General features: G+C 50.0%; 2 long non-coding RNA genes across 3 annotated transcripts; one reads left to right on the top strand and one right to left on the bottom strand.

Annotated features, from left to right (window-relative positions):
• The first annotated feature begins 21738 nt into the window (after positions 1-21738).
• LOC117073009 lies at positions 21739-34360 on the top strand. Of its 2 annotated transcripts, none has more exons than XR_004433057.1 (4): positions 21739-21823; positions 24697-24803; positions 25053-25409; positions 32753-34360. It is a non-coding gene; the product is annotated as an uncharacterized LOC117073009 (long non-coding RNA). The 2 variants fall into 2 exon arrangements; XR_004433058.1 differs by having other exon boundaries at positions 25053-25373.
• On the bottom strand, positions 32666-33497 carry LOC117073008. Its single transcript, XR_004433056.1, has 2 exons — positions 33414-33497; positions 32666-32809 (listed from the first exon to the last, which is right to left on the bottom strand). It is a non-coding gene; the product is annotated as an uncharacterized LOC117073008 (long non-coding RNA).
• Positions 34361-71492: the final 37132 nt, after the last annotated feature.

Consider the following 71492-nt stretch of genomic DNA (forward strand, 5'->3'; position numbering starts at 1 on the left):
CCCAGAGGGACGGGGCTGGGGAGGAGCTGGGGGCCTTGCTTATGACTGGTTCAAGCAGGGTCACTGTGGGCACAGGGCACTGGAAAGGCCGAGGCAGGGGTCCTAGAGAAGCGCGGCTCCTGGTTAGAAGCACCAGAGGTTAGGATTCCTTTTCAACGATGTTCAGTTTCCAGACTTTGAGTTTCTGAATGTGACCTTACGCAGAGAATGAGCCACAAGGAGCCGCTTTTACCTGGTTCCCACACAGGATTCTTGAAGATCTTCACACAGCACAGCATCCCTGCAGGAACAGAAAAACAAGGTTATCACAAAAGTGAAGGCACTGATGGTAAATTCAGTCCTTGCAGGCATAGAACTTTCTCAATCCATCGAGGCTCCCCGAAGATCGTGTTATGGAAGAGAGGAGAGGAAGTTAAAATGAGACGTGGCCTTCCGGGTCTCACGTTAACCCTGTAGAGCATCCAACTGTTGTCGAGGTCTGAGCGTTGGCCGGGGTTGGGGAGTGGAACCTCAGACCCACCACATTTTTGAGCCTGGTGGCTGGGAAAAGGGAATGGGAAGTCACAGCTGTCTCTGCTCAATCTTACTGCCCTTTGTATTGGAGAAGGTGCAAACCATTTCAGAGCAGTCTCTATCGTGCTTCTCTTCTCCATTTCTTTTCTGTCCTTTTCTTTCCATTTTTCTCCTTTTCTTTTTCCTCAAGGGAAAAGAAGAAAACTAAACAAAAGGGTTTGGGCCAGATAGTTCAAAATAGAAACGAGATGGCAGGGAACACATTCTTACAACTTCATTGCACCAGTGCAATGCATGAGGCCAAGATGAAACCACTGAGGTGTTAGGGTTAGACTAAGGAACCCTGCAACCAGCAACAGTGTTTCCTCGGGTGCTGGAGAGCAGAGGAGTGGCCTGTCTTTTCAGGAGCACAGCATGGATTGAAAACCCTGAACCTAGGCCAGGGCGGTCAGGGCATTCAGCACAGGTGAGCGCCTGACTCTTACATGAACCCCGAGAGGAAGCAGCATGATCCTCGTGTTTCCGGTGAGGAGACCGTGAGGAGACGTAGTCACCTCCTCAGGCCACCTTGCTAGTTGGCATTGAGGACACGCTGGGTGACTCCCGCCTCTGTCCGGCAGGTGTGCTCAGCCTTGCCAGGTGTGCTCAACCTTGCCAAGTTGTTACACTGTTTCCAAGACATTGCAACATTGTTGTCATCAAGTAACAGTGAGATAAAGAAGACAGTACTGCAAAAGCTACCACAACCAGGGGCTGGGCTTCTTCTAAATAATTGGGGAGTGAGAAGCTTGTGGGCCATGGAGCTCTGGGAAGCTTCCAGAGCGTCAGGCTTGAGGTGGGTCTCCATCAGCGTTGAGTGGGTGGGGAAGAGCCATGGGGAATGGCACAGACAAGGTACGGGGTGTGGGAGGCACAGGTGTTTTTGAGGGCTGAGGGTCTGTTCACATGGTGGAGACGTGGGGCATGTGGCTGGAAAGTGAGGCGCCGGGAACTTAGTCTGGCGGGAGGCAGTTTTCTGCAAGCAGAGGGGAGGGAGCCAGTGAAGGTTTCAGAAGGATGGTGAAAACAGAGCAGGCGTCTTCCACACTCCAGTCAGGAAGTGCAGACTGGGGGCTCCAGGGATGCCCCCATCCAACCTCTCAGCCTCAGAGGAGGAGGGAGCCGGAAAGGAGGAATGCTTCTCCAGGTTCCCACAGCCAGTGAAGTGCTGTGGGCCCCACGCTCCCTTCAGCTCCCCACCAGGGGCCACTAGCCCTTCGTGGCTTTTTTGATTAACATTAATTAAAATGAAATGAAAATGTCTGTTTCTCAGTCACCCTGGCCACATTCACTTGTTCCACTGTCACTTGTGCCGGTGACGACTGTCAGGATGTGCCAGGTCTGGGACATTCCCATCACTGCCGAAAGCTGCGCTGCTTCTCCTGTGGCTGCTTCTGCCACGTGGTCTTGAAGGAAACCCACGCTACAGAGAGGCTGGGCGTTGCCTGCCCCAGGACCCCGGTTGGGAGGCTGGGCGTTGCCTCTGCCCCAGGACCCCGGTTGGGAGGCTGGGCGTTGCCTCTGCCCCAGTACCCGGGTTGGGAGGCTGGGCGTTGCCTGCCCCAGGACCCGGGTTGGGAGGCTGGGCGTTGCTGCCCCAGGACCCCGGTTGGAGTCCCCCCTGGTGGCTCCCTGGGGCTCAGTCACGGCCCCTGAGCAGCTTCCAGCATAAGGAAGGCTCTGCCCTGGGTCTGAGGTCATTCCACGTTGCTCCCTGCTTCCTTTCCTCCTCTGCTCCCTGCCCCCTTCTTGTGCCCTTGGCAATGCCCCGCCCCAGTTCCTGCCCCGGAGCCACTGGCCAGAAATGGTTGAGGCTTGCAGCTGGAGGAAGTGGGCCTGGGCTGACGAGGTGGCACCACTTTGTCCTAGAACGTCCCACCCCTTGGCCTGGGTCCCTCTTGGGAAACAGGCGAGGTTCGAAAGGTGAGTTTTTAGAACTGTCCAATGGCAAGCTGTCACAGTTGTGTGTACCCTGGAGCTCATCCCACCATGGAAACCTCCGGAATGTCTGTCTCCGCAGTCCCGGGTGAGTGGCCCCAGTAGTGGTGATGTTTCAAACTTTTGGAATATTGTTTTTGGGAAATAAAGTGACTCCTGCTCACTTAGCTGTGCCAAGTCACTTGTTTGTCTTATTCTTTTTGCTCAGCAGGTGGCATTTTTGTTCAGTGATTTTATTTGTATTCGCCTGTGTTCATCAACTATGACATATTAATCATGCAAATTAGGATATGATTAATGAAGGAAAAATTAATTCCGCCACCGCGTCTGGGTCTGTTGTGACAGCTTAGTGAATGCCCTCAATCTCTGATGCCATCAGCAACTTCTCCAGGGCCGCTGCCGATTGATACATTAATGTTCAGGGTAAAGGTTAGAGACTGAAACCCAGAGAGACTTTCCTCTCCAGGGTTGGTGTTACAAGCACATATTTATTTGAGAGTGCACATTTTTGAGGCCGTATATATTGCAAAACCCCGTCCTCCTTCCCACTGTGTTAGCAGTTTGTAGGAGGAGGGAGTTCGTTCTGTCTTTCAGTGTCTTCTAGACTGAAGCCCACTGTGACCAGGGCAAGCTCCCCGACCAACTCCGACTCTTGCTGTTTCCAAGGTTCTGGCTTCTTGTTTTCCAGATGCTATGTGCAGACCACGCAGTGACCCATTCGTCCTTGGTAAGTGCTCCTTCTCTTCAGGATTCTACTCTGGAAACATGAGCTAGGGCTGTCATAAGTTTATCCTCATGATACAGAGTCCTGCAGATAATTTAAATGAGCACCCCACGTTGTTTTCTCCCATTTTCCTCTGGTTAACCCTGATTTCCACCCGGCACCTGTAGCTGAGCCGTGATCTGCTTACTCTTATGTGCTTTCACTTATGTGCTCTGGTGAGCCAGGTCCATAAACAGAATGTTTTCTTGGAACTTGGATAACCTTGCCCTGTGCACCTTGGGAACACCCCCTGGGACAGATTGTACTGTTCTGGAGACTCCCTAGGTCACACCACCTCTGTCACAGGACTTGGCTGAACCTGAGAGAGTGAGTGGGCAGTGAAGGTAGGATATCAGGTGCCCCATCGGGGAGGGGACCAGGAGAGCCTCTGGCCACCAGAGACCTTGGAATCACAGCCTGTGTTCACCCTGGGCCGACTGTGGATCCAAGCCTGCCCAGGGATCGCAATTTACCTCTGCCCCACCCTGAGGCCATGGAAGGGAGAGGCACAAGACCGGCAACTGACAGTTTGCTAAGCCACCTGCCCTCTCAAGTGTCTTCACCCTTCCTTTGTTTGTTTTGTTTTTGTTTTTCGAGATGGAGTCTCACTCTGTCACTTGGGCTGGAATGCAGTGTCATGATCTCAGCTCATGGCAACCTCCGACTCCCAGGTTCAAGCGATTCTCTGCCTCAGCTTCCTGAGTAGCTGGGACCACAGGCCTGTGCCACCCACCATGCCCAGCTAATTTTTGTATTTTTAGTAGGTTTCACCATGTTGGCCAGGCTGGTCTTGAACTCCGGACCTCAGGTGATCTACCCATCTCAGCCTCCAAAAATGCTGGGATTACAGGTGTGAGCCACCATGCCCAGCTTCTTCACCCTCCTTTTGATATTTTTGTGATTTCTATTGCTGAGATGCTCTGAGCCTGGGTCCCCACCTTGTGACCTCCCTCCTGTATAGACTCATCCTAATTCTTTCTTTCCCACTAGCATCCCACCCCTTCCCTCCCATTTCTATTTGTCCTGTGTCACCTGCCTTCAGGTGCCCCGGGGCAGGTGGTGGAGAGAGATGAATTGCAAACCAGACCTAACCCCAACTGGGAGAGGGAGAGGATGCTGGGAGCTTGTTGTGGGAGCCGCAAAGCACAACAGACCGGCAGGTTAAACAACGGGAAGGACAGTTCCACAGTTCTGGAGGCTGGAAGTCCGAGACCAGGTCAAGATCTGCAGTGTTGACTCCTTCGGAGGCGGTGAGGGAGAATTGGCCCCAGGCCTCTCTCCCTGGCAGACTGCTGGCATCTTTGGCCTTTTGGCTTAGCAATGACCTTTCTCCGTGTCTTGTTCTTGGTCTTCCCTCCATACGCACCCCTTTCTCTCCACAGGGTATTCTTTTCATAAGGAGCAGTCAGATTAGGGGATGCATTCCTCCAGGATGACCTCTTCTTAGCTAATTATACCTGCATGGCCCTATTTCCAAATAAGGTCACCTCCTGAGGTGCTGGAGGCCAGGGCTTCCTCATAAGAATGTGGAGAGGAGATTCAATTCAGCCCCAAACAGGGCAAAGGTCAACAAGGGGACAGCACCTGGTGACAGCAGCCCTCTGGCTCTGACAGCCCCCATTCCACCCACCTGTAAGGGGCTCCTTCCATTGCCGGGTTGCGACTCTCATTGCAGTCCCTCCTCCTGCTGGAGAAAACTGTACTTATGGGGCCTGCGGGGTCTCTGACTCATGACACCTCCCACTGCACTTCTTTATTGTTTGTTTGTTTGTTTGTGACAGAGTCTCACTGTGTCACCCAGCCCACAGTGCAGTGGCAGAATCTTGGCTCACTGCAACCTCACACAACATCCACCTCCTGGGCTCAAGTGATCCTCCTGCCTCAGCCTCCCAAGTAGCTGGGATTACAGGCACCCACCACCATGCCCAGCTAATTTTTGTATTTTTAATAAAAACAGGGTTTCACCATGTTGACCAGTTGGTCTCAAACTCCTGACCTCAGGTGATCTGCCCACCTTGGCCTTCAAAGTGCTGGGATTACAGGCGTGAGCCACCGTGCCCGGCCACCTCCCTGCCGCACTTCTAAGGGAGATGGAAGGCTGGGTAGGGGTGGCCCCAGCCGCTACCCCCTCCCTGGAGAGTTTTGATACCCTGGAAGACACAGGCCCTGGCTGCACAATGGAAATAAACCATGTCACAGTCATCTTACCTTTGTTACCTGGGAAGAGCGTGCATCAGCGAGTGCTCCTTCTCGGGTGTAAATAGAAGAAATCCAACCCAATTCATGTTGGTAGCAGGGGAAATTTATTGAAAAATTGATGCAACTCCAGGGAAGGCAGGGACACAGCTGCCTTCAGAAACAGCAGGGCCTCTCTTCCCCTCCCTATCCTTGCTGTCACCAGAGGTGGCTGGGGGAATCTTTAAGGAATCTTGAATCTTGAGGTTGAGTTCCTTCTGTGTTCTTTAGGACAGAGACTGGAACAGTGCCGAATTACCGCCGGGTGTTAGAACAACACCCCGACATTACTGCATCTGTCTTGAGTGGAGGGGGCCTCTCCTGACCCACCTGCCCACTCAAGTTTTTCAGCCTCTCATGGAGCCAGATAGTGTTGCTAATGGGATCCTGATACCTGTTAAGGATTGAATGTTTGTGTCCTCCCAAAGTTCTTTTGAAACCCACGGTGGTGGTGCTAGGAGGTGGGAACTCTGGGAAGTGATTGGGTCAAGAGGGTGGAGCTCTCACATCCTCCTCAGCACCTGGGAGACACTGAACGACTGGCTCCCAGGGCCCTTTACTCACCGCCTTTCAGGTTACTGCCAGGACATTCCAGCTGCTCTGGACGTGGAAGGAAAAGGTGTCATTAGGGAATCAGAGGTGACTCGGCCACTTCTGGCTGAGGGAATTAGGGCAAGATGCATCCCCTTCGACCCCTGGAGAGTCAAGCTTGAAAGTTTTGCAGGGTTTGTGGGTGGATTAAAACCATGTAACACCTGTTATGGGCTGAATCGCATCTCCTCAAATCCATCTGTGAAAATCCTAATCCCCAGGACCTCAGAATGTATTTGGAGATGGGGGTCTTTCAAGAGGCAACTGAGTTAAGTTGGGGTCATATGGGTGGACCTTAGTGCAATATGGGAAGGGCAGGTTAGACACGGACACATGCAGTGGGAAGACCTGTGAGGAGGTAGGGAGAGGATGCCATCTACCAGCTGAAGAAGGAGGAGATAGGGTTTGGCTGTGTTGCCACCCAAATCTCACCTTGAATTCTAAGAATCCCCACGTGTCAAGGGTGGGGCCAGGTGGAGGTAATTGAATCACTGGGGCAGTTTCCCCCATACTGTTCTCATGGTAGTGAATAAGTCTGTTGAGATCTGATGGTTTTATAAAGGGGCGTTCCCCTGCACAAGCTCTCTCGCCTGCCATCATGGAAGACGTGCCTTTGCCCCTCGTTCACCTTCTGCCATGATTGGAAGGCTTCCCCAGCCATGTGGAACTGTGAGTTCATTAAACCTCTTTCTTTTATAAATTACCCAGTCTCAGGAATGTCTTTATTAGCAGCATGAAAACAGACTCATGAATACAGGAGGCCTCAGAGGGCAGCAACCCTGCTAGCCTTGGTCTTGAACTTCCAGCCTCCAGAATGAATGAGAGAATGAATTCCTTGTGTGAGTCCTCAGTCTGTGGGACGTTGTTATGGAGCCTGAGCTGATGTGTGCAACCCCTGAAGCCCTGTCCTCACCCCAAGCAGCACACGACAGGCTCGGGAGGTGTCCACAGTGGGCCGGCCGTCCTCATAGAGCACCGCACCTTGGGCATGGACACTGTGTCCCTGCTACATCAGGTCTGCGAGAGACACAGAGCAGCTGGGCTCGGTGTCTCCAGCCTCATCGCTCACCACCTCTTCCAAACCCGGGCTCTGGTCAGATTCGTCATCCTGGCCTGGGTTCAATCACGTCCTCCCAGAGAAGCTGCCCCACGCACAGGGCCTCCAGAGCCAGGTGAGATGCCCTCAGGGATGCACATTCTCACTATGTCTGCAGTTCTGAGGCCTCCCTGTGTGTTTCTTTTCTTTTCTGGTCTGTCTTCCCACTACGTGAGAAGCTGCCTGAAGGCAGGACCCTTCCCAACTGTCCTGTCCAGAGGGTCCCCCACAAAGATGGTCCCCTGGCAGGTAAGAGGAGCCGGGACATGCTTATGGATGGACACAGAGCCCAGGCAGCACCGGGTGTCCAGGCCTGAGCTGAGGACATGGGGGGCCCTGGACTGCCAGTCACTTCTCTGGGCCTCCGATCCCTCCATCTGGAAACATGGAGTTCTTGGGGAGCTCTGTGAGGCCCCATGGGACAGAGACGTTGACGTCATCAGGCAGCACATGCTGCTGAGCCCCGAGAGTGAGCAGGTGAACAGTACCTGGGCCAGCCTGTGGGAGAGCCCCAGCATGGGACAGTCCCAGTGTGGCGCTAAGGCCAGGGGACCGCTGAGGAGATGGAGAGGAAGGGCCCCTGTCTGGGAGCCTTACCCTAGATTGGAACTGGGCCTGGGGAGGGGTCCTGAGCCCCTCAGCCCCTCTCTGGGTGGCTGAGAAACCCACCGCTCATCTTTGGTTTCTGAGCAATTTACAGAAAATTGCTAATGGTTTTATGAATCATGGGAAACAGAGAATGCTGTTTTATTTTTCTGCTTCTGACCTCTCAAAAGAAATTTCCAGATGCCTCATACAAGTTGATTCCGTATAATCGAGTCAAGAATTTCATGACGGTGACTCAGCATTTAAATCTCCTAAAGGCGGATATGTAACTCGAAGACAGAGAGTTACCGAACTCTGATTTTGCCATCGTTTCCATACAGGTTAAACAGAAAAGAAGTGGTGCATTGGGTGGGAAAGCTTTGAAACAACCTGGCTCTTTCTTCTCCCAGTTCCCCTCATTCCTGGAGACCTGGCTCCTCTGGAGTCTGGAGGTGCTCCCCGCTGTATAGCTACATGGGCAGCAGGTGAGTGGGTGGGCAGAAGGGTTCGGGCAGGCTGGGCCCTCGAGAGGCTGGGCCGCAGGTGTGTCCTGGTAGGTCCAGGGCCCCTGCAGCCTCAGTGCCCTTTAGGAAGCACTCACCTGGCTTGGACAATTAGCAATTTGGAGCGTGTGAAGCTGGGAGTTCAGAAATGGAGTGCGTTTTGAAGTGGGCTCATCAAGCACCTGACCCCCTTCATCTCCTCTTGAGGACCTGGGCCTGCCTGTCCCCCACTCTGTCCACAGCTTCAGCCTCCCTGCAGCCAGCTCCCTCTCCCTGGGAGAATGGCTCTGGTTTCCTTGTCGCAGACAGGATTTGCTTCCAGGAGAATGTCAGGTGCACAGGGGTCTAAATCCGGACTCTCCAACTAATCGTTGATGACAAAGAAGGCACCTCCACACTGGCTGAGAGTAGACTCAGGCCTAGAACTGGTCAGTCCCCTAAATGTCATTGCTAGTAAAGGAGAGGGCAAGGGAGGGAGAGGACAGACACTGAGCTTTCAGCCGTGGTGTGCACCGGGGTCACAGCTGGGCCACTACGGCCATCACCAGCATCTCCTCCTGCATTTGGAAGGAATGCTGCCTGGGTTTTCCAGTGTAGTGAGTGCTGTGGGAGTGCTGCGCCTTTCTGTGCACAGTGGGCGTTTGAAGGATGTCAGAAATGTGGTTTTGCACAAAAGTAAGGCACCCCTAGGAAGTCCCAGCAATTACAGGGGAGGAAACCAAGGCAAGGTCCTTGGCTAGGAGGTGGGGGCTGAGGAGCCAGGGAGCTCTGGATGGAGCTGTGACATCGTATTGCTCCCCCACACTGGTGAGGCCTTGGATATTTGGGTCACACTTGTATTAGTGGAGGTGCATTTTTCTCTTCTGCCCCACTCGGGTACAAGAGTGGAGACTCCTCTTCACACATACTATGGTTCCTTAGGTGTCTGGGCCCCACCCTTCCTCTGGGCTGGGGCAGGGGCAGGGGCAGGGGCAGGGGCAGGGTGGAGCTCTGAGGCAGCTCCTTGGGCAGACAGAGCCCACAACTTGATCCACCTGCGCACTCGGACGTTTCAGCTGGCCTCTCATGGAGCGGGACAGCATTGCTAATGGGATCCTGATGCCTGTTATGGACCGAATGTTTGTGTCCTCCCAAAGTGTTGATGTTGAAAGCCACGGTGATGGTGCTAGGAGGTGGGGCCTCTGGGAAGTGATTGGGTCAAGAGGGTGGAGCCCTCAGGCATGGGATTAGTGCTCTTTTGAGAGAGGCTGGGAGAGCGCCATCGTGCTACTGCCACTTGAGGACAAGGGGGAAGCCCTCTGTCCGCCAGCCTGGAGGAGGCCCTCACCAGAGCCTGAGCAGGTTGGCACCCCATGTTGAGGCTTCAGTCTCCAGAACCGTGAGAAATAAGTGTGTGGTTTATAAGCCGCACAGTCAGTGGTATTTTGCAATAGCAGCCTGCTGCACAGGCTAAGACAGTCTCCTAGAATGCGAGATTCAGAAGGAGACTGTGTTGATGGAGAAAATGCCCTGGGAGGGCACAGAGGGCAGCGGGGCCAGGGCAGCAAGCCAGGCCCCACTTCTTGCTGCCTCGAACATATCCTGAGGACGTGGGATTCGGCATGTGGGGATCGGGAGAATGTGTTCGGCGCCTGGGGTGACGCTGGTGAGGCCAGGCAGAGGCTGAACATCCCAGGGCCTTGCGAAGCATGAGGCTTCCCAGTGCTGAACTGCGATGTGAGCAGGATCTGCTTTGGGGCTCCCATGGGCCTGGCCCGGGGGGAGTGCTCCCATGGGCCTGTGGGGGGAGGGTGGGGAGTGCTCCCAGGGAACATGGCGTCTGCAGGAGTTCCATCCGCACACCCTCTTCTGGCCTCCTCCCCGCTTCCTGCATTCTGTCCAGTCAGTAGCTTGAGTCGGTGGATGTAGGCGCACATGGGCTGATGTGGGATGACATAAAAACCCACTGCGCATTAATGACAGCTGCAGCCCCTGTCAGAGGCCGAGGGAGCCCCAGCTTCTCAGGGGAGTCCTGGAAACCCTGGGGACCTGTATCATATCCTGAGATCTGCCCCTCAGTCCCCTCCGCTGGGTCATCGCAGGAGCTAGATGGTGTGTGCTGCTATGACGTAGATAAGGAGGGTGAAGAGTTCCTCATCCTGGCAGGAGTGGGAGGCCTGAGCCCCGAAGCTGAATGAGAACCCGTGCCACTGATGGCTCCACAGTGACCAGGGACGCTGGTCACCAAAGCAGGCCTGGACTCAGGACAGGTGCCAAGCCACAGACACGCCCTCGGTTCCATTTCATTTCAGAATCTAAATGTCACACAGCATGTGTCTCAGGCCCCAGGTGCTGGCTGCTTCTGCCCTGGGCTCGCTGCTGCTGCTGTGGATTTGGGACGCGCCCAGCACCTAGTGCTGCTACAGAAGAGTCCTAGGAGCGGGCCTTGGACTGAGGATGGTGAGGAGCTCTCCTCCCTTTGTCCTCTTGATGGGCCACCTTGGGCCTCAGTAGCTCAGGGGGGCTCTCAGCCCTGCGAGAGAGCACAGCCAGCTGTGTTTGGAGCCCTCAGTGGCCAGGTGGGGCCTCGACGCTGCGTACTTGCCTAATCAGCCTCCTGGCCTTCCCCACCCCTCCTTGGGACTTCCCAGCAAGCGGCAGAGACAAGCTCGGGCTCAGGCTCTGCTTTCAGAGAACCAGTGAGGGCAGAGCCAGGAGGAGAGCAGGTGGCAAAACAGGACAAGAAGCCAGAGAGACTTGGTCACAGAGGAGACCGCCCTCATGGAGGGTGCCCGGCTGTGTCTCATGCCACCGAGAAAGCACATTACAGAGGTGCCCAGCAGCACCCTGGCTCCCTTGGGAGGAAGATTTGCAGGGTCAGGAAAGCAGAGATGGGAGGAAGCCAGCCCTTGGGGGCAGTTTCTGGAGGACTGGCTGCCTGCTCTGGGAGGGAGTCACAGGGCCACGTTTAGCGGGATGTGTTTCTAGGTTAGAATTTTTTCTTTTCTTTTCTTTTTAAGATTAGAGTCTTGGGAATATTTCTCTGCTTATTAAAAATAATAAATTGAAAGGGATAGGCTGGAGTGAAAAGAGAATCAATGGGCCAAGGGCCTGGAGGAAATGGGACAGGACCCAGCAAGTAGGAGGGGCTGGCTACAAAGAGAAGAAAAGTGGGACCCTGGGCCACTGAGGGGTGAGGGGCACAGATGGGGTGGGGTGGAGGGGTGTGTGTGAGAGACAGAAACAGAGAAAAAGACACAGAGAGAGGCAGAGACAGAAACAGACAGAGAGACAGAGCAAGCAAGAGAGACAGAGACAGAGAGTGACAGAGACAGAGAGGGACAGAAAGAGATAGAGACAGACAGACAGAGGCAGACAAAGGGACAGAGAGAGAGAGGCGTAGGAAGGCTGAATGTGGGCTTCACTCTGGCTTTCTCATTAGCTCTGTGCACCAGGGGAAGCCCTGTTGCTCCAGCTGAAGAGGGCAGAGGCCTGGCAGCCTAGAGCAGGAGGACAGAACAACTCTCTGAGGATGGCAGCAGCACTGCTAGGCCCCGTGAGCCCTGGGCTGGAGCAGGGATGGCAGTGGCACCCATGTGACTGAAGCTTTCTCTAGGAGTTCTGGGAACACCAGGGTAAGGTGGTGGCAAGCGGGCAGGTGCCGGAACAGACCTGCGTGGCAAGGAGGTGTGCACAGGGCAGGGTGCAGGAGAGCCCTCGGTGCTGGCCCGGGGACTCTAGGAGAGGCTGGAAAGGAAGCGAGGCTGGAGCGGGCTGAGGGGGTGCTGGGTGCCTTGGTGGGTCTAGAAGCACGGAGGTGAAGTTAGAGCTGATGGCTTCAGAGGTGGGGTCGTTTGAGGTGGTGGTGAGTCTGGGTGTCACCGCAGGAGTCACACTTGTGGGGATCCTCAGTGATGCTGGGCCCAGAGGTGATGGGGTGCAGTCGCTTTGCCTCCTTCAGAGGCTTGCGTGGTGGCCTGACATTCTCCATGCACAGTGCAATACTGAGCACGTGCCCACTGACGGTGGATAGGGAGCCTGATCTCAGTGCCCAATGCGTTTACTGTCCCTGCTGGGCCACCTAGCACGGCTGTTGAGAGAAACAGTGGGTACATTTGCAAAAGGCGTTGAGTTTGTGAAGTGCCTTCATCTCCAGTGACTGAGCTTACATGACAGGTGCCTCGTACATGGCTGACGAATGGAATTATGGTGGAGAAAAGGAATTCTGGGAACCTGCCCCGGTGGATCTCTTCCCGTGACCACCCCGGGATCTCTTGCTCCTGCAGCGGCATCCTGATTTTCTCTTCTGTTCCCCAGCCTTGGCTGACAGAAGAGGGAACAGGCAAGGTGTGTCTGTCAGAATTAGTTATGACAGCAAGCAAAGAATAATTCCAACTAACAGCAGTGTGAAAAGGATAGAAGACTTCTCTGTCATAGTCAGGAGGCCCGGAAACATTCGATCCTTGGCTGAGATGTGCCCCTGGGGCAGGAACCTGAGTTCCTCCTTAGCCCTCTGTTCCACTGTGCTTAGCTTCCATTCCTAAGGTTGCTTCATAGCCCAGGAGAGCTGCCAGGGTGCCACCTCTTACATTCCTGTTCAAGCCAGCAGGGAGGAAGAAAGATTATGCCCTTCTCTTTTAGAGCACTTCCAAGAAGGTGCCCAGGCCAAGTCTACTTCCATCCCATGTTCTGAACTTTGATGTGGCCACAATTCACTGCACGAGGGGCTGGGACACAGAATCTTGATTCCAGATGGTCACAGAGAGAGCTCCAACTTGGTTTTTCCTGACTGAGGAGGACAGGCAGAATGGATATTGGACACGGTTGACTGTGCCCCAAAGAGAGGCTAAAGAGCCGCATCTTAGGATGATAAAAGGTAACTCAAATGTGCTGTTGCTTCTTATTCTTTCAGGAAACAGGGTAATAATAAAAAGGAGAGTGTGGGACTTTGACCCTTAAAAGAATCAGCCTACTGGAGCCAACTGATGCAGGGGAAAAGCGTTTGCACTCACGGGGAAGAAGAACAGTAGCCTGATCTCTGGCCTTTGAGTTTTAATCCACAGCTGACAGTAAACCCTCTTCTGATGTTTATGATGGGCATGAGTCCAATCCCTGGCCAGATCAGCCAACGCCATTCCTCCAATGACACAAAGGAACGTCTTCCAAAAGCATGGCCAGCGCCCTCCCGTGACCTTCCGTCGAAGCTCGCTTATGTCAGCCTCAGGCTATGCTGTTGCCCTAGTTTAATCATTAATCACCTCACTTTTGCTCTCCAAAGTTTCCAGACTTTGAGAGTAGTCTGAACCATCTGCGTCAGAACTGCCTAGAAGCTTGCTAAAATGTGGATTTCTAGGTTTCATCTCAGAAATAGTCATCAAAACCCCTGGACGACTGGGCGCAGTGGCTCACGCCTGTAATCCCAGCACTTTGGGAGGCTGAGGCGGGTGGATCACGAGGTCAGGAGATCGAGACCATCTTGGCTAACACAGTGAAACCCCATCTCCACTGAAAAATACAAAAAAATTAACCGGGCGTAGTGGTGTAGTGGCGGGAGCCTGTAGTCCCAGCTACTTGGGAGGCTGAGGCAGGAGAATGGCATGAACCTGGGAGGCGGAGCTTGCAGTGAGCTGAGATCGCGCCACTGCACTCCAGCCTGGGCGACAGAGCGAGACGCCGTCAAAAAACAAACAAGCAAACAAAAAAACAAAACCCTGGACATAGGGTCTGGAACGTTGTCTTTTAAAAAACATGCCATAAAACTTGAGAAGCGGTGTTCTCATGCTGTGTCTGCATCACCGCAGGCCCTCCATGTATTTTACAGATAAGAAAACCCAGGTCTGGGGATGAAGGGACAGAGCAGAGACTTGGACTGAGGTCTCCCAGCTGTCATCCTCGTGTGTTCCCCTACGGCCACCTTGCTGGGAAGGTTGAGGCTCTGGCCCTGGTTCCTTGCAGTTCAGTGCCCTCCAGTGGAGCCCTGACTGATGCCCATGCCACAGCTGCCTCCTGGGATTGTTCTAAAAATCAAATGGGGTAACAGCTGCAAAAAGGCTCTCAGTCAAAAGGGCGTTCGGCTGAGAGCGCATTTGCCACGATTACCTTCTGGGTGTTTTGGGGTGAGGCCGTGTTTTTGTATACTTACATTTTTGTTTAAGGATCTAATTTACGACCAAGACGTACCACACTAGGCATCTGGTGGGCGCATTGGCTGAAGCTGCGTGTCTCTGCTGAGTGAGAAGTTGAGCACATGGGAGGGTGGAGGCCTGTCCTGGGTCAGGCTGAATGGTGGCTGAGAGGTTGTCAGGCTCAGAGACACCAGCCCACCAGAACCCCGGCATTCCCAGCCTCCTTAATGTGCTGGTCATTCCCTCAAATTATCCACAATCCAGCACCACCCAGAGTCCAAAATGACGCAGCTGCGTGTCTCTGAGGGCCCAGGCAGAGCTGTCCTTTTGAAGCTTGGCTCTGGGCTGTGTCTGCACCAGAAACCGGCTCGGCTTGCCTGCCCTGCCCTGTCCTTGCTAACAGCTCCTATTTTCTTTGTTTAAGAAAGAGCATAAATATTATTAGTTGACAATTTAGTTACAGAACCTAACAGAGATGTCTGGAGACAGATTTCGTGCAGAAGCCAATGAATTTGAATATGTCTAGTGCCAAGTTTAAAGCTACTTAAAGAAAGCTTTTTTGTTGTTTGTTTTCCTTTCTCTCTTCATTTGGTGAAATGTCCAGGAAGTGTATGACTGGCAGGTTGAAAAAGTCCTGGGAGAAAATAACTTGTGTTGGAGAGCAGCAAAATCTTTCCTACTGGAACTTCCTAGACAAGTCCTTTGGGTCACACATTACTTTTACTAGACAAATCTCTTTTCACTGAACGTCTCCAATTTCAGGATGTGTGATAACTCAGACACCAGTTTGTTGATCTGAAGTTTCCTTCATCACATTCCATGATGGAGGATTTACCAAGCAAATGTCTGAATTATCAATGCTTTGAAGTTCTGTAAGTCCCATTTTGAACTGTGGGAACTGAAATGTTGGTCGATTAGAGGCACTGACGCTCTGGGTATGGCGTGACAGAGTGTGAGAGCCATGTGCAGGGCCTGGGTTTGGAGCCTGGCTCTGCCCCTTGCAGGCTTTGGTCATGGGGTCCCTGTGAGCTGCTTACTCACCTGCCAGGGGAATGAGCGAGTCCTTCAAAGGAGGCATTGAGAGCCGATGACACAAAAGTACCTTAATACACCTTTGAAGATACTGCCTCGGACTCAACTCTACCACGAAGACTAAGACGTCTCTGTTTATCTGCCCTGTGAAAGCATTTAAGGACATTGCTAATTTCTGCCATCAATAAATTTACTGGTCTTATTCTATTGGGTCACTATAAAACTGGCAAGAAGCAAACAGTCTTCAGAAAAGCACTTTGATGCTCATATTACCCTAAATCACTGTGATCAATAAGGATAGAAATCAACAAGGAACAATGAAATGTGCAGGACCTAAAACAGAAAAGACGGAGAGGGTGAAGCCTCCTGCCTCCTTGCTCTCCCCAGCTTTGCAGCAGGTCCTCAAGTGAGCAAGGGCTGTGGGAGTTTTCTTTTGCTGCTATTATGGTAAATTACCACAAACTTAATGGCTGCAGACAACATAAATTTATCATCCTACAGTTCTATAGTTCAAAAGTCCACTACAGGTCTCACTGGGCTACGACCAGGTGTCAGGATGCTGGATCCTTCTGGGGACTCCAGGGGAGCTCTATTTTCTTGCCTTTTCCAGGTTGGAGGACTCCCACCTCCCTGGGCTCGGGTCCCTTTTATCTTGCAGCCTGCAGCAGCCTCTCTCTGACTGCGCCTTGCAGCACAGCCCTTCCTCCGACTCCTCTCCCGCCCTCCTCACCAAAAGCACCTGGGATGACATTCACCCACTGGATGATCCAGGAGAATCTCTGGTCTCAAGGACACCGATGAGCAACAGTCATCCTCTGCCATGGAACCTGACACATGCTCGCGTTCCAGGGATCCCGACGTGGATGTCTCTGGGGCCATTGTTCCCTCTACCACGGGATGGTTTCCACTGGTCGAGGCAGAAATATCGCATGGCTTGGCCGAAGCAGCTGCAGTGGGTAGCCAGGGGTGGAGGCCGCTGTCCTCCACTTTTAGGCTCTGGTCAGGCGTTTAATTCCTTGCTCCGGAGATATTCCCAGTGAGTCGGCTCTCGTTAAATCTCAGAAAATTCGGTGCTGTGGAGTGGACGAGACTGGTGTATCATTGTTTAGGCCTCATCTGAGCCCATGGATTCTGTCTCAGTGATGGGGACCAGCTCAGGTTGCTGTTTCCACAAAAGAATGACTCTAACAGCAGAAATGCAGAAATGCGTGTGGAGTGAGAGACCTCTGGCCTGCCATGTTGGGGAGCCCACCAGCTCCCAGCAGTGTTTCTTGGGCAGTCACTAGGCCACCAGCGTCTGAATCCCAGGGAACTTGTTAAGGAAGAAACCTGCTCCCAGTCCAGTCCCTCAGAATCAGAGTCCCTGGTAGCAGGGGGCCAGGGAAGCTGCATTCTTCCCTTGTGATTTTTACACACAATGAAGCTTCAGAACCGCCAGTGCATGGACATAGACATGGACGGGCCAGCCAGACGGACGGCCACTGCCAAGACGGAAACCTGGGAGGCCTGGTCGGTCTGTCTCCTTCAGGGAGTGCTCAGGAGAGTCGAACGCACCTCGTTCCTCGTGGCACTGATGCCCGCACTCATCCCTGAAACTTGAGCCAAAGTGAGAAACAGCAGCGTGTGGTGATCCATGGGGTACTGCAGGCCACAGACCCCAAATGCAGTTTTTGTGATGGGAGTCCGAGGCGGAATAGCTGCTCTGGAGCCATGAAGGGAGCAAGCACATTTCCAAAGCCCCTACTCTGCATAATGACCTTATAAAGTCCACGTTTTCTTTCTTTTGCTGGTAGATAGGATCTTTTCTAACCTTTCCCCGCTAAGATTCATACGTATTTCCCTTGGTCGGCATGATTTGTAATGGTTGCACAGTGGGCTGTCCTGTGGGAGGGCCAGCATTCACTTCAACAGGCCCCTTTCCTGGGCCTGTAGGTAAATCTACATATTCTTTTTGACTGAGACTTTTTGACAACCACACATGAAAGTGACGGTCTGGGCCGGGTGTGGTGGCTCACCCCTGTAATCCCAGCACTTTGGGAGACCGAGGTGGATGGATCACCTGAGGTCAGGGGTTCGAGATCAGCCTGGACAACATGGCAAAACCCCGTCTCTAGTAAAAATACGAAAATTAGCCGGGTGTGGTGGCATATATCTGTAATCCCAACCACTCGGGTGGCTGAGGCGGGAGAATTGCCTGAACCCAGGAGGCAGAGGTTGCAGTGAGCCAAGATTGTACCACTGCACTCCAGCCTGGGCCACAAAGCAAGACTCCGTCTCAGAAAAAAAAAAGAAAGTGACGGTCTGTAGCTGATGCAGTTATCTAACATGCCACACCTTCCATTTAATCATTTTTAATACAGAATAAAATCCGTCCACAAGCTTCTAGGAGACAACGTTCAAGGCTGATGTGGTGTAGGTTGGGTTTCGTGAGGTACTGCCAAGATCACAAGAATTTGACTGTTTTTATGAAGATCAATGACTCTGATCCCCACAAAGGATTCCTCTGTGAGTGAGGGATCAGATGACAGCCCATGGACGGCTGGCATTCCTCAGCATGTTGGTCAGACGATGCTCCCCGCTCTGAGAATGGCAGGGTTCCCTCCGTGGAGGAGGCGAGCTGATTGGGTCAGCTGGGAGCTAAGTGAGGTCACAGGGAGGGACCCCTACCCCGTGGAATCGTGTCTTATTAAGGAGCAAAAGAGACACCAACTATCGCTCCCCAGGAATCAGCTCCGCATGGCGGCGGGTTTGGGGCAGGGGCAGGTAAACGTCATGAAAGCGCCAGACAGTGAATATTTTAGGATCTGTGACTGTGTAACTCTGCGGTTGTAGTGCAGAGGCAGCCGCGGGTGATACCTGGGCAAATGGGCCTGGCGTGCTCCCACGAAAATGTGTTTACTGTAACAGATGCCAAGAGGATTAGGCCACCGACTTTTGCGTGTGCTCTTCGGGCCTGCCGCCTGAGCAGAATGAGGGTTCCAGTGGTGTTCACATCATCTCGCGTTCCGCATAGAAAACAAGCTCTTGAAGTCAGGAGACAACATGCAACCTTAGCAGGCAGGTAGCTCGTGCAGCATCTCACCTCCCAGCATAACAAGTGCTTCTCCATCCATACATACAGAATTCCACTCTGCAGGGGGCAGTGTTGTGATGGAATATGCTCTGAGAGATAGAGGAGGTGACTTCTGCCAGGAGTGATCAGGAGGACTTCTTGGAGGAGGCAGCACTTGAACTGGGCTTGAAAGATGATGAGATTTTAATGGGAAAAGAGATGATCGAGAAGAACCTTCCAGCAGGAGGGAGCTGCCTTAGCAAAGATAGGGAGGCTGGAAAACGTGAGAAGTGGCACAGGAAGATCAACACAGGACCTCTCCCTTCTGAGCCAAGCTGACACTTACCTCTTGCCATGAAAGGTCGCTCTTCTGGAGACTATAAACTGTTTATTTTTAATAGAGAAACTGCCTGAGTTTGAGTTCTGGCTGCCACTTATTTAGGTAAGAAACAACTTTTTGGGCCTCAGGTCCTCACCTGTAAAATGGGCTGAATAATAGGATTGTGCCTCTCTCCAGTGGGCTGTTAGAAGTTGCACTGCGTCCCCCCAGTACGCACATGCTGAGGCCTAACCCGGTGTGACTGTACATGGAGACAGGGTGTATAGGGAGGGGATGAAGGCTAAGTGAGGCCACAGGGGAGGGGCCCCTACCCTCTAGAGTCGTGTCTTTATAAGGAGTGAAAGAGAGACCATCACTTGCCTCTCTCCTGTGTGCAGAGGAAAGACCAGGTCAGGACACAGTGAGGAGGCGCCCCGCAGCCCCAGGCAGAGCCCTCACCACGCCAGCCCTGCCGACGCCTTGATCTTGGACTCCCAGGCATCTGCTGCATAAACCACCCTGTCCGACGTATTTTCCCATGGCAGCTTGAGCAGAATGAGGCTGGCGCTTTGGAAGAAGGAACTTCACATGTGAGGAACTTGGAGAGTGGGACGTGCTGTGTGTGCACATGTGCTGCTGGTGGCTGCTGTTATTGTTATTATCAGGAGTGGTGTATTCCCAGCCTCTGGAAGCTAACCTCATGGTTTTCTTTCTTCTTCCACATTTCCTTTTTCAGATCATGTCTGCCCTTAGCCTGACATCCCCGCCATGTAGGGCTCCAGGACTGCTGTGGCCTCAGCAATTCTGGGCTCCCGGAGGCCCTGGTTCATTGTTCTCCCCTTTCCCCTTGGCTGGCCTAGATACCATGTCCTCTTTCTTGGGACGGTCCTCACTGACGGGCCCCATGGGAGGAGGGAGACAGGGCCAGCTGCCATGCGGGCACAGCTGTCATGGCATCCCCTCCTCCAGACATTGCTCACCAGCCCTGGCTTCCCTGAGCTTCTCATCAGCCGTGGTGGAAGTGAGCAGGCATGATTACTTATTCTTGTTTTCCCCATCAGGAGGCCGGGGCGGCGGAAAGGCAGTGTGCCGCTGAGTGGTTGGTCGTCTGACTTAGTGCCAGTCACATGCATGTGATCTAGGGTCTCGGGGCATGGTGCTGGGACAGCTCAGCTGGCAGACCTAGGACAGGGCTGGAGTGTGGGGGGCAGGACGGGGGCCAGAACTCTTCTCCCTCCCTCCCTCCAGACTCAGGGGTTCCCTTGGGCGAATTCCTTGTCCAGACAGAGATGTGCGGGGCGAGAGACCCCCAGTCTTCCTAGGAGAAGTGAGCAGGTGGGGCCCAAGACAACAGCCCCCTGTGGCAACCTCCAGCCCCAGGACAGTGGCCTGAACCCTGGGTCACCACGCTTACTCCACCCAGTGCAGAATTCTCCAGCACCCAGCCTTGCAGAGGCAACGCGGCTCTGACAGGACCTGTAACCTCTTCCTGCCACTTCTTTGTCATGCAACCAGCCGTTCCCTTCAAATCTCTCAAAATCCTCTTCCCCAGGGGTTGCTGCCCTGGTCCTCGGAGCAGGCTGTGGACATGGACTCACTCTGCTGAGCTCTTCCTCCTCTGTGTACCGAGCCACAGCCCCCACTCCGATCCCCAATGCAGGCTCTGCCTGTGCTACTGTCCCTCGTCCTTCCCTTTATCAAGCCTAAGGGACCCCGTAACCACATGCCCTCCTCAGGGCCTTTTCACTGGAATTCCCACACTCTCTGCATTTCTAAAGGACTGGTGGAAACCGCAGGGTTCTTCTGAGAGGTGAGGTACTCCAGTGAATCGAAATCACACTTGGTTCCTCCAAATCCCATCTGTAGCCACACTTGTCAGGAGTGCGGCTGATGCAGAAAGTGTCTCTGGAGCTTGGGAAGCAGGCGCGGGGCCACTCTGAACTCTGCTGTGCTAATCACATCCCCTTTCTGCATCCTGCAGGCACTTTGGTCGGACCCTTTCAATATCCAACACTGATCAATTGTAATGAACGGCACTGTTTCCACACAGGACCTCTAATGACTACTGAGTTCTTACGAGGAGTGCCTCGTGTTTTGCAGCATCTAACGTCTCAATAGTGACCTGCTAGTGCCCGTCCAGCCTGTCAGCAGATCAGGGTCACAAACCCTGGGAGAGGTGGGCTTGCTATGCCACTGCCCCTGCTGATTCTCCATCCAGCAGCCGCCTCCTACTGCAGGGCACCGCTGCTCCTTTCTTGGGTCCTGGCATGGCTCATGGCAATTATCTCCCCTCTCCCACCCCCCCACAGCTGACGACATGTTTCCTGTGTGAGACTCTGTGTCTCCCGAGAAGCAGACACCAAGACAGGATGAGAGATGGATTTTATTGGGAAAAACACCTGCAGGAGAAAACAGGTGAGGACTGGCGGCAGCTGGGAGCACAGACTGCCGTGGGGTCTGAGCCTGCAGGAAGGGGGTGCGTCCTGGGGGCTGCAGTGGGGGCATCAGCTGGGAGGTGCTGGGGCCACTCAGGCGGCTCACACTGCTCAGCAGGGCAGGCCTGCAAACGGTCCGCGTGTGAGCCACTGGTGACGTGAGGTCGGCTGTGCTGCCCCTCGTGGAAGCTGGCCAGCCCAGGCATGGGGGCACTTTACTTCCCAGAACTGGCCACCGTTACTCCCGCCAAAGCTAGCCCTCAGCAGGCTCCCATGCCTCCCAGGACAGGGCCTGCCTTGGTGTCCCCTGCACCCAGGACTGGTAGGAAGTCTGTGGGAAGCGTGGGCGATTCCCGCAGCAGCGGCGGGGCCGTTGATGAGGCTGCCGTGGCTGGGGGTGCGGGAGGCTCAGTTACATGGCCTCCACTCACTCTGCAAAACAAAGCCCCAGTTCTTCCCCTCTGTGGCGGGGCCCCACCACCTCTGACCTTGTCTCCTGAGCTTCCTTCCCCTGCACAGGGCTGTCCTGGCCGTGCCATGCACCTTGTCACCCCAGGCCTGATGCCAGCTGGCTGTGTCACTGGCTCCCATCTGCAGCTTCCTCAGTCCTCACTGCAGGTATGAGGGGCACTGTGGCTCCCAGGAGCTGATGCTCAGCACATGGCTTGGTGGAGACGGCCCGTGATGGGAGAAGGGCTCTCTGGGCAACGGGGGCAAGACTGCAGCCAGGCCTGGCACTGGGCGGGATGGCAGCCTGGGAGACACACTTGTCTCTATTTCTGTCTCTGTCTCTTTGTATCTCTCTTTCTCTTTTTCTTTCTGGGTCTCTGCCTTGGTCTCTCTGTTTCACTCTGATTCTGTCTCTGTCTCTATTTTTTTCTCTCTTGGTCTGTCTCTGCTTCTCTCGATCTCTGTCTCTCTCTGTATTTTTTTTCTCTCTCTCTATTGGTCTGTCTGTCTCTGCTTCTCTCTGTTTCTCTGTGTCTCTGTGTCTCTGTTTCCCTTGGACTCTGTCTGTCTGTCTGACAGGGTCATCAGAGCCTGAACAAGCCCCTCTCCCAGTGACCTTCCAGGTGGTGCCAGGCCTGCAGCAGGCACCCTGGATGGGATCAGCTGCTCTGCTCCACGAGGCTCCCGTGCCATCTCAGCAGGTAGCTGACGTGGCCTCTCTGTCACCTCCAGGGCAGCCAGTGCCCCTCACTGGAGGCCTCTTGATGCGAGAGAATTCCCCGTTCTTTGTTCCTGGCGTTCTTCTTGCGGGGACGCGCCTCCTCTGTGCTTCTGGATGGCAGGCAGGTCCCACGTGCTCCATAAACGCCCTGGACGAGGCTCGAGTGGATCATAGCGTCGGCTGTGGAGTTCACTTTGTCTTCCGTAGTTGCTCATACTTAGGCAGTGGCACAGGCTTCTGGCAGGCTATGTGTGTGAATCCTGTTTTTCTGAGAATTTATTACTTCGGAGAGGCTGGAGATGAAGGCCCCCAAGGTCTAGGAAGAAGGAAATCCCTGGGAGGGAAATCCACGCACTTAAATGGTGCTTGTGGAAACTCTGACTTCCAAACGCCACTGCTCCCCAATCCCACTCCTTCCTTCCTGCAGCAGCTGTGGAGCAGCCAGTGGAACATCACACGGCATCCAGCCAGGGGTCCGAGCCCAGGGTCCAGGCCAGGGTCTGCTGCCCACAAGCTGTGGGCCTGGGCAAGAGCACTGTCCCTGCCCGTCTGTGTGCTTTCAGGTTCCTCCTCTCTTCCTGGGAGCTGCCCTGCTGTGGGAAGCCTGATTGAACCCTGACGCCTCTAAGCCCCTCACACAGGTTCCATGGGAGAATGAGGCTAACCTGGTTTATTTGTTTTATAGCCTGTAAATACTGACTGGTCCTTGTGTCTCAGGAATTCTTTTTAAAAATGCAGTACACTTTTATTTTTTAAGAAAGACCACAGCAAAATTTAGGGTGGGCCTCAGGGGCCTGCAGTTGCCTTCAATTGATGGCTGGGGACAGCACAAGGGGCTTGACTCTCACTGAATTAAGACAGAAGAGAGAGGTTCTTCATAAACCCCAAAGAATTCATCTTCCTAGGAGGAGGCACAGGCACAGGGCACAGAATGGGACAGGCACCCCAGAGCAGTGGGACGGGGCTCCCTGCCTCTCAGCCCCTCCCTGGATGGCCTTCTGCTCCTGTCTCCCCAACAGCCCTCCGCCTTCTCAGGTGATGTTTATTCATGACCATGCTTGCCTCCGCACAGGCTTATTCCTGCAAACCCTGCCAGGGTTGTTAAGGAACATCTAAAAGGCGTGAGGCCCTGAGCTTTGATCCGGCTGCTTAATTGCCTTTACTAATCACACCAAGATCAAGAGGATAAAAAGAGCCTCCAGGGTCGGGCGGAGAGAGTCACCTTGATGGGGTTTTGAAGAGCAGGGAGGAGACAGTTCTAATTCACTCCTGGTGGCGGCCTGAAATCACCACTTTAATTAAATAAACTAACCTTAGCTACTAGAGCTATGCAAACAACTTGACATGAGGCTTTAGATTATTTACTTAGAGAGAAGCAGAAAGAAAATAGGAAGGCACTTCCTGGACAGATTCCAATTGTTTTCGTAAGTGCTCTGTCCTCAAGCAAAATGAAACATTTCTCCCTCCTCTTCTCTCTCCCTGCTCACTCTTACTCTCCCTATCTTTTCTCCTCCTTTCTTCTCTCCTCTGTGCCTATTTCTCTCCCTTCCTCTCCTCCTCCCTTTCTTTCTGTCCCTCTCTGGTTCTGTCTCTCTGTCCCCCTCCACCAGCGTTTTATCTTAAAACAGAATTTTTGATTGAGAGGCTTGCGTTTCTGAGTATTTGCCTTCTCATTTAGGGATATTCTCCTGGTCACCTCTCATGGTCTTTAAAGCCTGGCTTGAGTCTCCCCCACTGCAGGAAGGCTTCCAGGATGACTACCATGTCTTTCCAATACATTTCTTGTCATTTATCTCAGCCCTTGTGCAGTCACCCTTTATAGTTGTAAACCCAAAAGTGCCAGAGACAGGCCTCAATCAACTCAGAGGTTTATTCTGCCAACATTCAGAATGTGCCTGGGGAAAAGGAACACGAAACCTCAGGAACAACCTAAGGTCTGATTTTTCCAAAGAGGATTTTGATTTAATACTGAAAGGGGAAAAGCAGGCAGGAGAGGAAGGGGAGGGGGTGTGGTCACATGTCTGAATCCACACGTTTCCCTGGAAAGCAGGGGTACAGGAATCATCCATCACGTATTTGTCTGGTGCTCAGCACATCTTTGCATAAGATAAAGTCAGCATAAGAGCAGCTCCCTGTGGAGACCCCTGGTCTGTTCTCTGCAGTGATTTGCTCTGCAGCAGAAGGAAAGGTAGAGGCTTGCATGCCTCAGCTCCCAGCTTAGCTTTTCCGTTTGGCAGAATGAACTGAGTCCTGATATTTTATTTTCCTTTCCCCTGACTGATTTTAGCACTTCATCTGTGTATTTCCTCTTTCCAAATAGGTCTGCGCTGCCTCAGTCTGAAATGATGTCTTCTCTTTCCTGTTTTCTGAGCGGCTCATTCTGCTGCCCGTCAAATAGGCCCTTTGCCCAGGACCCTTGGGGTCCAGGTGAGTAGAGCAGCCTCCCACACGGGAAGCCCTGAGTTTTCCCCATCTGGGCCTTTCTTTCTGTCCCTGACATCCAGCTGGTCACCAGATCCTGGCGGCTGAAAGTCATTCTCAAGTCCAGCCTCCTTGACCCACCACTGCACCTCGATCCACGTTCCTGGACGTCAGTCTCTCACTGAGCGTGATGTGTGGCTTGCGTCTGCGGCTGAGAAATCCTTTCAAACGCAGGTCTTCCCCTGTTATATCCAGCATAGGATCTGACCCGGCAGGACCTCAGCAAAGACTTGTGGCTGCTTTCAGAGTGGACACCTGCCGTCACATTTTCCTCAGCATTTCCCTATGCTGCCGGTGCATTGGGGAGCTCTGCTCAACCCACGACGGACTGCAGATCTTTTGGCCGCTGCATTCACAACTTTGTCCCGAGCCGCTCCGTGGAAGGCATCCCAGAAGTCTATCAGTCTTCCCATGAGCGTTCAAGACTCCCAGATCCCCACAGGCCCTAATACCATCTCTGTGTGAGCAGCTGCCCGTGTGTGCGGGAGGCAGAGGGAACGCAGCATCCGTTCGGAGGTGGGTGAACCTCGCGTGTTCTGCACAGGGCATGAGGTAGGTCTTGGAGAGCAGCCCTGGCCCCTCACCAGGAGACAGTAGGTGGGGTTCTAAATTATGAGTCATTCATCTCCTCTTCATATGTCTAAATTATTCATACATTCCTTGTGGTTTGGATGCTAGTCTATGAATATGTAGGCAAGTTGTTTATTGTGGCATTTACAGGGATTTTGCAAAAAAGTTATCCAGAAACGCTTTAGGTTCAGTGGTTGAATTTAACAAATATCTACTGTGCACCTACTCTATGACAGAAATTGTGATTGGTGTCAAGGACATAAAGATGAATAAGATAATAAGCACCTGCCTTCAGTGTGCTCTGGGGTTAGCAAGGAGAACACACAATCCAACTGGTCTATGGAGACTGACTTATTATCAACGTTTATCACAGCGTGTGGGAAATATGAGCTAATCGTATGTCAGATAATAACACGACCACGCCAAAACCAAACCAAATCAAAACAGGTGAAGAAGCGAAACCAACAAACCAACCCCATCACTACAGCAGAAACTAACTCAAGTAACAATGAACATGGAACCTTGACCACAACCCTTGACCTGCAGACAAAATACCTGCAAACAAATATCTGCAAACTCGACTTGTGGGTTTGCTTTCACTTTGGCACAGGGCAGCAATTCTGTAATGATTTTCTGTCTTGTAGGATTGAGCAAATACAAGATTCCATCAGTGCTGTTGGAAACCAGAATTCTTGTTTTTGGAAAAGGGAGATTTTCTTTCTTTCTTTTCTTTCTTTTTTTCCTTTTTCCCTCCCTCCCTCCCTGCCTTCCTCCTCCCTCCCTCCTTCCCTTCTTTCCTTCCTTCCTTCCTTCCTTCCTTCCTTCTTCTTTTCTGTCAAAACACTTACAATCTCCTCACATACTATATAATTTACTTATTTATCATGTTCCCCATTTGGTGTCTGTCTTCCCCCCGGGGGCAGTGCTCTTTGCTGCTTCATCCAATATGTGTTCACGATCTGAGTGCCTGTAATAGTAGGCGTGTGCATATCTAGTGAATGATGGGCAATGATGGTGGAGATGCAGATTAGGACCAGGTCACGGGGAGTACTGGATCATGAGAGTGACCACATTTGGATTTCAGCCTGTTGGAAAATGAGATGATGCTGGAAGTGGTGAGTGGGCTGCAAGGTGATGAGAGCTGTAGGCTGGGGCAGTGCACAGGACCTGAGGCAGGGGTGTGGTCAGAGGCTTGGGAATCCAGGGGATTTGTTACAAGTGACGGGAACCTGACTCAAACCAGCCTGAGCAATGAAGACAGTGGCCTGTCCAAGGGCACCTTTGGTTTGGGTGTGGCTGTGCCCAGGACCTGCTCACCTGGTGGGGAAAGGAGAGGGAGAGCATTAGGACAAATACCTAATGTATGTCATGTTGGCGACTACGTGAACTCGAGGGTCAAGCCCAGGTCTCCTCGTCTCTAAAAAGGGGTTCAGAAGCTTGAGCTTGGTGGGGGTGAGCAGCAAGAGAGTGGGCGTGTGCTGGGCCCAACACATGACTAGTGAGAAGAGGGTTGGTGTGCCCTTGAGCTCACATGTGCCTCCTGCCCTGCACAGGACACTCCCTCCTAGAGCCCAGCCAGCCCGGCAGGAGGACAGGGCATGTTCAGAGAGACAGTGGCTGAGTGGATTGAGGGCTGGCCCAAGTCTCAGCCAGGGGTGCTCACTGAAGCCTGGTGGGCTGGACTTGGGGCAGAGCACCTGGCCGCTGTCCCTTCCTGGGGTTCGCAAAGCCTATCGTCCCGCAGCACATCACGCTGTGCTCTGCACCATGTGTGTCTGCACTCAGCTGTGGCCAACACTCAGCCGTGTCCTGGCATCTCCCGGGCAGCATCCGGCAGGACCCAGGCTCTAGGTGGATTTGGATAACCCAAGGGCACATTGGGGAAAGGCTGCCTTCCTCGCTACGGTTCCAAAGCCCAGAGGATGAGTGAGCTCAGCTGTGATTACACAAGACAGGCCACAGAGCCAGTAGAATTTTCAATCAAAAAATTAACATCAATGTATGCTTACCATGGAAAATTTGGAAAACACAGGAAAGAAGGAAAAAAAATTAAAATCACCTTTAGTCTTACCAGAGATAACCAATATTAACACATTGGCGTATTTCCTTCTAATCATTTCTCAGAAGCCTGTGTATGCCTGTGTGTGTTAGAAAATGGGGGCTATACTGTAGATGCTTCTGGGGTTTGCATTTTAAACTTTTTATATTTCAAGTATTATTCCATCATTTTAAACGGCTGCATTGTATTTTATCACACATCAGGGTCTATCAGAATTGATTTAACCTTCATCTATGGGCTCTCCAATCTTTCATTGTTTTTCGCATTACTAAATGTAGGAGTGTTTGGGGGAATGGAATACGTGACTCAGAGAGGAAGGCAATGAGAAAACATTCTCCATTCTCCGTGTGCTTTTAACAAAATTCACAGCAGCTTAAGGAAGAGTTCTAAATACGGTAGACAGCAAGAGGCAGAGATTCGTTAGTAAGATGGCTTCTTACCACTCTTTTGAGGGTTCCCTGAGACCCCCTTGGAGAGGAGCAATTGGAGGGCAGTTGGCGCAGGGCTCAGGAATGTTCTCTGGAGGGGCCTGGAGTCCTCACCTGAAGGTCGCCTGAACCTTCTCCGGGGCAGCCCCGCTGCAGTGCACACACGCTCTGGGCTCCAGAGGATTAGGACACGCGGCGTCACTCCCTGGAATTTTCCCATCGAGAGACCTGTCTTTGGTCTTGGGATTCTATGGGGAGCTCCCTAAATCCCGAATTTTTTGCAAATTGTCGCTCTCATGTTCAGTTTTCTGTGTAGGCAACACAATAACAGTCATCAGATTCTGAAATCAGCCTGTGACCCCCGCATAGAAGAACCCCAATTTAGGCCCTCTTTTACCATGGAAGCAGGTCACTGGGATGGTGGGTCCAAGTGCTCACATCGTGGGGGTAAGTGGGGTGGGGCTGGAGAAGCTTCGGGAAGCATTAAGCTGCTTCTTCCTGAAGCAGTGGAGTTGGGGAGCCGTTCCCAAGAGGGACCCATGGGTGAGCCAAGGAATGCAGGAGGGGGTGCTGTGGGGAGGGGCTATGAGCCAGAGCGTCCAGTACGGGACGTGGGCAGAGCCAGCAGGCCGAGACCCCAGTGGCTCCGAGGACAACCACTATCCTACATCCAGGGACAGATGGGGACCGTGGGGTCCTCATGGGGTATGGGCATTGCGGGGGTTTCTGTGCTACGCTGTTCCACACCTCTGTGTCTTCACAAGGGTGAATTGCTTCTGGAATTTTCCTCCTGTTTCTTCATGGGTAGGTGGGTACTGGGGTGCCAGATCTCCACTGCAGCCTTTGTAGGGACTGACCAAGCTCCTCCTCCACTGGCTGAGAGACAGGACACAGGGCTGTGCCCAGCTCCTTCCCTCAGCTGGGGGTGCTCGGAGGCTGTCTGGCTCCAGAGCTCCCTGCAGGGTGACCCCAGGCCTGGCAGGCCCAGGGCAGCTTTATTCCTCCCTCCCTGCACACCTGTTTCCTACTCTTCCCTTTAAGGGCTGACTCGACTTCCACGGACCAACATTTATTAAGAATTGAGGTAGGTGGTTCCCTGACCTCCATGGATTAGGCAAGTGGAGGAACAGGCACTCAGACAAAATCCCCGTGAGATGTGCTCACTGCTACAGACATCCCAGCGCTTGGTGTGGTGGCGCCGCCCTTTTATTACATTTTATGCACCAAGCACTGGACCGAGGACGCTCCAGGAATGGCATAGCTGGAGAAAGTTAGATGAGGTCAAATTTTGAAAATTGCAGCTCATTTTTATACTCCGACTGCAGCAGAAACCCCCTTTCTCTGGCTCGTTGGCTGATGAATAGGGAAGTTGTAAAGGTTGGAATGATTTAATAAAAATACATCTCTCTTACTTAAATTTCAAACATAAAAAGTACAGTTTCACTTTTATTTTTAGCGTAGGGTGATTTTGGAGTTGGGTTCACTACTGACCAGGGCTTTCTGCCTCTTCTTGTGTAAATCTCACTCCTGATTATGATCTGGGACTTCTGGCAGGGTCTCTAAGTGGAATGACTGTGCCAGGGGAGTCCAAATGACTGTGACATCCTTGGGGTTGACAGACACCAACCAACGAGGGCACTAGGGAGCTTTCTGAGTGCCGGAACGTTCTCTGTGTTGAACTGTATGGCCACAGGATCGGAATGCATCAAGTTGTACAATAAAGACTAGTCTTATGTCTTTCATGGCTCATTAAAAGATTTTAAAACAAGGTAGATTGAGAGTTAAAGATAATCTTAGGTGGAATTCTGCCTGACTTTTATGATTGTTTCCATTTTTTACTGGTGTCTCGCCCACACGTAATACTGTATCTGGATGTGCATATTTTACGTATTTTTTAGAGACAGGGTCTTGCTCTGTCACCCAGGGTGGCACAATTGCAGCTCGCTGCAGCCTCGAACTCCTGGGCTCAAGTGATCCTCTCATCTCAGCTTCCAGAGCAGCTGGACCATAGGCAGGTGCCGCCACACCCAATTGAATTTTTTTTTTTGTAGAGACAGGGTCTTGCTATGTTGTCCAGACTGGTTTCAAACTCCTGGCCTCAAACCACTTTCCCACCTCAGCCTCCCAAAGCACTGGGGTGACAGGTTTGAACCACTGCTCCTGGCCCCAGTATATATATTTAGGCATGCTCTTTACTGAATCTTTCCAAAGTAGTTCATCTAAGTTTTCATAGAAACAGTCACTCATTCTTTTTGCACTATTTCTGCAGTTGCTGTGTTATTTAATTAGATTCCTCAATTGCAATAAGTTTTAGGAGCAAACATGACTAACTCCTGGGAAACACGTGGGACATGCTGCTCCCAGCCCCTGGCGCTCAGAGTCCCCTGGGTATGGGTCAGCCAGCTCTAGGGGGAGCAAGAAGGTCTCTCCCCAGGCCCTGCCAGTCAGGAGCATCTCAGCCCCAAGTGAAGAACCATTGGGGGAGATCTGTTGACTGGTAAATAGCCCCTCATGCTCACTTCTGTAAATCTGGATCTTTACTGTGTGTGTGTTTTAATTTTACGAAACAGCTTTTATGGAAGGGACCAGCATGTCACCTCCTCACCGTTGACATGGGTCTCTGATGTCCTCTGCCGTCAGAGTATAGATCACAGACATAGAAGCCGCCAGCTCTCATCCTGGCTTCCCCATTAAACTGCAGTGTGGCCTCAGCTGAGTCACTTCATCTTGCCTCAGTTTTTTCATCTATTAAATGGGAATATGAGCATTACACTCCCACAAATGATTGTGGTGAGTATTGATAATAAAACAAGCCTCACCCAGATGGAGCCTGGGCCCGAGGGCTGCCCACTCTGGGCTCCTCAGCGTCAGGAGGTCACAGACGTCTCCAATGGACCACTGGAGAGCGTGAGGGTGCTGATGGAAACAGGCTCCTCTTGTAATTGCTCCCACCGGGGCCTTCACCAGGAATGAGCTTCAAGGGCAACCAAAGTGGAGAAAGAGTAGAGGGAATGAGGAAGAACATAGAGGACTGTGAGGCAGATCCAGGGACCAATGAGGCGCCCAATGCGTCCTCCCCACTGACTGCCTTGGGTGGCGTTGTCCAGTTTCTGGAGGATTCTCTGCAAGGCCTGGCCCCAAAAGGAGGCTTTCTGAATACATTCAAAGATGCTTTCACTGGAAAAAAAAAGTACTACAGGCAGAGATGCAGCTGTCATATGTGGTATTGTCAGGAGCTGGATTATGTCCCCTCCAATTCGGGTGTTGCAGCCCTAACCCCCAGGACCTCAGAATGTAACTCTATTTGAAGATAAGGTCTTTGCAGAGATGATCAAGTTAAAATCTCCAAGTCTGGTGGGGAGGAGAACCTGGGGAAATGAATGGTGATATCTGGATGAGGAAGTTTGTACTGGGCAGACGAGGGGGCCCTAGGCCTTGAGAAGGCCCCGTCCAGGAGCTGGGAGCCCCCTTAGGAGGCTCATATGAGAGTGGGGATCCAAGGTCCCAGCTTCACAGGGCCACTGGGGGCAGAAACAGCCCAAGCAACATCATTCCTCACCTGTCAATGCTGGGGGACAAATGAATATTTAAGGGAACATTTATACTAATCTGCAAAGGACAGCTGTGAGGTGGGTAGCAGCTGCCAGGGAAAGTAGGGGATCTGGAGGCTGCTGAGTCAGATGTGATGATGGAGGTCACAGGATCATTCCTACGAGGCAGTTTGCCTCTGATAAATATTATATAATAAATAATATAAATATTATATGTATATATTTATAATATGATAAAATATAATGTATAATATATTATAATATATAATATAATAATATATATTATAAAATATATCATACTATATATTACATAAAATGTATGTTATCTGTATATATGTATTATGTATTAGAGATGATCAAGTTAAAATCTATTATATATGTATTATATATGATATAATATATAATAATATAATATAATATATAATATAATATATTATGTGTAAATAATATATAATATATTATAACAATATATTATATATTATATGTTCTATTATATTATATTATGTTATATTATATATAAATAATATATTATGTATAATTATTAATATTCTCATCCATGGTATATTCTTTCTTATCTCCCTCAGATGTTTGAGGACAATACGTAAAAATGCACGATTTCAAACCACTGCTGCATTTTTTTTTTTTGAGACGATGTCCTGCTCTGTCGCCCAGGCTGGAGTGCAGTGGCACAATCTCAGCTCATTGCAACCTCCGCCTCCTAGGTTTAAGTGATTCTCCTGCCTCAGCCTCCCAAGTAGCTGGGATTACAGGTGCGCACCACCATGCCCAGCTAATTTTTTTTATGTTTAGTAGAGACGGGGTTTTGCCATGTTGGTCAGGCTGGTCTCGAACTCCTGACCTCAGGTGATCTGCCTGCCTTGGCCTCCCAACACTGCTACTTTTAAAATCTTTTCTATTTTCAAGCAGCAGCAGCTGCTGGCAGGTTTTTCTCCAAATGACCTTTATTTTGAGTCTAACAAAGTGGATGGCTTTCTGGGAAAATTCCTGATGTGGGTGCGGGGGAACCAATCGGGCAGGTCCCTTTCTTCCCGCAGGGTCCTTGTTTCTCCCCGCAGTTTGGACTCCGCCTGGGAACCAGGCAGTGCCCCCACTGGTCACCAGAGCTGAACAAGCCCACCCCCGATCCACTTTTCTTGGAAGCCCTTGGGCTTACAGCCTGGACTTGATTTTGTCAGTATTACGCTCGCAAAGCTATTTTATTGATTGACAACGTGGAATGCAATAAATGTTCAAGACATCTGCACCCAGTAGTCGTTTCCTCTGTAGGCAGGTTCCCAGGAAGCCCATGACACGCTCAAGATCCTCTTGTGACGGGGACGCCACCTGAAACAGTCGGCTGCAGTCACCACCGTCCTCTGCCTCCCACGCTGCTGGGGTCTCTCTGCTGACCCGGCTTCCCCAGCACCTCTGGTTCTTCCCGGCCCGATATCTCTCCACTGTCGTCCTCAGTGCCAGCCTGTCTCCCACGCCAGCTCGTAAACTCCAGGGTGGCGACTTTGTCTGATTTTCTTTTGTGTTCTCAGCACCTGACCTGGGCAGCCCGGGAGGCAGCTGTGTGAGGGTGAAGTCTGCTCACGTGCCTACCCTGTGATGAGGTGTCCTGCTCACCTGTGGGGTCATGCAGGGCCACTGCTCCCCTGATGGGATCCCATAAACGGTGCAGAGGTTGTCTCGGGGCCCTCGCAGCTGCAATGTGGTGCCTCCGCTGAGCGTCACCCAGAGGGCAGCAGGGAAGGAGGGGCCGAGCTCTCCACCTCCTGCTCCCCCACCTCGCTCTCTAACTTTTCCTGCTGCCGTTCTCTTCCTGGGGCTGGGCCTGAAGCCTGAAACCCTGGCATCATTATCTCTGCAAACTCATCTCTGTAAACGCCCAGGCAGGTGTTCTCCCTCCTCCCACCCACGGACCCCCACTTAGTCCAGCTCTTACCTGGGTTCTTGCAGAAACTTCCTAACCGGTGTGTCCAGGAAGCACTTCAGATGTTTTCTCTGCTGCTTCCGGCTGTCTTTTAAATCAGAGATAGGGGGAGTCAGGCCCCATTTAAACGTCTCTCGGAGCCGAGTGGGAGGGCAGCTTTTGGGCGTTGCCCGGGCTGGTGGGACCGGCTCTCTCCTGACTGCCCTGCTGTCTGCCAAGAGCATTTTCCCCATTCTTCCAGAGTCCAGGCGGTGGCCATGACCCTGAGCATGCCAGGTGTTACCCCAGCTGAGCCTCAGGAGTCTCTGGACTTTCTTCGTAGGTGCTGGGGCAGTCGCTCTCAGCCATGACAGGGACACACTAGTCCCACCTCCCAGGAGAAAGCGCCTCTTTCCTCGCCTTTCTGGCCCCAGAGGAATACAGCTTTCAAGACAGAGTTTGTTCATGACAGACTGAGACAGAGTTAAGAGAGAAACTCGGGATTCAAGGTGAAGACGTCAGATGCGCTTGGATGTGGGAGGAGAGACCCACCCCGGCCCGGGGTGGAGAGTGCTGACAGTGGTGGGTGCCACTGGGGCCGGCTCGTCTGCGCTATGCCAGTGCCATCTCCCCCAGCCTGCTGCCACGGGGGCTCAGCTACCTTTTCCAGAGATCGTGGGGCGTCGTCTCAACTGCGGGGTCACCCGTCCCAACCACTCTCAGCCAATGACTGACAAAGGGGGTCCTGGCCGGGGCCTCCGGGCCTCCAGGAGGGACCCACTGTGCAGCTGACACGTCAGGGCGGACAGTGCACACGTGAATCACTGCAGAGGGAGGATGCCTGGCAGCGAGACCATCTGTCCCAGGAGACAGGAATCCTCACATCTCCCAGACAAGGCCAAGCTGGGTGCGTGGGATTTTCCACAAAGTTTTAAAGAAAAAAATGTTCTGTTCTGAAATTATCCTAATTGTTGGTATTAAAATGTCATTTATTTATTTCGAGATGGGATCTCGCTCTGTCACCCAGGCTGGAGTGCAGTGGCGCCATCTCATCTCACCGCAACCTCTGCCTCCCCAGGTTCAAGCAATTCTCGTGCCTCAACCTCCCAAGTAGCTGGGACTACAGGTGTACAGGTGCATGCCATCAGGCCTGGCTAATTTTTGTGTTTTTAGTAGAGATGGGGTTTCGCCCTGTTGCCCAGGCCGGTCTCAAACTCCTGACCTGAAGTGATCTGCCTGCCTCAGCCTCCCAAAGTGCTGGGGTTAAAGGTGTGAGCCACCGTGCCCAACCAAAATGTTTTTTCTTTAATCCGGTAATGGTGATAGTCAACGGTGGTGACCTTTTAAAAATCGTTGCTTGACAAAAGAAAAAGTTGATCACCTACCTCAGTCCTCATATGTGTTCTGAAACATTCATGGGCACAGCTCCTAGAGGCTGTGAGCCACGGCTGTGCAGGCGTCCGGCTCAGACGCCCTCTCTGGCTCCCCTGGCCCCTACTTGGGCAGCTCTTTCTGGGTTGTGATGCTGTTTCTGCAGCGGGGCCACCATTCTGCGGAAACTTTGGCCATACCCTCAGGGACCCTCGGCCTCACGGAGGCCCTCATGTTCCTGGGCCCTCCCTGAGGGGAGCCTTGTTTCTCCAAGGAGATCTTGGGCTCACCCGTTATGTTTCGGGGACCAACAGGACAGGATTCCCGGCTCTGGTGTTGAGAAACACACTTGAGAGAGGCAGGTTGAATGCCCTCCCTGGGTGTGTGACCCTGCTTAGGTGGTCAAGGTGGGGACGCCTGCATGGGCGCTGGTGGGCTCGTGCACAGCTTGTTGCCCTCATCCCAGGATTGTCAGCGCAGACCCCTGGGAAGCCTCCTCGCCTGCTGTGGTCTCTCTTCCAAGCATCTTCAGTGGTACAGTGGCTCAGGCTCTTGCTGTGCTCAAGGTACGGGCTGAACATCACACTCAGGCTAAGGCCAAGCCCCTGACCTCCCCACACCACCCACCCCCGTCTAGTGAGGACGTGCTACTTTAGCTAGGCCATCCTCCTCGTCTACCCCTGGCCGTCAGAGTCACATCTCAGAACTAAAACGTAGAAGCTGATTTTCAGTATAAAGAGCTTGTTTCCACACATCTCAAGATCAGGAAGTGACATGTGCTTGGAGAGATGAATGTTGACTTTTCATGGAGAAAATGGACAAGTTCCTCTCCTACTGGCCTGGCCCTAGGCTAGCTGATCTCTTCTGTGAGATCTGGGGTGTGGGGAACTGGGACGTAGGCCCTGCTCCCCTCTGCTCCAGGCACACAGCTGGCCAGAGACCAGTGCTGCAGGAGTTGGCCTCGGTGCGGCCCCCGTGAGCCCTCACTGCCCTGGCCTGTGCCAGCCCTGCACGGTGGAGGCTGCGCTGCTTTGCAGGAACAGGTGGCCTCCTCTTGGCTGCTACGGCTTGCTTGGTTCTGTGGTTTGAATGTGTCCCCCAATTTCATAGGCTGGAAACTTACTCCCCACCCACATTCACATGTTGATTGGAGGTGGGAGGTAACTAGGATTAGACAAGGACATCAGGATGGGACCCGATGGGGGATGGTGGCCTTATGAGAAGAGGAAGGGAGACCAGAGCTGGCATCCATGCTCTCTCACCATGGGACACCTTGCAATAGGAAGGCTCTCACCAGATCTGGCCCCTCGACTTTGGACTTCCCAGCCTCCAGAACTGTACGAAATAATTTTTTTTCTTTATAAACGGCCCAGTCTGTGGTGTTCTGTTATAGAAACACAAAGCAGACTAAGACACTTGGTTCTCCCGATGTCCCCCACAGCCTGTCTTCCTGCAGTCCCTGAGTGCTTGGCCTTTGCAAGTCACAGGTGGGCTCCTTGCAGGGCCCAACCTTTCCTGGTTTCCCTGCCCAGCATCCACCTGTTGCCTGGAGCCAGCCCCATCTGCAGTTGGATAATGGTGGTGCCTCCACTTCATGCTGGTTCCCAAAAGAGACTTGCATCTTAAAGCAAAACCGGTATTAAAATTCTGCCCTACTCTTGTTGTATCTTAAGGGTTTACCTGAAGTGCTTTTTGTTTGTTTTTGGAATTGCATTGAATGCAAAATTGGCCAAGTTGGAGGGTGCTAGCCAGGGCAGGAACTTGTGGGTACCAGGTTAATGGGGGTTCCGGGTGTGGAGGGAGAAAAAAGAACTTGACTTTCATCCCAACCACTTACCTGTGCAGGTGCCACCTGCCTGTCTGCTCAACCACCCGACCCAGAGCATGAGCTGCTTATTTGTACAATGGCAGTGAGAGAGGGAAAAGGTGCTAGAAGAAGAAATTGATTCATTGGCAAGGAGACCTTCAGCTTTGACAATTTTCTCAAGGAGGCAAAGGATGAAAGTGTTTAGCCCACAAGAAAAATCATCTGATTAAGCTGGGGTTTTAAATAAAGTGAGAACTTCGCAGTATCTCTCACATCAAGTGACTTTAGTTCTCGCACCTCTTTTTGGGAGAGCTGGTGAAAGGAGGAAGGAGATGGTACCTTGAGGAAAGGCCACCTCTGGGAGATTCTGAGCAGTCGCTAAGCGTCCCCTGGCCCTGGAGCCGGCACCTACCTCCTGCCCACTTGGACAATGCAGTGAGTCAGCGACGGCACAGGTGGAATGAGACTAACTGTGGCTCCACCTGGCTGGCAGCTCTGTGTTGCAGAACACAGCACAGCCAGCAGGTGCCTGGGAGCACAGCCAGCAGGTGCCTGGGAGCACAGTGGGGAGGAGGGGACGATGCCTACCTGCAGCTGTGACTACTTTTCCTGGAGGTGGGGGAGGGAGAGTGTTAATATGGACCCAGGCCTGGGGCACTGACCCTGTCTTTATCTACAGAGGGACCAAGAGATGCAGGAGCCTCCTGGCCTCCCCCTGCACTGCCCTCACCACGCATCCCCGTGAGGAAGGAGCTGTCCCAGAGGATGCTAAGAGGCTCAGCCCCTCCTCCATGGAGTTTGGGAAGGTGACAGCGATAAGGTAAACTCCGAGAGTGTCTGGGGGTGAACAGAAACCACCAGAAGATGTTGGGCAGCTTGTGGGGTCTGTGTGGGTCCATGGGTTCCAGGATGCTGGAGCCTGGTCCTCCCTTTCACTGTGGCTGTACTGGAGGCACTGCTCACCCACCCGGCTCAGGCAGCTCGGGTAGATGCCCCCAAGTGCAGGGTCAGGACCCTGCTGATACGGTGGGGGAGAGATGATGGTGATGGGGGTGGGGGGTCACAGCAGGACCCCAGCTCCTCTGAGGCTCCTACCTCCCCAGCTCCCCCACCTCCCAGAAGGAATCCGGTTCCCAGCCTGGGAGATCGTCCTGATTACCACGGAGCTGTTAAGCAAGCTGCGGAGGAGAAGCCACAGCGAAGACCCTCCTCACGTACTCTGTGTTTGTTCACAGGACCAGGAGCGTGAAAGATGTGTGCGGGGTGGTGGGGAGGGGTGGGAAGGGAGGAGCGTGGGGGGAAGGGGGCAGGGAGGGCAGCGGAGAGAGGGTTGTGAGAAAAGAAGGCGCCAGCGAAAACGAGAAGGTCCATGTGGCATAAACTTAGGGAAGAGAGGACAACACCCTCTCTCTTGTCATCATAAATCTGTAAAAACGAACATGCACACGGGCAGGAACAGGGGGCACAGGGGCTGACGCCAATACGGATGGGGTTGGTGACGACATTGAGGGACCTCTGTCTTAGAGTCTGTTGTTCTTCAATACAGGTTTTGTAACAACAAAAAAGAAAGCTGGCTCCAAGTGTGGAAAGAAAACAGAGGAAGGAACAGGTGGGAACCCTGCTGGCAGCTCTCCCTGAGGATGGGCTGGGATGGGGGATCCTGAGGTCTGAAATTCTGACCCCAATCTTTAGAGCAGTCACACTCCCACACACATACAGACACACATACACATATTCCCAGACACACAGACACACACACACACCCATTCTCACACACAGACACACACACTCACACCCATTCCCACACATACACACACTCTCAAACGCACACTCACACCCATTCCCACACACACACAGACACACTCACACCCATTCCCACACACACACCCATTCCCACACACACGCAGACACACACACTCACACCCATTCCCACACACACTCACACCCATTCCCACACACACAGACACACACACACCCATTCCCCCCACACACATTCCTCCCCACACACACCCATTCCCACACACACAGACACACAAACTCACACCCATTCCCACACACACATTCCCACACACACTCACACCCATTCTCCCCACACAGACACACACCCACCCATTCCCATACACAGACACACACACCCATTCCCACACGCACAGACACACACAGTCACACACACACTTGCACCCATTTCCACACACTCACACCCATTCCCACACACAGACACACACACTCACACCCATTTCCCCCCACACACCCTTTCCCACACACACACACATTCCCATACACACAGATACACTCACACCCGTTCCCACACACAGACACACACCCATTCCCCCACACACAGACACACACACACCCATTCCCACACATACGGACACACACACTGAAACCCATTTCCCCCACACAGACACACACTCACACACACACACTTCCATACACACGCACACCCATTCCCACACACACAGACACACAAGACACACCCATTACCACACACACAGACACACACACTCACACCCATTCCCTCCACACACTCATGCACACTCTCACACCCATTCCCACACAGACACGCACCCATTCCCCCCACACAGATACACACACACCCATTCCCACACACAGACACACACACGTACGCGCACACACACACACACACGTTAAGCCATTTTAACTTTAGCGCCTCAGCTCTCAGCCCCCGAATCTCCTGCACACCCAAAGGCAAGGGCTACACACAAGGGAGCGCCTTGGACAGAGGCAGGTAAACCCATTAAGCTGGATTCCTGGAGAAGCAGGAAAAAGCGGAGCCATTTCTCCTTGGACATCCTAGATGCTCAGATAAAAGAGATGGAAGCTCATTGGATGGATTTGAGGAAACCCCCAAAGCTACTTCTTGAAAACATCACCCACCGACCTGTCGTGTGCTGAGATTCTACCTGGCTCTTTGTTTTCGGGAAATCTTCCTGAGAGAGAGCACAGTTGGCATTTTGACGGGTAGGTCTCCCTTGCGGGGGGCAGTGTCCCACCTAATGAAAGGTGAATAGTGACCTTGCTCACCCATCACCCCAACAAAATCCAGGAGCACCCTCAGTCACTGTGACCCCCAAATGGCATCTGTTGTATCCCCCAAATCTATATGTTGAAGTCTTAACCCCCAGGACCTCAGAATGTGGCTGTATTTGGAAACAGGGTCTTTCAAGAGGTAATTAAATTAAGGTGAGGCCATTGGGGTGGGCCCTAATCGAATCTGACAGCTGTCTTTAGGATGTAGTTTGGGTATTTGTCCCTGCCCAGATCTCATGTGGAAGTGTGATCCAATCTCCCTCAGGGGATTGGAGGGAGGTGTTTGGATCGTGGTGGAGGATCCCTCATGAGTGGCTTGGGCTAGCCCCTTGGTGATAAGTGAGCTCGAGCCCTGAGTTCACAGGAGTCCTGGTCTTTCAAAAGTGTGTGACACCTCCCGGTCCTCTCTCTCACTCCTGCTTCCCCATGTGATGAGCTGGCTTCCCCTTCTTCTTCCGCCATGACTGGAAGTTTCCTGAGGCCTCCCCAGAGGCAGATGCCATCATGCTTCCTGTTCTGCCTGCAGATCCCTGAGCCAATTAAAGCTTTTTTCTTTATGAATTACCCAGCCTCAGGGGTTTCTTTGTAGCCAGGTGACAATGGACTAACGACTTTACAAGAAGAAAAAGTTGGGAAGCAGATGCTGATAGAGGGATGACGTGAGGACACAGGGAGAGGATGACCGTCTGCAGGCCATGGAGGGGCCTCAGGAGGAACCAGCCCCACATACGCCTTGATCTCAGACTTCCAGACCCCAGGACTGTGGGGAAGGGAGTTTCTGTTGTTCAAGCTGCTGGGTTCATGGTACTTTGTTATAGGAACCGTAGCAGACTAATATGCATGTGTGTGCATGCACACACACACACTCACACACAAACACACACACCAACACTCACACGGACACACACACTTTCACAGACACGCAGACTGACACACAGACAGGCGCACACACAGACATACACACTCTCTCACAGACCCTCACACAGACGCGCACACACACGTTCACACACACACTCTTGCACTCTCACAAACACACACACACACTGATACAGACATACGCTGACACACGCACAGACACACACACAGTGACACACACACAGTGACACGCTGACACACACAGACACACACACAGACACTCCCACACGCTGCCACACAGACACACACACACTGACACTCATCTACACTGACACTGACACACGCTGACACACAGACACATTGATACACACACAGACACTGACACACACGCTGACACACACAGACACACACACAGACACTCCCACACGCTGCCACACAGACACACACACACTGACACTCATCTACACAGACACTGACACATGCTGACACACAGACACATTGATACACAGACAGACACTGACACACACGCTGACACACACGCTGACATACACACACACAGAGGCCCCGCATTTCTCTGCCTTTTGAGGTAGTACATCTCTGGAAACCACCGAGTCAGCTCATCGAAGATGGCTGTTAAAATGCAAATGCACTTTGGAGAGGACACAGTGGCGTGAGTGGCAGGAAGGCATGACTTGGCTTGTGAGTCAGCATCTTACAGGGCGTGCGTCTGGACTCTGAAGTCGGATGGGAGGGTCTGGGCTGCCTCCTGACTGCCAATTCCCTGCTGCGCGGCCTCCAGCCAGTGTCTCCACCTCCCTGCCCTTCGTCCATAAATGGGGGGTAATAGGACCTACTGCAGGCATTGTAGGACGGTCAAGTGGCTCCATATCTGCAAAGGGCTTAGGATGGCACCTGGAAAGTGTGCAGCGTCTGCCTTCCTCCCTCACTGGGAAGCTCGGGGGATGGACCACACGGACACTGGCTGGTGGCTGAGGGAGCGGGGAGGGGCAGAGACATGATCTGGAGCCCGGGACTCAAACATTGGGTCTAAAGAGCTATGGAGGCCCTCACGGAGCATGTGTTTATGGAGGTTGAATGCAGCCACGATGCCACATTAGAAATCACCAACGAGAAACACTAGACATCAAAACTAAGAGGATTTAAAATACCCATTAATTCATTAAAACAATCATAAACCTGTTATATGTCAATGTAAATACCTTATGACAAACAGCTATATTTTCCAAAACAAAAAGCATTTAGGGGGAGGCGTGGCATTGTCTTCCTGTCTGCAGAGCTCTCGAGTGTCTGACTCGGAAGAGTTGGATTTTCCTGCCTGCTCCTGCATTCCACCTGCTTGCAGAGCAAGGAGACGGTTCCATGTGACACAGACGTGCAGCTGGCAAAGTGGGTCCCTCAGAGGGTTTCGGGGATGCCAGGGTCCAGGAGCCTCGCTGAGAGCTTCCAATATGGTCTCGAAGGTGCTCCACAGAGCCAGGGCAGTGGGGGAGCTGGGGAGCTGGACTTGGGGGCCGGGTGCCCCCTCCCTCATCCAGAACAACCCCATTCCTATCAGATACATGTCTCTGGCTCCGAGTCAAATGCTATGTGTACAATAAAGTGGACACGCCTGCTCTAGGGCCTGGGGCTACACTGGAAAGGTGAAGCTTTGGGATGGGATGGTGGAGGGGAACCACTAGGGCCCTGGGAGATAGGGGCAAGAGGCCTCAGGTGTGCCCAGGTGGGTGAGCCAGGGCGTCTGCAATGCTGCTGGTCCAGTCCCAAAGCCAGCACAGAGGCCCTGCTACCTCCACATGCTGACCCCAGCTGGACTCCAGGAATTGCTCCTGGCAGCAGCAGGGAGTCCTGTGGAGCCAGGGCACAGAGCCACGTAGTGCAAGGGTGGCTGCTGCCCGGAGTGGAGAGGTGGTGTGCACACGGTGACCTTGGGTGCACAAGTGCTGTGTGCACACACAAGAGGTGGCTGGCTCACGGGATGTTGCTATTCCTCCACCTCCCCAGCGCACTTGGTCCACATACCTGCCCTGCTGCACCTGGTGCCACACCCTTGGGAGCACTGCCGAGGCCCAGAAGTCCTGGGCATGAGTGTGGCCTCCTGACAGGTGGGGCTCTGGCTGTCATCTGGGAGCACGGCAGAAGCTCTTGTCTGGGAGCATGGCTGTCCAAGCCCATGGAGAGTTGTCCTCCAGAGCCACCTCTTGCTGGGGGCAGAGCGCCTGCAGCGGGATGCGGGCCTCACATCTCAGGGCCTTGGCCTCCCTCGTGCTTACCCCTCCTACAGGCTCCTCTGCCCTTGCTGTCCTCACCTGGACCCTCTCCGAGATCCCCGAGTGCCCATCCCTTCAGGAGCCACTGGCACAGTGTCTGTTTCCTGCCTCGCTTTCCTCTCCAGGGTATCCCCTGCTGCCCTGCGTGAGGCTTCTTTACCTGCTGTCTGTTCACCCAAGGCGGGAGCTTCCTGAAAGCTGGAGCACCGACGGCTCGGTCCCTGCAGAGTCCCCAGTACCCAGTCAAGCTGCTGCAAGGAGGACCTGGGCCTCAGGATGCACGTGCAGCCATGGAGACCCCACGGGGCTGCCCCTCGGATGATCCCGGCCTTCTGGGTGGTCCCCGAGGGTTTGTTTCTTTCTGGGACTTTCTAACAGGAGGCCGTGCTCCTTGCCTCCGACTCAGCCGTGCCTGAGCTTCCCCAGTGGGTCGGAAGTCACCGCACACCCGATGCTGGGCATCCTCCTCCCCCACCTGCACAGCCCCTGGGGCTCCAGAAAATTCCACCTCAGCCTGACAGGGCTCTCCCTCCCCCACATGCACAGCCCCCAGGGCTCAGCCTGACAAGGCTCTCTCCAGGCTGGTGTGGGTGGGGATAGGCCTGAGAAGGTCTTTTCCGGGTCACAGACAGCCCTGAGCACACGCTGCGCAATGCACCCACCTGACCCACTGACCTCAACCCTTGACCCCAACCCCTGACTCTGGGGACACGGGACCCTCCCCTCAGGAGGTCTGGCCTCACCTCACTGGCTAGTGGCCCCCAAAAGCAGGAGGAGCCAATGTTCACTCCACAAAGCCCTAGGCCAGAGGCCAGGAAAGGCACCCACAGGGCCTGGGGTGAGCAGGGAGAGGGGGAACTCCATGGTGAGGGCCCTTGGGAATTAACCACCCTCTCCCTGGTGGGTGTGGTGGCTGCCACCGTCCAAGCACAGGAAAGCAGGAGAGGGAAGCCCGGCCCCTCATCTGAGTGAGGCAGCCAGGGCCCGAACTGGGGCTGAGCCAGCAGCAGGATCGCCCACCAACAGCAGAACCCTGATCCCAGACTCGGACACCAAACCTCAAGGGCAACCCCCAGCCTTCCACCCTGTGTCTCCTCCCCACTCCGCTGGGCTGTCCCCCTTTGCTCCCTGTCCCTTCCCCTCCCCCTCTTCCCCCAAATCCCCTCCTCTGTCTCCTGCTCCTCCCAGAAGCCTCTTCTCACCCGAGGGCCCTCCTTCAGGCTCTTAGCCCCACAGCCCTCACTGGAAGACCATCCCTTGTTCAAGGCCAGCACTGGAACACTGGGGTGCTCAAGGACCCTGGGCCCTGGTGAGGGTGGTATGTGCCAGCACACCCTGAGACACCTGTGCAGAATCCCCCCAACCTCTGGCCACTGAGTCTACCTGGCGTCCTCTGGGGAAGGTGCTGCTGCGTTCCAGGGGGTGATGAGAGAGAGGAAGCCTCCGGGGCCCTCTGCCATCAAGGGGCACATGCAGATTCCCTTAGTTGCACCGACTCCGACCTAAGCACCTACCCTCTCTCACTTGTACCATGAGGTCCTGGAGGGCAGGGGCTGAGGGTCATCCCTGTCCCTCCAGGATCTGCGCTCAGTGCTGTGTGCTCAGTCATGACTCCTCAGCCATACTCACCGTGCCCAGCTCACCGGACAGACAGGACCCTGGGCTGGGCTTCTTTGCAGCCCTTGTGCTTTGAGTCTAGAGCACAGCCCGCAGGGGTAGCTGCCTGCTTACATAACACCCTGGACACCCTGACCTGTGCAGCCATCTGAAAGCCTCAGGCTCACGCTCACCCAGAGATGTCACCACTGTATCTTCTGCAGAGCTGGAGTCAGCAGCAGTAGCAGCTTAGAGCTTTAGACCAGCGAGCCACAGCCAGTCCTCCTCAAGGGCCTCTCACCTTGCCTGGTGTGCTAGAAGTCCCCAGAGAAGTAGAACCGAAAGGATATATAGGATATATGCATAGAGAGATTGATGATGAGGAATTTTTCATGCCGCTGTGGAGGTGGAGGCTGACAAGTACAAAAATCAGCAGTCGGCAGGCTGGAGGCCTGGACGAACCACTGGTGTAAGTCCAGTCTGAGTGCAGAAGACCGCTAGCCCAGCTTGAAAACAGGCCGAGAGCACCTTCTCCCTCGCCAATGCTTTTTGTTCTCTTCAGGCCCCCAACTGCTTGGAAGAGGCCCAGCCACACAGGGAGGGCCCCCTGCTTTGCTCAGTCCACTGATTCAAGTGCTAATCTCATCCAGACACACCCAGAATAACGTTTAACCAAATATCTGGGCACCCTGTGGCCCAGTCGAGCTGACATGTTAGAATGAACGCACACACTGGTAAAGGCTGCCCGGGCTCCTCCACTCCCAGGCATCAGGCCTCGTGTGCTCAGTGTTACTGACTCCATTTCACTGATTTGACCGTCTCAAGGACAGTCCTTCATGGAAGTTCTGTCACTGTGGGTTCTCCATGAAATTACCAGCATTTGGCCTGAGTGACCTTCCAGCTCTCTGCTAGCCAGTGCTGGTCCCGCGGTGCCTCTGAGCATGGCGGGCATGGTGGGGCTGTCCCTCTGCAGCTGCCTGCCAGAGTGTCGGGTCTGAGAGGCCTCGGACTCCAGGCTGGGAGACGTTGCAGGGAACTTACCTCCGCTGAGCCTCACCTATAGGAGCCAGGATTCTTTGATGGGACCCCACGTCCATGGTCCCAGTTTTAAGCCCATCTGATTGTTTTTATGACTTTACTCTCCCCAGAAATTTGCTTCCAAGCAGCACCAGCTGAAATCAGCACCTTTTAAAAAGTCAATCCGAATGAAAAACAGTGTTTTATGTTTTAGGTTTTGTCACTTGCAAACCTGAGGCCACCCCCTGCTCTGTGCCCTTCTGGATATGCAACAGTGGAGCCATGAGATGGCAGCAGTGAAGGGGTCTCCGAAACGACCTAGTGATCCAGGAGTTAAGAAGGAATTACTTAGGCAGAGAGCAAGGGTACGGGAATCCTCCGTAAGGCTTTCCTTTTTAATGAAAAGCAGCCCCAAATCATTTTCTAACAAAGAGCAGCCTGCGAGCTGGGAGCTTGCGTGGGTGAATGCCGGCAGGAACTAAAGACAAGACATTTTCATTTATTTATTTTTTTATTTAGAGACAGATCTCCCTCTGTTGCCCAGGCTGGAGTTCAGTGGTGCGATCTTGGCTCACTGCAACCTCCACCTCCTGGGTTCAAGCAATTCTCCTGCCTCAGCCTCCCGAGTAGCTGGGATTACAGGCATCTGCCACCACGCCCAGCTAAATTTTGTATTTTTAGTAGAGATGGGGGTTTCACCATGTTGGCCAGGCTGGTCTTGAACTGCTGACCTCAGGGAATCCACCCGCCTCAGCCTCCCAAAGTGCTGCGATTACAGGCATGAGCCACCAAGCCCAGCCAGGGCTAGATATTTTCCGGATGGCAGCTCCATCTTCACTTCTCTGCCAGCCACGTGTTCTGTAAGGAGCAGACAAGATGGCCCCGATCAACTGGAAAACCCATTTGCATAATAAGAGCAGCCTTCTCCACGCACCGTGTAAACCTCACACCTGATCGAACCAATCTGTGATCCCTACGTAAATCAGACACCGCCTCCTCAAACGACTATACCACACAGTGCATCCACCACCAGTGGTCCTTTCTGCTTGGAGACCCCTTCCTCCACAGAGGACGCTCTTTCTCTTTCTCTCTTCTACCTATTAAACCTCCGCTCCTATACTCCTCCTGTGTGTCCCTGTCCTAAATTTTTCTGGCAGATGACAACAAATCCCAGGGGATCTACCGCAGACGAGGTAGCTGCTTCGTTAGGATACTGAGGCCCAGAGAGGAAATGAGAGTCTCAAAACTCATCCACACCAGCCGGTCCATGGGCCATTCCCTCCGACCTGCCCAACACAAGCTCTTCCCCAACTGTTTGAAGAAGGGAAGGAAGTGAGAAGTAAACTTTAAGCAGATATCAATGTCAGTTGAGATAAACATCAAGCTTTATTGACTTAAGAGGTAAATATTGACAAAACTGAAATGCTAAATCAATATTTACCTCCAGGGATGCTATAGCCTGAATTTGAAGTTGGGGTATGTGCACGTCAACGCATCTCCAAGTCCCAACGTCTTCATCAGCAGTATGTGATCATTTCAGCGACGGGCTAAAATTGAAAGGTGTGGTAAGAGATTTCCAGAGGGTCCTCTCATGGAGGGCTGGGGAGAAGTTCATGATCACCATGGGGGGTCGTCAGCACAGACCCGGAGGGTCAGTGTCTGAAAACTGCATCACTGGCACAGAATGACCGTGACCGAATTTGCTTCACTTTTTGCTGAGTACTCACCCGACAGAGCATAAGATTCCAGCCAGAAAGGCACTGAGCACCTGTTTACCAGGCCTTGTCAGCACCTAGCCGTGCAGAGCCTGCACAAGCCCTGAGATCAGGAAGCAGAGAACCCATGCCTCTGGCCCGCCTGGCCTCTCAGCCACGGGAAGGACAGCTTCACTGGGACAATGGCTTGTTCTTTGTTGGCTTAGAAAGAGGAGTTTTAGAAGATGCCAAGGCCAAGAAAAGACTATGAGAGAAAAGAAACCAAAAGTTAAAATCAGGCAATTCTATCCACTAACTTCCCCTGCTGCAAATTGGAAAAAGTTGGCACTGGGCCGTCTTCAAGGGATGGGCCCGTACCCAGCCTCCAGCATCCAGCATCCTGGAGCCTGTCTGTGAATCTTCTTTGTTCCATCAACTATCCTTGATGGATAAAGACACTCAGGCTAAGGAAGCTGTCCTGCTCCCTCAGATTCCCAGACAGCCTCGTTTTCTGCTTCTATGCCTGGTAAGTTTTCCACTAGAGCAGTGATTCCCAAACTGGCTATACATTAATCAACTGGAGATGCTTAAAAAAAAAAAGATGCCTCCACCCCCCCATCTATTGCGTGTGAATGTCAGTGGGGAATATCCTGGGTGATTCAGTACACAGCCTTGGTTGGGATGAGATCTGACTCTCAGGCTCCCTTATCGTGGGATTGGCAGGGGAAGGGGCTCTTTTTCAATGCTCCCGAGCTGTATTTGCAAAGTGTTTTGTGGAAGGTCCTAAAACTCAAAGGGTCTTGAGCTAAAACCAGTCAGCACTGAGAGTTATCTGACACTTATGGAAGAGTTCCAGGATGAGGACTTGCGTCAGCTGCAGGATGCTTGGATTGGAGGTCACTCCCAAAGAGGGGTCACCTGTGCCTTGTTCAATTCAGTGACCGCCAGGTTAAAGTGAGTATCCTGGTGGCTGCGGTGAACACTGGGGTGTGGGGCCCATATCCCCCTTGGGGCTGAGGCCCTCATCGCCTCATGGCAAGAGAGCTGCTCTGCCCAAGGCCATGTGCCCCTCAAGGAGAGGGTCCCACGTGGGGCAGTGCTGCAGACCAGCTGCATGCAGAACTCAGGTAGTGGTGGCTGGTTTGATCCTGGTGGCCAGCACTGAGGATCATCATTAACTGTGATGAATATAACCACACCTTTCTTGGCTTCCATGTCCCAGTCTGTGACATGTTGGGTGACTCCTAACGATCTCCAGTTCCCTTCCTGCTCTACTGTCACTAGGACTGATCACACCAGTTTCCAGTGAGCATGGCGACACGGTTGCTGTTGGAAGCAGCCCTGAGTGGCTTAGCCACCATTTCTGATGGTGGGTCGGGCCTCTGGCCCATAGCGATCCTCTGCCCTCCTGCATAGTCATGCCTGTACATTCACGGAAATAATGTCTGGATGACACGTGACACAGCACTGGGCAATGAAGGGTGAGCCCTGGGGAAGGAGAGGATGGGGAAGGTGGTTTGGGGATTTTCACTCTTCTCCCTACATCTATCTGAGCCTGTTTTCTTATCTGTGAAAGAGTTCTGAGATTTTTCGTCACCAGATGTCTTTATAAAGAGTAAATGAGATCACATACAGATTGGCCTTGGAGATATTGTGGATTGGGTTCTAGACCATCTCAATAAAGTGAATAAGGCAATATAGTGAGTCACACAAAATTTTTAGTTTCCCAGTGCATATAAAAGTTATGTTCATACTACCTGTAGTCTATTAAGTATACAATAACAAGATGTCACTCCAATGTCTCCAGACATTGTCAAATGTCCACAAAGAGTCTGTGTCTAGCAAGGCCGTGGAAGTCAGACCTAGGACAGGAAGTAAGGTGTGCAGTGTTGTTAAATATCTATACCTGAAATGGATATTTAAGTCTATGAACTGCTTTCTTTATATTCTCAACTCTAATATTTAATGTTTGCGCTATTGTTGTTTTCCCGAAATTCTGTAATTCACTTTGTATTTCCCTCTGACTCAAAAGTTGATTAATAAGGAATCATACAATTTATAGGTTGAGGCCCTTTTAGTTTTGTGACTTTCTTGTCAATTTCTAGTTTTGTTGCATTATGATTAGAAAATGTTTTCTGCATTATCTCTCCACTTTAGAATTAGTGGAAGTTATTTGTGTGGTTTATTATTTAGTTAATTGTGCAAGTGTCCCATGGTCGCTTGGAAAGACAATATAGTCTATATTTTTAGGATTTAAAGTTTAGTATATATCCCTCAGGTATGCTAAATTGATCATGTCATTTTTGTCTTTTATATTGTTACTTCCTTTTGTACATTTGCTCTGATCTGGGCTGAGAGAATTTGCATTCTTCTATAACGGACCACTTGTGCCAGCCAAGATGGAATAAGTACACTGCAGTCTACTGGAAATGCTGAAAACTCTGGGGGAACATAAGGAACAACTCCCTGAGCCCTCTAAAAAGTAAGTAATGACCAAAGGATTGGCAACTAATGTCAAAACTTGATAATAACCCCAAATGGGAGTGAGTTTTGCCTTTTCCCTCTTTCTTTGTCTCTTATCTCTGACCTGAGGGTAGGTTGAATCTCAGAACTGTGTAGTGGGCCCGGAAGACAAAAATCTGGGATAAAACCTCTCTTTCCAGCCAAAGGACTAGGAAAAGGGACCCCTGAATGCCAGGGAGTGTGGGGAAAGTTTTACTTGATTCCTGATTGTACTAGGCATCCTGCAAAATGGCCCTCAATAATCATCATCTCCTGATCTTCACACCCTTATGTAGTCCCCCTATGATGAAGAAGAACTGGTCTGTGTGACCAACAGAATATGACAGAATTGATGGTGTGTTGCTCCTGAGGTGAGGATATTAAAAGCACTGCAGCTTCTCCATGGAACTCTTGGTTTCTTCATTCTGGGGAGAACAAGATGCCATGTCAATGAGGACACTCCAAAAAAGCGTGGAGAGGCTCATGTGGGGAGAAAGCAACCTGCCAACCAGATGAGTGAACCACCTTAGAAGTGAGTCCTCCAGTCCAGTCTTTGAGAGTTGCAGGTCCAGCAGAGAGCTGACTGCAGCCTCGGGAGACACCTGAGCCAGAGCCACCTACCAATTCCCTTTAATCCCTTTATGAGTACCTGACCCGTAGAGACTGTGAGATGCAGCATAACTATTGTTGCTTCCAGCCACTAAGTTCAATGGTGGTTTGTTATACAGCAACATATATTTAACATGGTAATACAATTTAGAAGTGTCTTCTAAATAGGTGAGTTAAATTCTCAAACATTGGTAACTCTCTAGATTCCTCAAGTCTTTATATTTCTATATAGCTATGTCTCTCTCTCTATATATAAAGATATTCCTCAAAAAATCATATATTTAAACAGCAGTTTCCACAAATATATATACATACATATATCCTCATACAGATAGTGTATATTGATTATCTTTTACTATATATATTATATATATATAATCTGCTATGTGGTCTTTTCCTATAAATCTTTTAAATGTTAATTATTTTGAAATTTAAGAATGTTTGTATTGTGTTCAAGTAGCTTTCTTTAGACTTATACCACTTTATACATTTTTCTCATTCTTTAGGCAGTATCTGCTGGTTCCCTATGTTGAGTAGCAATAAAATAATTCCTCTTCTCCTCTTCCTCCCTTTTCTGCTCCTGCATAACTTAGTGTTAATTTTAATAGCATCTTTCTTAGTGTGTATTGCTTTTGTACAATTATATATTCTTATGTAATTCTTTTGATTGATTTGTCTGCTTTAATGGAATCTTTTGCTTTCCAGCTATGACAATGAAGAAGAGAGTGTTAATTTATGTTCTGCTGTATTTTTCCTTTTAATTTTTGTTGGCTTATGGTTTCCGCATTGTCAAAGCATGAAACATTTATATTCTGTGCTTTCACTATCACCCTCTCTATTTCTGGCTGAGATATGCAATTAAATACATTCAATGTTCTTGTTGCTAATTCTTTTGCCTAAGTTTTTCCACTTTGCTCTTGGTTCTAGCTCATCCTCTAGGAGTTCTCTCATGAAAGATTTATGTACAAAATGTTTTCTGAAGTTCCTTTTTATTCCACACAATTTGTCTGTGACCTTTATACATCAAAGACAGTTGGACTGGATCGAGAATCATTTGCTCCACTGTATTGTGCTATTGAATGTGGTCTCAAGTTCATTGAGGTGAAGAAGTCTGGTGTTAATCTGATTTTTTCCTTCATGAGTAGTTTGATCTTTTTGTCTGGATGCCTAAAGAACTTTTCCTTTCTATTTAAACTCCATTAACTTAAGACATTTCAAAATCAATTTTATTCTTTATATTTGAGGTTTATAGCATAATGCTAGAAATTCATATTGTTAGTAAAATGCTTACTGTAGTGAAGCAAATGCAGGCAAATTTCATTTTATTGTGTTTCACTTTTATTGTTCTTCATGGACACTTAATTTTTTACAAATTGAGGGTTTGTGACAACCCTACACTGAGCGAGTCTATCAGCACCATTTTTCCAACAACATGTGCTCACTTCATATATCTGTCACACTTTGGTATTTCTTGCAATATTTCAAACTCTCTCATTACTCTTACAGTGACCTGTAACTGGTGATCTTTGATGTCATTATTGTAATTGGTGTTACCACAAACCATGTCTATCTAAGAGAGTGAACTTAATCAATAAATATTGTGTGTCCTGACTGCTCCACTGACCAACTTTTTCCCCATCTCTCTCCCTCTCCTTGGTCTCCCTATTCCTTGACACACAATAATATAGAAATTAGGCCAATTAATTACCAAACGATGGCCTCTAAGTGTTCAAGTGAAAGAAAGAGTCACATGTCTCTCACTTGCAATCAAAAGCTAGAAATGATTTTGCTTAGTGAGAAAGGCATGTCAAAAGTCAAGAGAGGGCCGGGCGCGGTGGCTCAAGCCTGTAATCCCAGCACTTTGGGAGGCCGAGACGGGCGGATCACGAGGTCAGGAGATCGAGACCCTCCTGGCTAATACAGTGAAACCCCGTCTCTACTAAAAATACAAAAAGTAGCCGGGCGAGGTGGCGGGCGCCTGTAGTCCCAGCTACTCGGGAGGCTGAGGCAGGAGAATGGCGTAAACCCGGGAGGCGGAGCTTGCAGTGAGCTGAGATCCGGCCACTGCACTCCAGCCTGGGCGACAGAGCGAGACTCCGCCTCAAAAAAAAAAAAAAAAAAAAAAAAAAAAAAAAAAAGTCAAGAGAGGTTGAAAACCAGGCCTCTTGGGCCATCCAGTCAAGTTGTGAATGGAAACAAAAAATTTTTGAAGGAAAGTACAAGTGTTCCTTTTGTAACACATGAATAGTAAGAAAGCAAAACTGTCTTATTACAGATATGGAGAAAGTTTGAGTGGTCTGGATAGAATATTGAACTAGCCACAACATTCCCTTCAGACAAAACCTAATACAGAGCAAAGCCTTAACTTTCTTCAGTTCTGTGAATACTGAGAGAGGAGAGAAAGCTTCAGAAGAAAAGTTGGAAACTAGCAGAGGTTGGTTCATAATGTTTAAGAAAATAAGACATCTCCATAATATAATAGTATAACATGAAGCAGCGACTGCTGATGGAGAAGCTGCAGCAAGTTCTCCAGAAGATCTAAGATCATTGATGAAAGGGGCTCCACTAAACAACAGATTTTCAATGTAGACATAATAGCAAGGAAGGACATGCCATCTAGGACTTTCCTGGCTAGAGAGGAGAAGTCAATGCCTGGCTTCAAATCTTCAAAGGACAGGCTGACTCCCTTGTTAGGGGCTGATGCAGCTGGTGGCTCTAAGTTGAAGCTGATACTTATTTACCATTCTGTAAATCCTAAGGTTCTCAAGAATTATGCTTTATCTACTCTGTCTGTGCTCTGTAAATGGAAAAACAAAGACGATGACAGCACATTTGTTTAGAGAACATGGTTTGCTGAATATTTTAAGCCCACTGTTGAGACCTACTGCTCAGAAAAAAAGATTCCTTTCAAGATATTACCACTTATTGACAACACACTGGTCATCCAAGAGCTCTGCTAGAGATGTACAAGGAGATGACCATTGTTTTCATGCTGGCTACCACAACACCCATTCTGCAGCCCATGGATCAAGAAATAATTTCAACTTTCAAGTCTTATTATTTAAAAAACACATTTGTAAGGTTGTAGTTACCATAGATAGTAATTCCTCTGATGGGTTTGGGAAAAATACATTGAAAGCCATCTTGGGCCAGGTGCGGTGGCTCAAGCCTGTAATCCCAGCACTTTGGGAGGCCGAGATGGGCGGATCACGAGGTCAGGAGATCGAGACCATCCTGGCTAACACGGTGAAACCCCATCTCTACTAAAAAATACAAAAAAACTAGCCAGGCAAGGTGGCGGGCACCTGTAGTCCCAGCTACTCGGGAGGCTGAGGCAGGAGAATGGTGTAAACCCAGGAGGCGGAGCTTGCAGTGAGCTGAGGTCAGGCCACTGCACCCCAGCCTGGGCAACAGAGCGAGACTCCATCTCAAAAAAAAAAAAAAAAGAAAACCATCTTGAAAGGATTCACCATCCTAGATGCCATTAAGAACATTCATATTCATGGGAGGAGGTCAAAATATCAACATTACTGGGAACTTGGAAGAAGTTAATTCCAACCATTATGGATGACCTTGAGGGGTTCAAGTCTTCAGTGAGGAAGTCCTTGCAGGTAGAGTGGGAAGAGCAAAAGAACTAGAATTAGAAGTAGAGTCTGAAGATGTGACTGAATTGCTGCAATCTTATGATAATACTTGAATGGATGAGGAGTTACTTCTTATGGATGAGCAAAGACAGTGGTTTATTTATTTTAATTAATTTTTTTTTTTTTTTGAGATGGAGTCTCACTCTCTCACCCAGGCTGGAGTGCAGTGGTATGATCTCAGCTCACTGCAAGCGCCACCTCCCGGGTTCACACCATTCTTCTGCCTCAGCCTCCTGAGTAGCTGGGACTACAGGCACCCGCCACCATGCCCGGCTAATTTTTTTGTATTTTTAGTAGAGACGGGGTTTCACCGTGTTAGCCAGGATGGTCTTGATCTCCTGACCTCCTGATCCACCCGCCTCATCCTCCCAAAGTGCTGGGATTACAGGCGTGAGCCACTGCACCCTGATAGAAAGTGGTTTCTTGAGATGGAATCTACCCTGGTGAAGAGGCTGTGAATATTGTTGAAATGACAACAAATAATTTAGAATATGCCATAAACTTAGCTGATAAACCAGTGACAGAGTTTGAGAGGATCGACTTCAATTTTGAAGGAAGTTCTACTGTGGGTAAAATGCTATCAAACGGCATTGCATGCTACAGAAAGCTCTTTGGTGAAAGGAAGAGCCAATTAACATGACAGACTTCATTGTGTTATTTTAAGAAATTGCTACAGTTGCCTCAGTCATCAGCAACCATCACCCTGGTCAGGCAGTAGCCGTCAACATCGAGTCAAAACCTTTCACCAGCAAAAAGATTGTGACTCTCTGAAGGCTCAGATGAGTGTTGGCATTTTTTAGTAATAAAGTATTTTTAAATTTTTTTAAATTAAGTGATGTACTTTTTTTTTTTTTTGAGGCGGAATCTCTTTCTGTCACCCAGGCTGGAGTGTAATGGTGCGATCTTGGTTCACTGCAACCTCCGCCTCTCAGGTTCAAGCGATTCTCCTGCCTCAGCCTCCCGAGTAGCTGGGATTACAGGTGCGTGCCACCATGCCTGGCTAATTTTTTTGTATTTTTAGTAGAGACAGGGTTTCACCATGTTAGCCGGGATGGTCTTGATCTCCTGACGTCGTGATCTGCCTGCCTCAGCCTCCCAAAGTGCTGGGATTACAAGCATGAGCCACCGTGCCTGGCCCTCAGTGATGTACTTTTAAAAGACATAATGCTAATGCACACTTAGTAGAATGCAATACAGTATAAACATAACTTTTATTAATATGTGCACTGAGAAACCAAAAAATTTGTGTGATTTGCTGTATTGTGATATTTGCTTTATTGTGGTGGTCTGGAACCAAACCATATTCCTTATGTCTGCCTATAAACTTTTCTATCATCTCACATAGTTATTTGTGTGTGTGACAAGAACAACTAAAATCTACTTACCTAACAAAAATCCCAGTAACAATATGATTTGATTAACTCTAGTCCTCACATTGTACATTAAGTCCTAGACTTGTTCATCTCATGTATCCACTACTTGGTATTCTTTGATCCATTAACTTTTCTGAGCTGTGTTACTGTTGACTAACCAATTTTCTCTCATACATGCAGATTCTATTTTTTTCGTTTCAGAAAATTTTATTTTAGAAATTTGTTTAATATTTAAATAAACGTCAAAATGTTGGTTAAAATACTTGTCTAGTGTTTTGGTTTTCTTCTTCAGAGACTCTGATTATGTATACGTTGGCTCCCTTTTACTGTCTTTTCTAGCTATCATTTTTGTTTCTTGCTGTTTTTTATATGTATCGTTTTCATCTTTTCCCTATGTATCTCTGTTTCATTTTATCCACTTCTTTCATCTCCTGTAATTTAGTCATCAGTTAAAAATTGTTGTTTGATTATTTTTCTTTTTTTACTTTATGATTTCAACAGCTTTTGGGGTACACGTGGTTTTTGGTAACATGGATGAACTGTATAGTGGTAAAGTCTGAGATTTTAGTGCACCTGTCACCCAAGTAGTGTATAACCAAATATGTGATTTTTTTATTCCTCCCTCCCCACCCTCTCTCCCTCTTCTGAGTCTCTAAAATCCATGACATCACTCTGTGTGCCTTCGCACACCCGCATCTTAGCTCCCAATTATGAGTGAGAACATACAGTATTTTGTTTTCTTTTCCTGAGTTACTTCACTTAGAATAATGGCCTATAGCTCCATCCAATTTGCTGCAAAATATACTATTTTGTTCTTTTTTATGACTGGATAGTATTCCATGGTGTATGTATAACACATTTTCTTTATCCACTCATTGGTCAATGGACACTTAGGTTGGTTCCATAGCTTTGCAATGGTGAATTGTGCTGCAAATAGGCATGCAGGTATCTTTTACATATATTTTTCTTAAAAATACATTAATTTTTAAATATATTTTTTCTTATTTTTCTTGGGGTAGATACCCAGTAGTGGGATTGCTGGAAAAAAATGGTAGTTCTATTTTTAGTTCTTTAAGAAATCTCCATAATGTTTTCACTGAGGCTGTACTAATTGATATTTCTACTAGCAGTATACAATCATTTCACCACATCTGCTCCAATATCTATTGTTTTTTGACTTTTTAATAAAGGCCATTCTTGCAGGAGTAAGGTGGTATCTCATTGTGGTTTTAATTTACATTTCCCTGATGAGCATTTTTCATGATTTTTTTGGTGATTTGTGTATCTTCTTTTGAGAAATGTCTGTTCATGCCTTTTGCCCACTTTTTAAGGAGATTATTTGTTTTTTTCTTTCTGATTTGTTTGAGTGCCTTGTAGATTCTGGATATTAGTCATTTGTCAGATGCATAGGTTGGAAATATTTTCTCCCATTCTGTAGGTTGCCTGTTTTCTCTGATGATTATTTCTTTTGCTGCAAAGAAGCTTTTTAGTTTAATTAGGTCCCATTTACTTATTTTTGTTTTAGTTGCATTTGACTTTGGGGTCTTTGTCATGAATTCTTTGCCCAGGCCAATGTCCAGAAAAGTTTAAAGTTTTTCCTAGGTTATCTTCTAGAATTTTTATGGTTTCAGGTCTTGGATTTAAGTCTTTGTTCCATCTTTAGTTGATTTTTGTAATAAGGTAAGAGATAGGGAACTTGTTTCATTCTTCTATATGTGGCTTGCCAATTATCCTAGCACTGTGTATTAAATAGAGTGTCATTTTCTCAATTTATATTTTTGTATGCTTTGTCAAAGATCAGTTGGTTGTAGGTGTTGGGTTTTATTTACAGGTTCTCTATTCTGCTCCATTGGTCTGTGTGTCTACTTTTATACCAGCATCATACTGTTTTGGTAATGATAGCTTTGTAGTATAATTTGAAGTTTGATAATGTGATGCCTCTAGATTTGTTCTTTTTGCTTAGGATTGCTTTGGCTACTTGTGCTCTTTGTTAGTTCTATATAAATTTTAGAATTGTTTTTCCTAATTCGATGAGAAATGATGTTGGTTTTTGATAGACATTGCACTGATTTTGTAGATTGCTTTGGGCAATATGGTCATTTTCATGATGTTGATTTGCATTATTTTTCTTTTTCTACCAGTTTCTTTCTGGTATAATTCCTATTGTCTCATTATCTCTTTGTACGTTTGTCTCTGAATTTGTACATTTCTGCTTGTCTCTTACTTCATTCCTTACTTTGTATCAATAATTTTTAAAAACTCATGTAGGAATATTGGGTTACCATTCTCATCTAGTTTGTGTTATCACTCTTTATGTTGAGTTTTTATTATTTGTAAGAAAAAATGCTGCTTTATCATCTTTTTTTCTTATAACGTCTTAGAAAAGATGCTCTGTACTTTCCAGTTTTTAAATTCATATTTGAAAGAGGTGGATTTTCCTAGATTGGAAGGAGGAGTTTTCTGTGAGGTAGGAAGTGCCATGGTGGCTTACTGAAGCCACACCTCCTGGACTCCTGCTTCTCTTCCATAATGTTGGTCTCCATGGTTTCCATGAGGGGAGCTTTGAAGATTCAAGACGAAGCTGCCACCGTATTCCCAGGAGAACAAGAGTCCTGTTTATTAAATCTGAAGGTCCCTCTGCATTCTCTTGGGTCTTCCTCTTCTTTTTGCATAAAGCATGACAGACAGGTATGGCTGAGCCTTGCCATGGCTCTGCCCCATCCCTAGCTCATCTTTCTTTCTTTCTATTTTCTTAAACCAAATTGGAACTTCTCAGGGTTCTCCACGGGGCTTTTGCTCCAACACCATGACAAGTGGTGGGGGAATGTGCCTTTGGTCATGGATGCCAGCTCTTGCTGGCTGCTCCTGAGTCTCCGGTCACCGGTGCTGCTCTCCTGGGCCTTGCCCGGGGTCCATCTCTAGCAAGGCTGGCTGCTGTCATCGAGCATATGTTCTTGTCCCTGACGGCTCACAGGTGTCTTTTTTTCCCCCTGGAGGATCCCCTTTGCTTTCTGGACCCTGATTACTCTCCAGTTATTCCCCTGTCCATGCACACCCATGACAAGACTCTCATTTGCAAAAGCCAGGAAGGGCAGCTAACTGGCCCGCCACAGACATCCTCTTGGGCAAGCCAGCATGACGCCTGGCTGTGTGCTGGAGCTGGAAACATAAAAGGGGAGAAATACAAGGGGAAAAAAAACTAAAAACCAACAGCAAAAATGGTTCTGTCACGTTCTTCTATTTATGTTCAGATTGTGCATTTCAGATTACAGATAGTTAATATACGTTATTAAATAATGTAAAAACATAACTGCATTATTTATTTAAAGTCTGTCATGCTCATCAAGTGGTTTAATCTTCATTCTAAGGATGGGGAAATGGTTTTGGAAAAGTCAGTTGGCTGCCTCGTGCATCCTCCAATAATGGAGAAAAGATCAGACGCTGCCTGTAGAAATCCAGAGTTGATAAAAGCTGCCCAGAGACAACACTGACATCAAAGGCAGCCAACAGGAAGTCACCACCCTTCGTGAGAAATCAGAGCTACCCAGGCGAAAGAGAGAAGGAACATTCTAGACAAAGGTGCAGCTCCAGATGTGAGAATTCAAGGAGCGAAAGAACAACCAACCAAAAAACAAACAAAGAAACAAACAAAAAACAAATGAAAACCAATGCACAGTGTTGTCTTTAATAGTAAAAAGCTGGAAACTAAATGTTGGAGAAGTCATTGACTACATTCATTATTGTTCAATCATAGGATGGAATCCTATGCAGTATTTAACACAATGCTCTAAGAAAAATGTGAATCACATTGAAAAAGATCATACACATTGTCACATCATAAAGCATTTAGGATTATATGCAGTATGATTCCAAATAAGTGAATGCCTTATGTGTGGAAAGAGAGAAAGAAAGAAAGAGGAGGTGGTGGAGGAGGCAAGGGTTGCAAAGTCATGTGAAAAGTCCCTTTACAAGGTGACTTTATCCTTTTAATTTTTGATTGTATGTGCTTTTCTAAAAGACTAAAAAGTAAACATAAACTTATGCTCCTTCAATGTCTCATTCACTAGGATTTAAGGCAGGGATTTCCCTTGGAACCCCAGCAGAGCCTCAGGTGTGGAGCTTGCTGACGTCTTCCTACATCAGCAGAGCCTGTGGCTTGGAAAGCGTGACCTCTCCTGCAGGTCCCAGGGCTGGCGACATCCTCCAGGAGTTGACGGCAGGCAGTACACACAGGTGCTGGGCTGAGCACCAGGGAGTGATGCTCCAAACGCCCGTACAACCTCTCCTGGGACTCTGGCCACAAAGAGAAAAATGTGGAATTTGGAACAAAAACCCAGTTTCCAAACCCAGCTCTGCTGTTGCTTTATTCTCTTGGGAAGTCAGCAGGCTTCCCTGAGCCCCATCTATAAAGTGGGTCTAATAATATCTGTCACTTCTTGTCTTAGATGTTACGCTTGATCCAACAAGCAAATGTACATGAAAGTGCTTTGTCAATCCCTACAGCAGACCCAATGTGATTGTTTTATCAATGTAGCTAAAGTCTACAATTCTCCTTTGGTCTTTCCACTAAATTGGCAGCTTTATGGGGTGACTAAGTCTCTGTCATGAGAGGTTTGTTGAGGGAGGCCTTGTGTGTTCTGGACCCAAATGCAGACCTTCACGTTTGTCCCTGTAAATGAATACCTTGTTGGTCATAGCCTACTTGAAGTATCTCTCTAAGCTTTGTCCGGTTTGAAAATGTCATTCATTTTGCTACCAAATTTTTGCCCAAGTTATTCATAAAATGTTGGCCCCTTCTGGGTCCAGAACAGAGTTCTCCTTGAACCTCAGGTTAGCCATCGCTAACCTGAGATGATTATTCTGCTGGGACCACAACCATGTAACCAGTTTCATGTCAGTGCAGTTGCTTCCGGGGTCTTCCTCGCTGCCCCACCCACCTGTCTTGGTTCCTTTTTCTGCTTTACTCCTGTGGTTGTGACACTCACCAAGTGTGTGACCTGGAGGCTGATTGGGGTTTCTATTTTGCATCATCTTCAACTGCAAAATGGGGACTGATCCTGGCATCTGTTTCACATCAGCCAGTGGATTAACATGTGCATGACAGGTAAAGCCCCTATGCCAGGCTTCCTCAACCTCTGCCCCATTGACACTTTGGACCCGGTGATTCTCTGTGGCAGGGGCTGTCCTGCACCTTGCAGGAAGTTTAGTAGCATCCCTGGTCTCCATTCATTCACTGATGCCAGCAGCACCCTCTACACCCCTCCCCAGCTGAGAAAATCCAAACTGTCTCCAGACGTGGCCAAGCTTGTCCAGGGGGACGAAACCTCCCTGGATGAGAAGCACTGACCTGGACAGCAAAGCACAGGTTTGTGCTGTGTGCATGTTCGCTGCCGCCTGCATGTCCCAGCTCTGTCCTGACGGCATGGAACACAGAATTGTGTCCTCCTCCCGGAGTTCTCAGGATGATTAGGACGCCCCACATTCCCAGGCTTTCTGCAAGGCTGTCATGACTGCACAAACATCCTGCAAAGTTGCAGGTTTCAGTCCCCGCAGCACCCCAATCAATCATTGCCCCTCGGACCCTGCTCAGGGGCAGTCCCACCCCTAATGAGGGCAGAGGAGGTGGAGGAGGCACTGGATATAAAGCTGCTGTGTAACACACAAAGCACTGTTCAGAATTCAGTGTTACTATCTCACCCTGGATGGCACAGAGTGGATTTAGGAGCAAAGACAAATTGCTTGGCTCTTGTGACTCTGACCTATGGATCATATTTGCTTCTCTGTGAACAATGCAGATTGTCCTCCTGCAAGCTGTCTACAGCTGAGAATAAGCAGAGGGCAAAACAGTTAGCCTCCTTCAACCATGGCTGCTGCATCCTTAACCAATGGTAACACCTTCCTCACAGAGCGCTGAGAAAGAAATTAGGCGCTTGTTGAATTGTAAAGCACTGAACAAAGTATAGGCTGGTGTACTGATAATGATGCATAACTCTGTAGCTCTGGGGTTCGTTCTCAAAAAGCACCTTCAAACTTTCTGATTAATAATAGCACTGTGCCACTAAGAACTTAGCCTCCTTACCAGATTCACATTGGAGAAAGTGTGTTCAAAGGATTCACTATTGCTTGTTGGCTATGCCATGCCTTATAGATCATGCCCCAACTGGTTTTAATACGACTTTATTTGCCTCTCCAAATTCTTTATAAGTAAAGGATGATGCAGTTAAAAGAAGGAGTAACAATGAACCGTGCATCAGATGTGGGTGAACAAGCAGGCCCAGGCCCCACTATGGCGTGATTCAACTCAAGAGAGTGGGAGGAGGATGGAGGGAAACAGGGAAGGTGGCTTCTGCACCATCCCCTCCACAGCTCAGTGTCTGCCCCCCATGCCATTCTAGTTTTGCAATTTCACCTTCATGAGTCTGTCTCTTTGTGTGATTTTGAAGCTGTTCTGTGGATACTATCATTGCAGTATCTTCTTTCATTTCCTTCTCCGGAAATTAATAAGATTTGCTTCTTAAAAATAAAGCTGAAAGAGTGAGACGAGATTGCGCCACTGCACTCCAGCCTGGGCGACAGAGCGAGACTTCGTCTCAAAAAGAAAAAATAAAAATAAAAATAAATAAACCTGAAAGAAAGCAATTTTACGTATGTGTTAAGTTACGCTCTAGATTTAGAGCTTGTTCCACACATTCCTGTTCTGAAAGGGTCCCAGGCACTGAAAACTCTTGGTTGTAGGGTTGAGGATGTGGAGAAGGGACCTGCTGAGCTCTGAGGATGGTCTGTGGTTGGAAGCCAGGGTCAGTGCTCACAGGAGCAGCCCCACATACCCCATCTGGGTGGTCACTTTGCCATCTTCTCCTGGGGAGAATGGGCTCTTTCCCCTCCCCTGGTGTTGGGGCTGGCCCTGAAGCTTGCTCAGGGGTGGGAGGGATGACGCTGGGTAACTTCCTCTTCAAATGCCTGGAGCTCCTGCTTTCCTGTCCTGGGAAGTGTCCTCTTGGAGGCCAGCACCTTTGTGAAGTCTGACTGCTGGGACTGCCATGCTGGGAGGCAGCCCAAATGCAACGGCTGTTCTGCAGTCCCGAGGTCTGGAATCAAGGTGCCAGCAGGCCCCACTCCCTCCAGAGGCCCTGGAGAGAATCCATCTTTGTCTCCTGGTGGCTGCTGAGATTCCTTGGTTTGTGGCTGCATCCCCCAGTCTCTGCCTCTGTCTTCAAGACCCTTGTCTGTCCTCTGTGATGCTTCTGATCTCCCTCTGTCTCCTGTCTTACGGGGACACATGTGACTGTACCTAGGACTCCACTGGATAGCCCAGGATCAGCAGCTCCTCTCAAGGTCCTTCACTTCATTGCATTTTTCTGTACAACATAACAGACCCCCGCCCCAGGGCACCTCCTCCTTTGATTTCTGAGTTCCCATTGTCTGCACCAGTGTCTTGAAATGTTCTATGTATTTCCTGAAATGTATTTTGTATTATTTAATCTTCAGGTGTTGCTTTTGTGGGCACCACTGGGTCGCTTGCTCCTTGAGGTCAAGGGCTATTTCTCAAGGGGCTAGTTCCTCAAAGACACGGGACACAGACTGACTCCAGCATCCGTCAAAGGTTCTTCCACCTCTGACACCAGTGAAGCAGAGACTTCCTTCTTTCTCCTCTCACACAGCCTCTTTTCACCCAAAAGAGGTTTCTACTCCTCAGGTTTAGGGACAAGCTTATGTTCCTCTCTTTGACACTGTCTATGGAATCATAAATGCCACGTGCCTCTCCTCTCAGCCTTCGTCTTTCTGGATTAAAGAGTTTTGCCAGTTTTCCTTCCTCCCCACATGCATGCCCCTGGCTTAGGGTAACCCTTCCCTGTGATGCTGTGGACATCATTCCCCCAGGAGTTAACCTCAACTTCATCTCAAATTTCTCTCCTGATTCAGTTAACTACTTGAGTCAGCCTTATACACTTAACAGTTAAATATAAGACTCTCATACAAATCTGGAATTAACACATGTCAGAGATTTGCTTAGCCCAGACTGGGAAGGGTCAAAATTGTACACCTGGTTCAAAGAGTGGCTGACAGAGTTTTGTTTCATCAGCCTACACAGCCCCTGTAAAGGAAGTCTACTAAGTTAGAGGCCAAAGTGGCCAACATCCTACCAGGAACTAAAGCCATGGCCTTGGGGGCCAGTAGTTTCAGTGATTTCATTCTCCACCAGACTGAAATCATTTGCATCTCTACTGACAAAGTATCTACAAATTAACATGTAACTTCACAAAGTCTGGGCCCTAATCAACAGTAAATAGCAAGTCAAATGAAGGTCCAGTCCCCCCAAAAAGTAATGAAGCCAGCCTAGGGTGGACCTGAATGATGGGTGGGTCTTGGCTCTATGGTGACTGTCAAGCACTGGGTGATTTTCTTTTTTTTCTTTTTTCTTTTTTCCGAGATGAAGTCTTGCTCTGTCACCCAGGCTGGAGTGCAGTGGTGTGATCCCTGCTCACTGCAGCCTCTGCCTCCCGGGTTCAAGTGATTCTCCTGCCTCAGCCTCCTGAGTAGCTGGGATTACAGGCATGCGCCACCAGGCAGGGCTAAGTTTTGTGTTTTTGGTAAAGATGGGATATCATCATGTTGGCCAGGCTGGTCTCGAACTTCAGACCTCAGTGATCTACCTGCCTCAGCCTCCCAAAGTGCTGGGATTACAGAGGTGAGCCACCACGCTCGGCCCGCGATTTTATTATACGTAGGATACATGAGGTGAGCTAGATGGGTGCTGGATGAATTGACGGAGGACCCACCCTGTGGACAGAGGGTCGGGATGGATCCTTTGTGACATGTAGTCTTAAAGACTGGCAGGTTTCCAACCCATGACCCTGTTCCCTGGGCCTGGGCACCCACCCGTCCTCTGCACCCTAGGCCTCTCAGCAGCCCTGACTGCAGAGCTCTGCTCCCGGGCCCGGCCCTTGTGGCAAGTGGGAGAAAGGGAAGGGCCCAGGGCCATGAGACGAGGCCACAGGTCAGCCCCCACCCCCGCACACCTGTAATGTAAAATGCCCAGTTAGCCAAATTTAAAAAGCAACCAGAAGCAGGTGGAATGCATGTTAATAATGTCCTGTTTAATCCAGTGCCACCGGAATATTAGCATTTCCACATGTAATCTATTTAAAAAGTCTCAATGACTGGTTCACTTTCTATTTTTTTTTTTCCTACTGTCTTCAAAACATGGTGTGCGTTTTAGTCGCCGCGCGTCTCCTTCGGAGGCTGAATGACAAGCCCCTGCAGCAACATGTAGTCCTAGTGGAACAATGAAGGCCCATTTAAAGGAAAAATAACTAACATAGCTTCCATCTTTCAATCTACATTCATCAGAATAGTACATTAGGGGTTCAGCCGCCCTGGCCGCGTCCCAGGTGCGCACCAGTCCTGTGGCCGGAGCATGGGAACCAGCGCGCGCCGCCGGGTGTGAGTGCCTCTCAGTGGCCACGCCTGGTAGTGCAGGGTCCCGCCCCGGGCTTTGAGATTTGAACACATTCCTGAAAGCAGATGTTTCCATGAAGATTTGGGGGTGGGAGTGGGGGTGGGAGTGAAAGAATGCACAGAGAAGGAGAGTGGGAAGAAGAAGGGGTGTTGTGTATTCTCAGCTCCAGTTCACCAAATCGCTGCAGGGGGGTGATTGTCACAGACAAGGTGGCTTTAACAACCATTTATTTCTTCGCAGTTCTGGACTCTGGAAGTCCGAGATCAAGTCGCAGTTCAAGATCAACAGGGCTGGTTTCTCCTGAGGCCTCTCCTTCTGGTTTTCCCATGACCTCCTTTATATGTCAGAGAGCGAGAAAGAGAGACAGAAAGAAACAGAGAGAGCTTTTCATCTTCTTCTAAGGCCACAGTTTTACTGAGTTGGGGTCCCATCCTTCTGACCTCATTTAGCCTTAACCACCTCCTTAGAGGCCCCATCTCCAGGTACAGTGACATTGGGGGTTAGAGCTTCAACTATAAATTTGGTGGGGACATAACTCTGTCCATAATAACAGCAGTAGTTACCACATTCTACAGCTAATCCACTGAGGCACAGAAAGGCTAAGACTTGCCCAAGATCACACAGAGCCAGGGTCTGTCCCAGGGTGGCTGGCTCCAGAGCCCGGGTTTCTCCCTTGTATGTCCTCAGCCTTTTCCTGTTCTTTAGTCCCCCCACGCCCCTACCGCAAACCCACATTCTCAGAAGCCTCAGCCTCACCTCTCTGTTTCACCAAATCAGACCCCTCCTTTCCCTTCAAGCTTGGATTTCTTCTCCATTAGGCTGGGGAGCAAAGTGTAAAACTTTATTATGGGCTTTGACTAGTCCTGGTTTTTACAAACCCGGTTCACTCTCACAGGCTTGAGTGTGTCACAGTCAGGTGACTGGAAGTTAGCTGGCAGTGTCGATTCTGGGCATGTTATCCATGAGCTTGCTGACATTTCTGCAGAACACCCCTCGCTGGGCTGTGTGTGGTGTGCGGGCCATGTCTGAGGGGGATGTGCTGTCATAGACCCAGCACAGGATCTGCCCAGCTCAGAAAGGCCTGCTGCAATTTGATTTTTAAGTGTAAATGCATTTTCACTGCAAACGTTCACTCACTGGTTCGAATGTGTGAGCTACATTTGTTGTCACTCTAAAGTTTAGGAAGAGGATGTATAAAATATGAAGGCGAAGCTGGCATGGGCCTTTGTCCAGATAGAAGTGGATCCACTTTTGTTCAGCTTGTCAGGCAGAGGCTCCTTCACGCTCACACCTGGAATATGAGATGATACAGAAATAGTAAGTTGCTTACAAACTGGTGATACTTACTGGCCTTGCAATGAAACAAATTCTTCGATGATGCAATATCAACCCTGGATTATCCCTAGAACAGTTACGGCAGGACTTGTTGGAAATGAAAAATTTCAGGCCCCAGCCCAAAACTACTGAGTTAGAACCTCGGGGCAGCCCAGCAGTTGGTGTCCAGGGATCTGACGCATGTTCGAGGTTGAGAACCACTTCCCTAGAGATCAAGTCCCGTTCCCAACAGCCTAATGCAACTTGGCATTGTTACCTTAATGCGGCGTCTCCACATTGCAGCTGGGCAGTTAGAATGACACGGAATGTGCCTTCACAACTTGTGTGGCAACACAACTCCTGCTGCAGGCTGAGTGCGGTGCTGTCAGGACAGTGAAAAGCCTGTGAAGAGTGTCTTGGGGAGCCCTTCACTGCCTCGGGGAGCAGCCCCAGTCAGGCCAGGCCTGGAGCCTGCATAAAATGTATGTACGTCAAGGCTGGTGGGGCGCTGGTTCTCTGAGACACAACTCACATTTGCCAAGCATGCAAGATGGGCATAGAAGACCGAATGCCAGTGGATGTCTTAGGCTCACATGGGAAGTGACTGTATAGGGACCAGAATACTCACAGTGTCTTCCACAAAGCAGTACTCCCTACAGGCAGATCCAAGTCAGCATCAGAAAGTTGTCTAGGGCAGTTGGGATCGGAACTTGGAAATCACATGAATTGAATATCTAATGTCCTTGGGGTCGGGGAGAGGTTAGAGAGGAAAAAGGGTGTGTGGAGGTGGGGTGAAGCTATTGATTTCATTTATGTTTGACCATTTTATCCTTTTCAGAGACATGAATTGTAAACCTGAAGTCACATTTCTCTTTGTCCTAGAAAAGTGTCTAAGTAACTGACTGTTCATTAAGAAGGCAAATACAAACTTCATCTGACCACATCCTGTCGTCTGAGGCTGGCAGCAGCATTGCCCTAAATGTCCACTGTGGATTGACATAGACCCAACACAGACACCCCTACACCAGAGCTTTCCCCTAGAGACTTCAGGAGGGAGCCTGCCGATCAGATGCCACATAGAGATGGGCCTTCTCTCTCTCTCATTGTGGGGGCGAGTGGGGTGAGCGCCTGGGTTTCCCCAACAGGGACACCCAGCGTGGGAGCACGCATGAGAGGAAGGTCCCATCACACCTTCTGGAGGCTGAGCAACATCCTTTGCACCTGGCCTGATGCACGGGCTAAGCAGCTCTGTGTGGGGGTGGTCTGGACACATTGGTGCCCTTCCTTTGGGCCCATGCATTTCCTCAGCCCCAGATTACACAGCACCCCCAGAGGAGAGGGCACAGCAGGGAAGTGGGGTTGGCCCTGTGGCCACCCTCAGGCTCCCCAAGATGCCAGGAAATGGAAGCCCCCTTTTTTTGCTGGCACTGGGGCCCCTCCTAGCCTCAGTTCCCCAGGCATGGTCAGCCCCACAGGACTCGGGTTCCCATGGGCCACTTAGTGCAGCACCCAGACCTCCTGGGCAAATATGGCTAATGCTGTTTTGCAACCTCCCACTTTGTGCTCTGAAACTGAACAGGTGCCCCTTCCATGCCAAGCACAGTTCCTCCTGTCCCAAGTCATGGGAATCTCCAGCCAGATGATCCCTCCTCAGATAAGAAGAGCTGCTGGCACCAGCATGGAGAGGCAGTGGCTGTTTCTGTGGCCTCTGGTTTCATGGAGGGGCCGGGCTTGCCTCCCACACCACTGCAGATGCCACTTCATGGGACAAGACAATGCTGGAGGAAAACATGGCTCAGTTTCCGTGTCAGCTGCTGTGTGTTGAGAGCCTACTGCCCACAGCTCGGCCAGGTGCTTAGGGGACAAGGAGAAAGGACCTGGCCCAGCTTGGCCTTAGTCTAAATGTATTCTTAATGAGACCATGCATGGGATCAGGGTGTCGGAAGCTTCTGCAGAGGTCAGGTGACAACCTATTTGCAGATTATTTGGACAAACTCACCATCTGTTCTATCTCATTCCACATGCGTCAGGGGACTGGGTAGCAAGAGACAGTCACAGAAGGTTTCCTGATGCAGGACGAACTTGAACTGGCCTTTAGAGATGAGTAGAATTTGTCTAGGCTGAGAGTGGGTAAATATTTTGGAGTAATCAGACAGTCAAGGACACTAGCTGCCATTCATGAAGCAGTACACAGAGCGCTCCTCTTGGTGAATGAGATTGGTGGTGGGGGTCTGTGTGGCTGGCTCGAGTCTCAGCTCTTCACCTCTGAGGCCTTTTCCCTAGGGAGAACCTTGTCATTCTGTGGCTTACAGGCCCAGCTGGGGTGCCCCACCTCACAATCATCTTAACAAGAATTATGTAAGTAAAAAAATTCATTACAGAAAAAAATTAAAAGCAGAAAGGAAATAAAATATTTTATAATTCTTCTAATGGATAAATAAAAACTGTGTAATGAAGAATTAACCTTGGCTAAAGAGAAGCCTGGCCTTTGCCCTCAGCTTCCCTGGCAGACAGCATTCCATGTTTACTGGGAAGAGGTGACAACATCTAGAGCTCCATGGAGAAACGGTGACCTGAAGCTTCATGTTCAACCCCTCCCAGATTCTGCTCTGTGCATCTCTGGTTTTGCCTAGTTCTAATTTGTTATCCTTTCACTACAATAAAACTGTCATAGTTAAGAACAGTGTTCTCTTGAGTTCTGTAGGTCATTCTAGCAAGTGTTCAAGCCTGAGGGTGGTTATGGGACCGCTGAACTTATGGCTGGTGTCTGAAGTGAGGGCCTTCTTGTGGGGCTGATACCCTCCAAGTCTGTGCAGTTTTCCTGAACTTCTTTACAGAGGCTGAGCTACAATCAGATATAAGTGGCAGGGAAGAGTGTGGGACCAGGTCCTGAACTGGAATGTCCAAGGTTTTTCAGGATTCAGTGGGGTGAGAGTCCCATCAGAAAGGGTCAAGTTAAAGTCATTCTTCCCATTAGTGTGATGGTGCAGCTTTTCAGAAGGCAGATGGGAAGGGAGTGCTTGACTTTACTTCAAACAACAGAATATGATCTAAGCAGATCTTTCCATAAAAGTGACAATGAAATGGAACCACTGTGACAATCCCATGCATTCTGACTGATTTAATAGGGCATGGTGCCTGTTGTAGGCACCAAATGAATCTTTCTGTTCAGTCAAATGTAGCTTCTACTGCCAAAAGGATGCCTGTACCTAAGCAGGTGGAACAGGTTGGGCACCTGGGAGGTCCCACTGGCTCCTTTAGTCTAAAAAACACACATCAATGAGGCTTCCCAGTAGACTATCCTTCAGGAAAGAATTTGTGGAGGAGGTGGTGTTTGGGAAGGGGTGTGAAGGAAGAAGGGACTGGGAGTCTACAGGAGGCAGAGGAAAGGATAGCACTGGAGGTGGCAGAGACAACAGGAACAAAGTTTCCGATGGAGAAGCACATGCCAACCTTGGTGTTCTAGGAAGCTGCTCACCTGTAGAAGAGAGGAGGAATTACACCCACCCAAGAGGCTGGCTTGAGTGGACTAAGGCTAAACTTTAGCCAGTGAATTCTCTTTCCTGATATGCTGTGGGCTGGAATAATCATTCAGATAATTGCTGACTTCTCATTAGAAACAATGGTTGCTGGAGGATGATGGAAATATGTCTTTAAAGGAACAAAAGGGAAAAAAATGAGAACAAAACAAAACAAAAAATATCCTTTTGAGCCAGTAGTTTATATTCAGCAAAAATATCCTTCAGGGCAGGGCACAGTGGCTCATGTCTGTAATCCCAGCACTTTGGAAGGCCAAGGCAGGAGAATCACAAGGTCAGGAGTTAGAGACCAGCCTGGCCAATAAGGTGAAACCTCATCTCTACTAAAAATGCAAAAATTAGCCAGGTGTGGTGGTGTGCACCTGTAGTCCCAGCTACTCTGGAGGCTGAGGCAGAAGAATCTCTTGAACCCAGGGGGCAGAGGTTGCAGTGAGCCAAGATCACACCACTGCACTATAGCCGGGGTAACAAAGTGAGACTCCATCTCAAAAAAAAAAAAAAGAACCTTCAATAATGAAGGTAAAATAAAGACATTTTCAAATGAGGAAAACCAAGACAATTAGCCATTAGTAAAAATATTAAAGACAGTTTTTCAAACTGAAAAAAAAGATCCCAGATGGAAACTTAGATCTTTAGAAAGAGGTGATGATCTTCAGAAAAGTTAAATCAATGGGTACATTGAAAAGACTACTTTCCTCTTAATACTTAGGGTGTGAGTGTAGAATAAATATGGTTATTCAAAGCAGAAATTATAATATTGTGGAGTTTGTAGCATCTGCAGATGGCATGCATAAAACAGTTACATTCAAGGAAGGGACAGGGTACGTGGAGCCATATAGTTGCAAGGATTCTATATTTTACATGAAGTAATACAAAATTAACTCTAAGCAACATGTGAAAAGTTAAGGATATGCATTGCAAATGTTAATAAAATAATACAAAAAGATATAGTGAACAATGTATGGGTTCCATATCTTCAATGCAAAGGAGGAGACTTCCTTTCAAGGAATTACTGACTTCTGAGAATGTGTGAGGAGATGTGACTGTGGGGAGGCTCTGGAACCTCTTCTTATCTGCACCACTCCCCCACAACCTAACACATCAGAGAGAACTGCTGCTTAGAGGGTGGCAGGTGGAGTGCACAGGCAGCGGTGCCCCAGGCCTTGGCTCTGATTCACTGGGCTCACCAAGAGATTGAGTAAAGAGCTTTTATTCCTTGGCAGAGCTGATTCCCTCAGAGGAGCTGTGTCCCAGGAATCCTGGACAAACTATTCATGTGGCAGGATGGGACATGCCAGAGTCCAAACTCCAGACTAGAACTTACTGTTCTGTAGCCAAGACCTCCTTGACCTCTGTGTTCCTCATTTATTTAAGTGGGATTTTTCTTTAAAAGGAAGTCACTGGAGTAAAGTGAAATCACGCTACAAAAAGGACCAACAATGCAGTGGATTAATGAACAAAGAAGTCTGTTTCTCTTGGAGAACGATCCAGGTCTGTGTGTCTTCCCCTCTTCTCTCCTCTTCTGTGGACACTTGTCATTGGAGTTAGGGTCCACCTGGTCCAGGATGGCTTCATCTTCAGATCCTTCACTTAGTGGTGCAAGGAACTTTTTCCAGATATGGTCCCATTCCCAGATTCCAAGTGGGCACTCATTTTGGGGGCCACCATTCACCCCACTACACCAGGTCAGCAGAAGTGCTGCTCTGTGAGTCCCCTTGCACGTGCCCTCAGGGGTCAGCTACTGCTGCAGGAGCCCTGTGTAACAGACCACCCTGAGTTGAGGCACTTACAGCAACAAGCGTTTTCTTCTCTTTCTCACTGATCTGTGGTTGGTAGTATGAGTCAGGGTTCTCCAGAGGGACAGAACTATAAGATACATGTCTATATGAAAAGGAGTTTATTAGGGAAAATCGGCCCATATGATCACAAGGCAATGCCCCACAATAGGCCGTCTGCAAGCTGGGGAAGAGAGAAGTCGGTAGTGGCTCAGTC

The sequence above is a fragment of the Trachypithecus francoisi genome, unplaced genomic scaffold, assembly GCF_009764315.1.
Source record: "Trachypithecus francoisi isolate TF-2019V2 unplaced genomic scaffold, Tfra_2.0 Lachesis_group4, whole genome shotgun sequence".
Lineage (NCBI taxonomy): Eukaryota > Metazoa > Chordata > Mammalia > Primates > Cercopithecidae > Trachypithecus > Trachypithecus francoisi.